The sequence below is a fragment of the Capricornis sumatraensis genome, chromosome 20, assembly GCF_032405125.1.
Source record: "Capricornis sumatraensis isolate serow.1 chromosome 20, serow.2, whole genome shotgun sequence".
Classification (NCBI taxonomy): Eukaryota; Metazoa; Chordata; class Mammalia; order Artiodactyla; family Bovidae; genus Capricornis; species Capricornis sumatraensis.
In genome coordinates, this window is record NC_091088.1 from 51079923 (window position 1) to 51136365 (window position 56443).

The following is a 56443-nucleotide window of genomic DNA, read 5'->3' on the forward strand; positions in this document are numbered from 1 at the left end:
AACGAAGATTCTGTATGCCTCACAGAGTGGTCAAGGAAAACAAAGAATAGCACCTATCTTTCAGGATTTTTAGAAGTGAGTTTTCTCGAACTTTAGCTGCATCAGAATCTCCCAGAGGACTCTTAAAAAGCAGAAAGCTGGACCCCACCCTCAGTATGAAACTCAGCCCACCTGCCATGAGTCTGCTGAGTACACTGCCAACAAGTTCCCAGGTGATGCTCATGCTGATTGTCCAGGGACTTCACTTTGAGAACCACTCTATAAGGATTCAAGGAATTAATAAAGGTGGCTACTTGAGACAGGGCCCACACAGAGTAAATATTCAATAAAGGTTACTATTATGGCAGAAAAAAAATGAGGGGAGGAAAAAAGTAAGTCATATAGTGAGGACCAAGTATGTACCAGACTCTGTGCCAAGGTCTGAAGTATTAGCCGCTCAGTTGTGTCTGCCTCTGCAACCCCAGGGACTGTAGCCCACCAGGTTCCTCTGTCCATTGGATTTCCCAGGCAAGAATACTGGAGTAGGTTGCCATTTCCTTTTCCAGGGGTTCTTCCTGACCCAGGGATCAAACCCCTGTCTCGTGCATTACCGTCTGAGTCACCAGCAAACCCAAATGTTCATTTAATTCTCAGTTAAACCATGAGATGGAGACAAATAGTTACATACCTGGCACCACTCAGCCGAGAGGCAAGGCCTAGCCCCTGGTGTCTCTACCTTCAGACACAAAGGCCCCCCACACCAGAAGCTGAGGCCGCTGGACCCTATCTTACCGATTCAGAAATGAGCCTAGAGGCAAAACCTCTGGTCCCGGTAGAACCCAGATCTGTCTCACTCAAATCCTGTTCTGGTTCCAGAGTGAATGATGAAGGGTAAAAAGAGACCTCTGACAGGTCACAGGCTGTAAGAATCTTAAATGATGGTTTGGGGCAGAGGACTGAAGGAGGGGCTGGATGGGGCAGGATGGATCACAAGTGGTGGACCACAAGTGGTAAAAGACAGAGCCAGTCTCTCCTATCCTCTAGCTAGCAACTGAGGCAAATTACCCTTGCTGTGCCTCAGTTTTCCACACCTGTAAAATGGAAATGTTAACACCCATCTTTTTTTTTCACTTTATTTATTTATTTATTTTTTCCCTTTATTTTAATTTACAATACTGTATTGGTTTTGCCATACATTGACATGAATCCACCATGGGTGTACATGCGTTCCCAAACATGAACCCCCCACCCACCTCCCTCCCCATAATGTCTCTCTGGGTCATCACCGTGCATGTTAACACCCATCTTGTAGAAGAATTAAATGAGTTAAGAGTAAAGTGCTTAGAATGGCACCAAGCCCATAGTAGGTGCTCAGTGAACATCAGTTTGCAGGTGCCTCTGTGTGGTGCCTAAGACCTTTCCTTACTGTGCCTCTGCCTGCCACCCCTGACAGGAGGGACCGGAACAGCAAGAGAGTTATTTTTTGCAGGGGAATTTCACAGCCCCAGGAAGTGCTGGCACAAAGGCCCAGACCACAAAGGTGTCTCGTGTCCCTGGCTTCCTCTCCCTCTGCCCCAGGGCCAGCCCCACCCTTGGCTCCTCTTGCCTGGCAAAGTTGGGCTGGGGAGATTCTGGAACTTCATCCTATCTAGAACTGGAGGTCAGGACCTTAAAAGCAACCCTCAGCCAAAAGTTCCTCACTGTGGTCCCGAAAGAGCCCCTGTCCTCATCCTTTTCATTTAGCAGACAAGTTACCTGCCACTCAGGCAGAATTCCAGACCCACCTGAGGCTGGCTGTGTGACCCTAGGCAAGGGAATGGCCCTCTCCCGGCCTGTTTCCCAGTTCATAAAATGCAGATTAATAACAGAACTTGCTGTATACATGCTTGTGGAGGTAGAAGTGGACCCAGCATATAGCAGGGCTCTAGCACTGGTAGTTATTTATTCACTTGACAAATATTTATTGAGCACCTGCAAGGTGACAAAGGAGTTCCCTGACTGGCTCAGATGGTAAAGAATCTTCCTGCAGTGCAAGAGACCCGGGTTGGACCCCTGGGTTGGGAAGATCCCCTGGAGAAGGGAATGGCAAACCACTCCAGTATTCTTGCCTGGGAAATCCCATGGACAGAGGGAGCCTGGCGGGCTACAGTCCATGGGGTCACAAAGAGTCGGACACGACTGAGCAACTAACAACACTTCAAGGTGCCAGGCACAGCTGAAGGTGCTGAAGATGCATTGGTGCCCAAGACAGTGTTCTCACCTTGGGGGAGCTTGTTTTCCAGGGTTGGAAGGACAAGAGGTGAATGGAGGAACCATATAAAGAAGAGTATAATGTCAGGTAGTGACAACTGCTGTGAGAAAAAAAAAAATAAAACCTGGTAAAGGAGGTCAAGTAAGGGACGGTGGAGGCAGTTTGTTCTGAGTGGACGGAGGGCCTGATGAAGCTGATGTTAGAGCCAAGAGCTGCAGGAGGAGAGCAAGGCAGCCCTGGGGTCACCTAGGGGAAGAGTGGTCCAAGCAGAGGTGAGGAAGGACCAAGGCTCTGAGCTGGGAGTGAGCTTGGTGTGTTGGAAAGAGCACGGGCCTCGACGGCAGCGGGGCGGGGAGTGGGGGGCGCAGGGGGAGGAGTAGAAGATGACCTCAGAGACAGAGGGTAGCGGGGTCACTGAAGGGTCCTCTTCTAGAAACGTGGCACCTCTAGTACCCAGAGCAGAGCAGCCTCTATGGTTTGGATCCAGGGTGTCCCTCCTGCTTGGGAGGGGCCTGGAGTATTATGGGTAGCCCTAGCCTGACACCCCCCAAGCCCACTTGGGTTCCAATACAGTGACCTCCAGGCCCGAGTGCCCGGGGTTCGAGGGGGAGGTCACCAGGAGGTTCCTGCCAGGTTCCCCTGGAGATTCCAGGGGGATGATCTCCATAATTTAAAGTCCGGAGCCCTGCCCTCAAACCGCCCTCCAAGCCCTCTTGTGACTCTGGGGGGTCACTTTTCCCAGACTCCGCATCTGGGGGTCCCCGGAGTCTGGAGGGGCCCGACGCCCAGACCACGCGCCCCACGCCCGAAGCCGCGGTCCCTGCGCCACCACCGGGAGAGGCCGGTGCGGCGGGCGCCTCCCGGGCCGCTGCGGCAAAGGCTGGGCAGCCGCGCCCTCCCCCCGCGGTGATTCATCCCGCCCCCTCCCTCTCCCTCCTCCCTGCCGTGGCCGCCGCCGCCGCCGCCGCTGCAGTGCGCAGGAGACCGCGGCCCGCGCCCTAGCGCGCCCGAGCCGGAGCGGGGCCGGGGTCCGCGCACCTGGCGGATGTGTCCGGCTGCGCGCGCGAACGCAGCAGCCCGAGCAGCGGCCGCCGCCCGCGCGGCGGGGATGCCCGGACGCCGGGCCCCGGGGCTGGGCCCCCGGCGGTAACCGGAGCGGGGGGGCCGCGCCCCCCCTCCCCCATCGCCGGTCCCAGAGCCGCAGCTGCTGCGCCCGCGCGCTCTCGGGGACATTCTAACCGCCGCCGGGTCCCGCCGCCTCTCGCCCGCTATTAATACCGGCGGCCCGGGAGGGCGGCGCAGCGTGCGCAGCGCAGCCATGGGGACGCTGCTGGCCTTCGTGGTCGGCGCCGCACTGGGTGAGTGCGCGGGGGTCGCGCGCGGCAGGGGCACAGCCGGCACACTGGCCGGGCGGCGGGATTCGCTCTCGGGACTTTGGGCCGCGGGCGAGGGCCGTCCCCACCCCATCCCCCGGCCCGGCTAAGTCCGCTTCAAAAGTTGTGCGCGCGGGGAGCGGGGCTCGGGAGGGCGCAGAGGTGCGGGTGGGCGCGAGCGGGCGAGGGCCAGGCTGGCACGGCTCGGCGGCTGCGGGCGCCCAGCCGGGGGCGAGGAAACGCGGAGTCAGCTGCTCCCGGAGAGCCCCGCAGGCTGCAATGTGACACCTACAGCCTCGGGAGGTGGGAGGGGGGGGAGGCGGCGCCCGGAGACGGAGAGACCAAGAGAGAGAGAGACACGGGGAGAGATCGAGACGGAAGGGAAGCAGCGGCGAGAGACACAGAACTACTCTTGAGTGCTCCGCTGGGAGACTGGGGAGCTGGAAAGTGAGGGGGAAGACAGAGAGAGGGGTGCAGAGTGTGCCAGAGAGTTAGGGATCTGAGCGGTGGAGAGAGAAAAACTTGAGCGAGGCAGGAAGAGATGGAGACATAGGTAGACACAGGGAGAGATGGAGTTTTAAAAGGACAGGGAAGGGTGCAGGGCGAGATGGAGAGGCCAAGAGAGGGTATCTGAGCCTGAGATAAAGATACAAAGTGGGGCCTTCGGAGAGATCCCTGAGAGAGATAAAGAGGGGGCGACAAAGACTGAGGCGCTCAGGGAGATGGAAAGAGACAGCAGAGGAGGAGGGCAGAAAAGCCCGATTAATAGAGGAAAGGATGGGGGGCAGAGGAAAAGCCTCGGAGCTGGAAAGACAGCACGAGCTAGTGAGCAGGAAGGAGGAGGCAGGTAAGAATGAGGATGAGGGACTCAAAGGGACTGGAGTCTGCTGGGGATGCGAAGGCCCTGTGGCGGGAAAGAGCTCAGAGTTTTGAGAAGATGATGGGGGTGGGATTGGCTTCAGGAAGTGAGGAGCCTGGGACAGGAGAAGATAGGAGGGGGTGGATGTCGGGAACTTATGGGACTGGGGAGCAGGGCTGAAGTGTTTTTCTGCCCTGGATCCAGTGCCCACCTCCTTCTCTGAGGCCTTGGCTTCTCCCAACCCATTCGTCTGGGGCTGGTTGGTCTTAGAGAGCAATCAGTGCTGGTAGAACTGACACTGCCACCTTGAACTTCTAACGCCACTGGAATTCTGGTCCCACCACCTAGCCACTGCAATACCTTGGACAAGTGGCCTCCTGAGAAAGGGGTACTTGGGTAGCACAGACTCTAAGTTACTGACCACAGTAACAGCCCTGTTGATTGGGGGCATCCAGTGTACCTTGGGCTTCCCTAGTGGCTCAGACAGTAAAGAATCCGCCTGCAATGCAGGAGATCCGAGTTTGATCCCTAGGTCAGGAAGAGCCCCTGAAGAAGGGCATGGCTACCCACTCCAGTATTCTCCATGCCTGGAGAATCCCATGGACAGAGGAGCCCGGTGGGCTGCAGTCCATGGGGTTGCAAAGAGTCGGACACGACTGAGCGCACACACAATGTATCAGGTCCCCTGCAGCCTTACCTGCCTTAAAGAACCTGCCCAGCCACCTCCAAAAGAAAGACAATCATTTCCCTCACTATTCACAGGGGCAATCAGAGAGGAAGAGCAAGGGACTGAACAAGGGCACATAGCTGGTGGCAGGGCCAAGCTCCGAGCCTGGTTCTGGCTATTCCTGATCGTAATCAAGGGGAACCAGATGGCTTCCAAGGGGCCTGAGAGCTGTCAGCCAGTGAGCCTGGCATTGCCAAGGGTGGTGGGTGCCCCGGCTCGACCTGAGCCCACTGTCCCTGCAGTGTCCTCAGCCTGGGGGGGCTGCGTGGAGGTGGACTCGGAGACCGAGGCCGTGTACGGGATGACCTTCAAAATCCTGTGCATCTCCTGCAAGCGCCGCAGTGAGACCACCGCCGAGACCTTCACCGAGTGGACTTTCCGCCAGAAGGGCACAGAGGAGTTTGTCAAGGTGGGTGGGCTCCTGGCACGGGAGGGCTCCTGGCATCTGTGCGGGAGCTAGTGACGGGGAGCAGGGTTCCGGTTGCGGTTGCGAGTTTGTTTGCACCCAGGTGCCATTTCTGATGACCTGGATCCACATGCCAGCTCCACCAGGACCGGCTGGAGACCTTGGGCAAGCCGTTGAACCCCTCTGAACCTTCATTGCCTCCTCTATAAAGAAGGGGGAGCGGGTACTCTCCAGCTCTGAGGCTGGTGTGAGAATTGAGTTCCTGCACCTTGCACACGGTTGTCACAAAATATATGTCATCAGAATTATTTTATACCAGCAAAAAATGCCTCAGATTGTTACCGTGGAACGAAACAGAACTTTTTGACCTTCTTTTCGCTCTCGGTGTTTTAAATTGCATAGGAGGGGGTTCCATAAACTTTCTGAGGGCCTGCCAGAGAATTGAAGTCTCCACAGCCAGAATTGGGCTGTCTCTCGCTCTGCCTGGGGAGTGTGTCTGGGGGCCGGGCAAGATGGTAGAGAATGAAGACCAGAAAGGCTGAATGGGGGCTCTGGAGGATGGGCAAGGAACACGTGCAGCAGCGTGTGTGTGTCAGGGCTTGGGCACAGTCTGGGTCCTTTTGTGTCTGTGCGTCAGGGCGAGGGGCAGAATAGAGGTCTCAGGGGGGCAGGGGTGGCTGGCAGTGACCCCGCGCCCACTGCCCCCAGATCCTGCGCTATGAGAACGAGGTGCTGCAGCTGGAAGAGGATGAACGCTTTGAGGGCCGCGTGGTGTGGAACGGCAGCCGGGGCACCAAGGACCTGCAGGACCTGTCCATCTTCATCACCAATGTCACCTACAACCACTCGGGCGACTACGAGTGCCACGTGTACCGCCTGCTCTTCTTCGAAAACTACGAGCACAACACCAGCGTCGTCAAAAAGATCCACCTTGAGGTGGTGGACAAAGGTGAGTCCGGCCCCCGGGCAGCCAGATGGAGGGACAGATGGTGGAAGTGGGGGCGGATGGACAGGCTGGCTCAGCGCCTGGGCAGCAGGGGGTGGAGGCAACACCTCCCGCCTGGACTCCAGCTCCAGCCCCCACTTCCCTTCAGCCACGGAGAGGTCATGGCGGGCCTGTCCCACGGAAGTGCTGAGTGCAGAGCTGAGCTCTGCCTCCTGCGCTGTGCCTCCTGTCTCAGCCTGAGTATCGTCCTGTAGGAAACAGGCGATAACGGTGTCTCTCTCTCGGTGTGTCGGAGCCATTCTGATGTCGTGGGGGAGGTGGTGAGGATGGAGTGAGATGCTAGGGGTCTGAGGCTGGTGTGTCTGTCACAGCAGGGCCTCGGCACATGGGGGCCACGGTCGTGGTGCTTCTGATTGTCAACAGCATTAGTCCTGCCCCCCTGCGTCACCTGGGGCAGGAAATCAGTGGTGTCACCTGTAGCGGGGCTCCTCAAATTCTACCATATGCGGTCGTCCTGTTTGGATCTTGACTCAACAGATCCGTGTTGGGCCCAGGATTCTGTCTCAGATGAGGCCAAGGCTGCAGGTCTGGGGCCACGCTGAGCAGCAAAGATCTAAGGTGTGTTTTGAATCATTTTTCATCATTTCGGCTTCAACTGCTTTGGACGCCTTCCCTGAACCATCTTCTGATTGGGTGTAAATTGGAATTTTCCAGGGCCCCAGGGGCCATTGGCCTAGAGAGTCAGGGAGATATCCCAGACCTTGGGCTTCCAAAGAGGATGGCAGGTGAGTCCCGAGGGGCCATCAGTACATGCCACCATCACGGGCCATGTGCATTGGTGCCCCCTTCCCCAAGACGGGGGCTGGCCTCATCGTCCTGAATGAAGCCCCTCACTGAATCCTCCCACCCACCATCTGGTGGCTCAGACAGTAAAGAATCTACTTGCAATGCAGGAGTTGCAGGTTCGATCCCTGGGTCAGGAAGATCCCCTGTAGAAGGAAATGGCAACCCACTCCAGTATTCTTGCCTGGGAAATCCCATGGACAGAGGAGCCTGGCAGGCCACAGTCTACAGGGTCTCAAAGAGTCGGACATGACTTAGCAATGAAAAAACAACCCACCTTCCGGTGTAGAGGCTCTTCTTATCCCCATTTTGCAGATGGGGAAACCAAGGCTCAGGGAGGTAAGATTACAAGGCCAAGGTCACAGAGCTGTGACCTGGATTTGAACCCAGCCCAACCTGTATGATTGTTGTTTTTATTCTTGGCATGATTCACTATACTCTGCTGTCAGCCAGAGCCTGTGGGTTCCTGTTGGTAATTAGCATTTTTACGTGCATTAGCAAAGTGATCTAGCAGAATTCAATTCAGGAGACATGTCTGAGCGACTCTTTGGTGTAGGCCACGATGCTGGGTGGGTGGCCACCCACAGACGTCAGTGATGGAGCCCTGCCCTGGTGAGTTGGGTGATGGTGGAGGAGTTGTGAAAAAGACACCCCCAAATATTGTGGCTTAACAAAGTCTGGGTCAGTCCCATCTCCCAAATCTGTGCTCAGGTGAAGGGTCAGGGGGTAGGAAGTTTCCTGGATGCCCTTTGGGCACCCAAGTTCTTTCCATCTTGTGGCTCAGCCCTTGCTCATGATGCTGTCTTCCCCAGCATGGTGGAGACTGGGCTCAGGCACGCCCAGGTCCCAGAAGAGCCTCTATTTTTTTTAACATTATCTACCACATTATACTGCTTCCCAGTATATGTGGGAGGCTTATATTTATGTAATGCAGGACTTATATTTAGTTGGCAGGTGGTGCTAGTAGTAAAGAACCCGCTTGCCAACACAGGAGACCTAAGAGACTCTGGTTCCATCCCTGGGTTGGGAAGATCCCCTGGAGAAGAGAATAACAACGCTCTCCAGTATTCTTGTCTGGGATTTCCCATGGACAGAGAGCCTGGTGGACTACAGCCCATAGGGTCACAAAGAGTTGGACACGACTGAAGTGACTTAGCACGCATGGACTTATATTTATGTAATATAGGACTATTTCTGTTATCTTCCCAGAGCCTGTATTTTTTGCACCATCCACCATACCCCCGTGTTTTTTCATCCACCATGTTATAGTACTGCTGTTTTAACCTTACCCATTGTGATATAGTATGTTATGTTATAGAAGGCAATGGCACCCCACTCCAGTACTCCTGCCTGGAAAATCCCATGGACAGAGGAGCCCGGTAGGCTGCAGTCCATGGGGTCGCTAAGAGTTGGACACGACTGAGCGACTTCCCTTTCACTTTTCACTCTCATGCATTAGAGAAGGAAATGGCAGCCCACTCCAGTGTTCTTGCCTGAAGAATCCCAGGGACGGGGGAGCCTGGTGGGCTGCCGTCTGTGGGGTCGCACAGAGTCGGACACGACTGAAGCGACTTAGCAGTAGCATGCTATAGTGTTTTCACATTACCAAACCCCAAACATAACAACAATATTTTTTAAAATTATAATCCATCATCCCAGAGTATTTTTAATATTATCCACCATATTATCATTTTTCTAATCCTTAGCCACCATGCTATATGTTCTAAAATATTATCAGTCATGTCATAGTTTTTAAAAACTTTTTATTTGGTATGTATTCAGCATCCTGGCTCGTTTTGTAGTGTTTTTACCATTAGGTGTCCCTCTATGGCGTTTCATTCCCCGTGGTATTATTGTATTGTTAGCATCAGTAGCCATTGCTGTCTTCTTTATCACAAGCCACTGTCTTACTGCCATTTCAACATTACCTGTCAGTTGGTATTGCCTCCTGGTCATGACCCCTCAGTAATGAACTGAATCCTTTCCAAAGGAGGGAGCAGTGGGTGCTGGAGGTGAGGCCTTCACTGAGCTGGGAGGGGTGCAGAAGATGGTAGGAAGCATTTGGGTGTCTCCCACCAGGGGTGAGGCTGGCATCTGGGGACAGGAAGGCTTATTCTGTCTGGACACACCCAGTAAGAGGGGAGCAGGTGGGGAGGTGCAGTGGTGACTGAGGCTGGCGAGACATCCGGCCTGTAGACGTGCAGGCTGGGGCTTCAGATCTGCCCCTGGGGGCATGCAGGTGAAGCTCTCGGAAGATTCAGGGATTTTGAAGAGATCAAAGGCCTTCTCAGAGAAACTGCCTCTGCTCCTGGGTGTGACTGCCCTGTCTCAGTTTCTCATCTGTGAAGTGGGGGGGAGGGGACGACAGCCCCGCCTCCTGAGATGTCTGTGGGTTGATGGAGACTGCCCTGGACATGCCACGGCCATTTCCAAGTCTCTCTTTGGCTGCGGGAGCTTCTAAGAGTAGATAAGAGCTCGGACCCTGCAGTCTGTTCCACTTGGAGTTGATTCCTGGCTTTGGGTGCAATCCTGGCTCTGCATTCTTGCCTGGCACTTTCTCCTCTCTGAAGTGAAGTGAAGTGAAAGTTGCTCAGTCGTGTCTGACTGCGACACCGTGGACTGCAGCCTGCCAGGCTCCTTTGTTTGTGAAATTCTCCAGACAAGAATACTGGAGTGGGTAGCCATTCACAGGGGATCTTCCGTCCGAGGGATCGAGCCCAAGTCTCCTGCATTGCAGGCAGATTCTTTACCGTCTGAGCCACCAGGGAAGTCCTCAGTAAACTTGTCCTGCAGATGGCCTAGAGAGCTGTACCTGCCACCGTCCTAATCTGATTAGGAGAGCAGGATACCAGTTTACTTAATCCATTTGGTTGGTGAGTTCTAGGAGCAGGGGTGAGAATTCTGATGACTGAGTTTTATCCATGCTTGCTTGTGTGTGTGTTCAGTCATGTCTGACTCTTTGTGACCCCATGGACTGTAGCCCAACCACCAGGCTCTTCTGTCCATGAAATTTCCCAGACAAGAATGTTAGAATGGGTTGCCATTTCCTACTCCAGGGAATCTTCCCAACCCAGGGATCGAACCCACATCCCTTGTGTCTCCTGCACTGGGAGGCAGATTCTTTACCACTGAGGTTTATCCAACATGCATTCAACTCTGTGCTTCTGGAGGTCAGCTGACATGGGAAGCCTGGACTCTCTGTATCCTTGGGGTTGTTTCAGAGTCAGGGAGATGTTCAGATAAAGAACTCAGGACAGAGCCTGGGCGAGAGCATGCTTTCACCGCAGGAGACACATTCAGGGCATCTCTGGAGTGAAAGAACAAGCGAACAAACAAGCGGGTGAGGTGTGGAGTCCTGTCCCCAGCTCCTGCTGCCGGGAAGCAGGGGAGAAGCATCGGACCCTGCACCCCCCTCCCTGTGGCCCAGAAAGCCTTGGTACCATCTGCCTCGGGTGGGGCAGCAGAAAGTGCCCACTCCCAGGGGAGGCGGAAATGGCAACCCGTTCCAGTATTCTTGCCTGGAAAATCCCATGGACGGAGGAGCCTGGCGAGCCACAGTTCATAAGGTTGCAGAGAGTCGGACATGACTAAGCAATGAGCACACACCTAGGGGAGGAAGACCACGTGGGAACAGCGGGGAAAATGAGGTCCCGGCCATCCAGGAGGAGGGGCTGGGGATACGGGGTGGACACCTGCGAAATCCGGCCGAGGACGCCACCATGGGTTTGCGTTCTGGTCCCCAGGCTGAACATGCTCCTTTTACAGTTTAAATTTAGGCTCCGTGAAAGGAAGCTGACATTGGCAAGAGCCAGGGCTGTGGAAAGGAGAGAGGGTTTCCGGAAAACGTCAGCAAATAGCCAGCACTTCGGGAGTGCTGACTGTGGGCACATCCATGCGGGTTACAGATGTTAACTCATTTCCTCTTCCCAGCAACCCTGTGAGAAGGCATGAGTATTATCATCCTTATTTTACGGCAGGGGAAGAGAGGCTCCGAGAGGTGGAGTCATTTGCCTGTGGTCACACAGCAGAGGCAGAGATAAGATCTGGACCCTAACAGTCTGGCTCCAGAGCCCTGCTATTAACTACTGTGCTGTTTCGCCCCAGTAATAACAGTGATGATATTAATAATAGTAAACATGTATCAAGTGCTCTCTATCAGCACTGTTATAAGGGTTTTAAAAGCTTATTTAATTCTCACAACACTCCCATGAAGGAGATACTGTGATTATCAACTTGTTACAGGTGGAGAAATTGAGACACAGAGAGGCTGAGTCACTTGCCCAAGGTCACACAGCTGACAAGTGGCAGAGCCAGGATTTGAACCCGAGCCTTCTCGTTGCAGAGCTTCAGCTCTGGGGCACTTACAATCACCTGTATGACGTGGAGGCATCCTTGAGTTACACAGGGAGACAGGTTCAGGGCAGTCTGAAAGCTCTTCCAAGGCCAGTTATTAAGAACCACAGTAACAATGATGCCTCTAGGGGGAGAGCGTGGCCTCATTTGCAGACAAGGCCCAGGGAGGTCAAGCCACGTGCCCAGGCTTGCACAGCCAACTCAGGACACACTCAGGCTGCCCCCTGACCCTGCCTGGCCCCTGCAGCCAACAGAGACATGGCGTCCATCGTGTCCGAGATCATGATGTACGTGCTCATCGTGGTGTTGACCATTTGGCTCGTGGCAGAGATGGTTTACTGCTACAAGAAGATCGCCGCTGCCACGGAGGCTGCCGCACAAGAGAACGCGTGAGTGGGGTCCTGAGGAGGGGAGAAACAGCCCAGAACGCCTAGTGCTTCCCAGAGGGGAGCATGGGCTGAGTGGGGAGGCGGGGGGGGGGAAGTGACCCAGGCACCATCTGCCAGTCCAGAGGGGACCGTTTGGTGCCAGAGATGGGGTGAGGCTGCGATTGGGTCCCCGCCCCTCCGTGCTCAGCCTCTTTTAGCCCCCACCTCTGTTAGGATCCAGAGCTCGGGCCTGGCATCGTCTGCCCCAGAGATACACGGCTCTAGGCCCTAGCCCTTTTTATCTGCCAGGACCCAGGAGTCTGAGCCCCCCATTTGCTGCTCCCTCAGACTCAGACCCCAACCCCTTGGCGACCTAGGAGTCTAGGCCCCCAGAACCCCTCCTCCCTCACACTCAGGGCTCCAGGCCTCCAGCCTGGGATCCTCTTGGATCCCCCAGGATCCAGCCTGTCACCTCCTCTTCTCTCTGACCCCTGTGCCCCTGGGGAACAGAGACCTCAACCCTCATCAGTCTCCATGGGGGGATGGGCCAGACTGACAATGGGGTTGCTGGACACCTGGCTTTTGCCCCCACAGCTCGGAATACTTGGCCATCACCTCAGAAAGCAAAGAGAACTGTACGGGTGTCCAGGTGGCCGAATAGCCCCGGTAAGGTGGGCAGGCAGGCGGGCAGGGGGCTGGAGAGCCTGGGAGGTGCCAGCTAGCTGTTAGGTTTGTCATGCCCTGTCTCTCCCCTTTCAGGCCCTTGGCTCCGCCTCAAGGAAGAGCCAGCCCCAACGGGGGAACATCCAGGCGAGGTCTGCCCCCGATGGGGGTTGGCCATTCCTGGGCCTCCACAAGCCTCAGAATCCTGCCAACGGAGCCTCCAGGGTGGGAGGGGGCAGGGGGCTCGGCTCACACCCCTAATCCAGCCTTCTTCCTCCTGCCCCATCACCCACCCGCGCCATGCATGATGGCTAAAGCAATACTGCCGCTGCCCCCTACCCTTGCTTCTGCTGCCTGTTTGGCGGGGGGCGGTGAGGTGGGGGCAGCGGCTCCGCACCCCTCCTTCTTGCTGATTTGCACACACTGGCCGCTTCGGACACACACTAACAGGGGCCCAGCGCCTCCCTGCCCCCTCCCCGCCCAGTGGGGCTTGTGATGGCTGGAACGGTTTGGGGCAGGGGGTTCCTGGACCCCCACCGCCCAACTTCCCTCCAACCCCTGGTGCCATTTCCCCTCCTGCTTCCTCTGGCTGGACCTGGGGTTTCCTCTCCCTGCGATGCACTCTCACCCCAGCCCAACCCACCCTCTCTCACCAGCCTTGGATTGTGGCCACTTAGAAAGGGGCCCATTCAGCCTCGTCTCTCTTTACACAGTAGTTTTGTTCATGAAATAAAGATTCTTGGACTTGATTCACAGTCTCTCTCGTGAGCCCAGTCACCTTCTACACCCCCTCCAAATCCGAGAGAGTCCCCTGGTGTTTCTGGGGACCCGCCCTCCTGGCCTGGTGACAGGGCCTCTGTGCACACGTTCAGTGGGGGAAGGATGGGGAAGGACAGACGAGAGCTGCGTCTCGGGCTCGGCACCTGCCTGAAATCTCAGCGGGTGCAGCCACTTGATACTTGATTAGTGCTGGGGTTCAGGGAGTCATTAGCTCAGCGGAGACCAGGAGTGTCAAGGGAGCCAGACTGGAGGGGAGGAAGCGGACTGGCAGTGGAGGTGGGAGGCGATTAGGGAAGGAGAAAGGGCAATGAGTGGAGGGGGGAGGGACTGGGGACCCTGCACCAGCCTGTCCCCCAGGTGAGGCCGTGGCTCTGAGTGCACGGGTGCGTTGGGCCAATGGCTGTGTCTGATGGCATAGGGGCGGCCTGTCTGGGGTGAGCAGCTGTGGCCTGACTGAGTCTGGGTGGTGGCTGTCCACAGGTAGTGACCCTAAGTGTCTGGGTGTTTATCCGGCCCTGGGGGCTGACGTCGATGATCCCTGGGCTGCTGGCGGGACAGTGTGTATCTGCCTGTGGACACTTCCGGCCGCTTGGCCTGGGCCTCAGCACTCTGTGCCGCCTTTTCCGGGCCTAGTGCCCATCCCCCTTGTCTAGGACTTCCCAGCTCCAGAGGTCATCGCTGCAGGCGGCAGAGAGGCTGCCAAAGCAAACCAGCCCCCGTGACTTGTAGGAAAGCAGCTGGGGGGAGGGGGCTGGGGGGAGGGTGAATAAAGGTGGGGGCCGGAATTGGGCCGGGGACACTGGAAGGGGCAGAAGCTGGGGCAGGTGTTGAGGTGCAGGAGGAGTCCGGGGCCGAGGCTGGGCTGAGGCCCAGTCTGGAGCTGGGAATGCCTTGTTCAGGAGCTGGACGACGGGTGCAGGAAATGTCAGGGGCAGCTGTGAGCAGGGGGCTGGGCAGGGGGCAGAGGAGGCGCAGGGGCAGGGCCGCCTTGGGGCAGCTGGGACAACCCTCCGTCTGTGCCTCTCCACTTCATTCCTCCTTCCTGGCGGCCCTGTCAGCACTCCCCAGCCTGGCCTGTCTCCCCAGACTCTGGGCCCTCAGGCCAGCTCTGTCCCAACTCCACATACCCTCGCACGGCACACCTGGGGCCCGTCCAGGCTGGAGGCAGGTTGCTGGGCGCCCCGGTCCAGCCCCTTGCAAGCCCTGTCCCACCAGCCAGGTGGCCTCCAGCGCTGCCAATCCCTTGGCCCGGCCCCTCCCCGCCCCTTCCCCCGCCCCCTCCTCCTCAGGTGAGGCAGCTAGGCCTAGCAGGCCCCTCGCGCTGGCTGCCGCCGCCTCTGCCTCCGGGGCCCGCTGCCGCTGCGGGGCCACCATGCTCCTGCCCAGGCCTGGAGACTGACCCTAAACCGGCACCATCTCTCAGCTCTGCCCCCACCTGCCGGACCCCAGGGTAAGGACCAGGGTCCTCAGGTTCCCATCCCCAGGACATGGGTGCCCTCACCCCTACTCACCCTAATGCCCACTTCCCATTAGAGGTGCTCCGAGAGGGGCCAGTCGGACTTCTCTCCAAGGACCTCAGAGTTCTAGCCCCCGCTTCTTCAGACTCCCCAGATGGGGTCCCGGTCTCCTCCTCCCTCCAGCCCAGGAGTGCAGCCCCTCCCTCATAAGAAGCAGTCCTGGTCCCCAGACCTCTCTTTCCCCAGGACCCGGGAGTTGAGGCCACCAGCTCACCTTCCTCAGACCCAGGAATTCAGATCCCCCCAGTCCCCTCTCCACCCCGGCCCAGGCCCAGGGTCCCCCGGCGCTATAAATCCCATCATCCCCCTAGCTGTTGGTCACACACTGACCCCATCCTTGAACCCAGCCCAGTCTGTGTCCGTGATCACGGCGTGCTCTGGCCGGGGCCCAGTCCCTCAGCCTCCCTGGATGGGCGCCTGGGACTGGGGGCACAGGGGCCGGGCTGGGCTCCCCCAGGCCCTGCCTCCCCCTCGTTCATCTCCCCACAGGTCCCGCCCCGGCCCCGGAGGTCAGCCGGGGAATTATTAACTAGAGGCTGTGACATGGCGGAGAAGGAGGGTGAGTCCCCCTGTCCCTGAGACCTGAGCTCTGCCTGGCGCCCCTCCCCTCCCTGTGTGCTGTCTTCCCAACCCTCTGCTCCCTTGGAGCCCCCTCTCTCTGGCACCCCCTCCTGGGCCCACCCCCACCCCCTTCTGAAGCCTCCTCCACCTGATTAACTATTAACCAAATTCTCTGTGGGGCTGCAACACCGCCTGCCTCCCGGCCACCCCATATGACCTTCCTGGCTCCCTGCCTCAGTTTCCCTTCACCCCCCAGTGATTTCTCAGCTACCTCTGGATCTGTCCTTTGCTTGGGGTCAAGGCTGGGAAACTAGCTATCACCGTTCAGGACATGACTCTGGAATGGAATGCACAGGCCTGCCTTTAAAATACATATACAATTTTATTTATTTATTCATTTATTTATTTTTGGCTGTGCTGGGTCTTCGTTGCTGCACGCAGGCGTTTCTCTAGTTGCGGTGCAAGGGCTTCTCGTTGCGGCGGCTTCTCTTGTTGCAGAGCATGGGCTCTAGGGGGCTCAGGCTTCAGTCGTTGGGACACATGGGCTCATTAGTTGCGCTTCCCGGGCTCTAGGGCACAGGCTCCATAGTTCTGGTACACGGGCTTGGTTGCTCTACGGTATGTGGGATCCTCACATGGAACCCAAGTCTCCTGAGTTGACAGGCAGATTCTTTACCACTGAGCCAGCACGGAAGCCCCACCGGGCTGCCTTCGAACCTTCCTCTGCCACTGATTTTTACTGTGCGACCTGGCGAAGTGTCGTCGTTCCTCTGGGCTTCATGTCCCCCTGGGTCAAGCATGGGTTCTGATGCCACCCACCTACCTACGTGAGGTTGTTGGGAGCATAAAACACGCACAAGGCACCAGCGTGGGGCTTAGTGCATAAAACACATGGGGTGCCCCAGAGCTGTCATGGCAGAGGTCGGCCGACTTGGAGACCTGGGGCCCAAGACCCCCACCGATACCAGACGTTCCTCCCACCTCCTCACTCTGTGGGCAGAGCAGAGGGGGACTTTGGACCCGGTCTGGATGGATGAAGAGAGGAGAAACAACAGAGAAACCACCCTAGGGATGGTGGGGAGAAACCACACCTCCGGTGTGACGGACACTCGAGGGCTTATGGAATCCCCTGGCAGGGGCTCCAGACACCCTGACTCCCTCTTAACCTCCTCCACACTTAAGAGCCAGCTGGAGGAGACCAGTTAAGGGTGGCTCTTTCTTCCTGCCCTCCCCAGCTGGGGCTGACTCCCTCTCTTCTTCCTGGAACCTAGCTAGTTGGTCTCGGTCCCAGGCAGTATCACTCTCTAGCTGTGAGGCCCTGGGCAAGTGGCTCACCCTCTCTGGGGCTCATTTCTTCCTCTGTTAAAAAAAAAAAAAAAGGCAGTACTAATGTCCACCCTATAGGATGGTGTGAGGATTTAAATGCTGTGATAGGCAGGGAGCACTGAGTGTGCTGGCTGAAATCATGGGTATGGATCACTGGCCTCCTTGCGTCTCAGCACAGCTAGAAAATCAGAGCCCAAACCATTCAGCCGTGAAGTGCTAGCTGTGTCCGACTCTTTGCGATCCCAGGGACTGTAGCCCACCAGGCTCCTCTGTCCATGGAATTTTCCAGGAAAGAATACTGGAGTGGATAGCCATTCCCTTCTTCAGAGGATCTTCCCAATGCAGGGATTGAACCTGGGTTTCCCGCATTGCGGGTAGATTCTTTACCATCTGAGCCACCAGGCTCCCAGTGGCCTGGGAGACAGCACTGAAACCTTGTTGAGCAGGTGGGTGGCAGAGCCTTGCACCTTTGGAAACCTTCCTTCCTGGAGCCCACTGAAGGGACTCACCAGGCCTGGGGCCTATGGGTAAAGGAACCAGAGAAGCAAAGTGGAGAGTGTCCTAGTCTTGAAGGGGAGTCCTACCGTCATGGCAAACCTGGGCTTACTTGCTGGGTTACTTGGTGTGGGTGGCTGAACCTCTCTGGGCTTCCTTTCCTCATCTGTACATCCGGGTTGTGATAATGATATGTTCTTCATTGATAGCTTGCAAGGATTTCAGGAAACTGCAAGATGGGGTTGGGGTCCCTAGGTGGCGCTAGCGGTAACACCTGCCAATGCAGGAGACAGAGACGCGGATTTGATCCCTGGGTGGGGAAGATCCCCTAGAGGAGGACATGGCAACCCTCTCCAATATTCTTGCCTAGAGAATCCCATGGGCAGAGAAGCCTGGCGGACTGAAGTCCATAGGGCCACAACTGAAGAACTTGTCACTGATACATATACTGGCAGGATGGGGTTAGGACAGGCCTAGGGTCGGTGTGTCTTCTGAGAGCTGCAGTTACGCTAACATTTGTGTTACCATTCTGCTGGTGAAGTGCGCCCAAGGTGAGGTTCTTGGTGCTCCCTGGGTACTCCGAATCACTGGAGGTGATAATCTGAATTGACACTCAGAATGAGGCAGGAGTAAGTAGGTGTGCCAGGCAGACAGAAGAGCAAGGCAAACAGCTGGGAGTGACAATCTGCCCGGTGTATGGTGGCATGTAGCTGATTCGGGATTTCTGGAGGTAAAGTTGGAAATGGAGCTGGGCGGGCGATGAGACACGCAGGCTGGACCAAGTTTTGTTAGGACTCTGGTAAGAAGCCGGCCCATGCCTGGGCAGTGCCAGCTCTCTCCACAAGATGGAGCTGTTTCTTTCTTTCTTTTTTTTTTTTTTTAAACCTTGTATAAGTCCTGTCGTTTTGGTTGCTTTTTGGAAGCTCTATCAATTGTCTGCTAAGGACGCTTATGGCTGTCTGGGAATTGGGGAAAACATGTTCAACCCCCAAATCTCTGATAGCTGTGCTTACGTCCTAGAGGGCTTGGCACCTTGGGCTGAGGGCCTTAGACTCTGTCCTGAGAGGCACTGGGGAGCCATGGAGGGTTCTAGGGACAGGTTGGATTTGCTGTTTGGGAAGACCCCCCCTGGTTTCCATGTGGAGGCTGGACCAGAAGGAGAGACTGAGCCCAGGGGTTGGAGGGGGTGGGGGCAGGGAAGGAGAAAGTGGGCAGGAGACACTCAGGAGGCCTGAGCCATGGGAAGAGGGAGGTGTTCTGCACACAGGGACAGACCTGCGGATGAGGACCTCTGAGACAGGACCTGGGGACTTAGGGAGACGTGGAGGCCAGTATGGAATCTGGGAGGTGTGACGGAGTGTGGTGATTCCAGGGGGAGGCATCTAAGAGGCTGCAGGACCCCCGACCTAGGACTAAGCAGAGTCCAGAGCTGGGGACAGAAAACGCAGTCTGTGGGGGTGGAGCGGGGAGGCATGAGGGGAAGAAGGCCGGGGGTGCCCCGTGAAGCCCAGATTTCAGAGAGCATGTGGAGGGTCAGGAGATTGAGGAGTAGGAAGCAAATCAGACAAGGGTGGTGTCCCAGAAATCAGACCGGGAGAGAATTTTGTTCGGGAAGTTGGAGTTGGGTCCACGAGGACAGACACGGAGCTGTTTGGAGTTTCAGAGACAAGGAACCAAGGACATCACTTGGCAGGGTTTTGCAGCCAAATGGTGGAGGCAGCGGAACTGCCTTGTGAGGAGACAAGGGCAGCCTAGTACCCATGAAGGAACAGGGAGCGGAGCCTCAGGGGGACGCTCGGGGGTCCCGGCTTACCAGGCTCTATTGCCCCGAGGAATCACACCAGCATGCTGCCTCTTGTCCAGTGAGGACACTTCCTGCCTTGGCGAAGATAAGCAATCAGGATGCCTCTCTGAAGAACCCGGGTGAGGACGCTTCCTGTCCCACCAGAGGCACTGTTTGGGGGTTGTCTGAAGTCTCCTGAATCACAGGGCATGGAGCAAGTTTCTCCTTTCACCTTAAGCGACACCTTAAGTGCTTCCTGCCCCGGCAGTCATGCCAGGGCCTCTAGCCTGGGCTCTGAGTGGCCCAAAGCTCTGCAGGCATGTCTGAAAGCAAAGGATCCGGGACCAGCCTGATGGCTTCAGGAGTCAAGACCTCCCACTGAAACCAGGAATATGGTTGGGGACCAAGGTGGGGACGGGGTCCTCCCTGGTGGCTTAGTGGTTAAGAATCTGCCTGCAGTGCAGGAGACCTGGGTTCAATCCCTGGGTTGGGATGATCCCCTGGAGAAAGGAATGTCAAACCACTCCAGTGTTCTTGCCTGGAGAATCCCATGGACAGAGGGGCTTGGAGGGCTACAGTTCACAGGGTCACACAGAGTCGGACACAACTGAAGTGACTAAGCTGCCGCAGCAGCAAGGTGGGGACGGGATCTGAGAGGCCCCCTCATGGAGACAGGGAAGGGTCAGCCAGCCACAGCTGGGCTGGGCTGGCACGCCGGGGCCTCTTTGGAGGGAGGCGTGCCTGGACAAGAATGGCAGGGTTCTCAAATTCTTAAGGCACTCAGACAATAGCCATTGCAGGAAGGTCCTGGACCACTCCCCACTCCTTTCTGGGTGCTGGCCTGGCCCCGTGCCCATCAGCCATACTGCCATGACCCAGATGGCAGAACTGGAAGGTCCTGCAGATGCCAGGGGCAGTCGGGTGCACGCCAGGCCCAGCGAAGGCTTTCAGCTGCCTTTTCTCTTTGGTTCCCCCCATCCCTAGCCAAAGGATTGGCTTTTCAGCCCCAGGGTCCCTGCTGCACTGGGAATAAAATTCCTCTTCTCCTCAGGCTGCCAGGCCTCCCCAGCTGGCCCCAGCCTTGGCCCCAGTGCCTTCCCCAAGTTCATGCCATTCTGGCCACATCAGTGGCCTCTCTTGCCCTCTCACCTGCCATGCTTGTTCTGGCCTCAAGGCCCTGGCCTGTGCTCTTCTCTGCCCACTGTGCGCTTCCATGAGAGCTCTTTGCTTGGCTGGCCTCAGCCCTCAGGTCTCAGCTCAAAAGCCCCTTCTTGGGGAGGCCCTTCTTGAATACTCCACAGAAGACCCTGCTGCCCCCGACCTGTATCATTTTCTTTATAGACTTGGCCATGTTCTGTACATGATCAAGTTCATTTACTTGTTTGCTTGTTTTGGCTTCCCCTCGCTTTACACACATGAGAGTGTGAGCTCTGTGAGAGCATCTCAGCTGTCTTGTTTAGGGATGTGTCCCCAGAACCTAGAATGGTGCCAGGTACACAGTGGATGCTCCATAGGACCACGAGTGAATAAACCCCCATTTTACTGATGAGAAAACTGAGGCCCAGAGAGGTGAAGGGAGTTGTCCAAGACCACACAGCTATAATGATTTAAAAACATTTATTGACCAATAAAAATGAAAAAGAAAAAAAGCATTTATTGAGAACCTGCTTTACGCCAGCCACTATAGCACAGAGAGGGTGGCAAGGCTTAGTGGTTATACACCTGGATCCCAGTGCCAAGCCAGTACTACCTCTTCCTGGCTGAGTCACCTTGGGCAGGTGGCTCCACTTCTGTGAGCCCCGGTTTCCCCTGTCTGAAAAATAGGATACATAACTGAGACAAGGACGGAATAATGCATTCAGAGCAGTGCTTGGCACAGAAGGCATCTGGCAAGAGTACGGCTCCTAGTTATTTGAAGGAAGCTTCAAATAATATTTTTAGAGGTGAGTGCTAGGTGGATGCCCATTAAATAGATGAGGAAGTTGAGGCTTAAAAAGGTGATAGTACCTGCCCAAGATCCCATATATAGCAGTGGGTAAGGCCCATATATGTATTTTTTGATTTGGTTGGACCTCGTGCTTTGCGGGAACTTAGTTCCCCGACCAAGGATCGACCCTGTGCCCTCAGCAGTGAAAGGATGGAGTCCTAACCACTGGATCACCAGGGAATTCCCAAGGCCAATATTTTTAAGTGAGGCTGACAAATTTCCAAATGTAGGTTCTCAGCCTCTGGGGTCAAGTTGACGCTGGAGCTGGGTCCTTCGGGAGAGGTCTGGTTTGGGGGGTTCCCAGGGACAGAGGATCTGGAACAGCAGAGAGAAATGAGGCAGTGAGGAAATGCCAAACAGGAGGGAAGAGAGCTGCCAAGAGGGCAAATGTCAGGGGTCACAGCCCCCAAGAGGCTCCAAGCACCTTTGGGAAAGTTAGCAGAGGTGAGAGGTCCAAGAAGGAGATACAGAGTGCAGCATCACTGGGAAGAAGTCCCTTCAGTGCCAGGAGTGTGGGCAGGGAAGGTGGCAACTGTCCCAGCCACACCCCCTCCCAGTTAGAAGCCCTGGAGGGCTGGGCACCCTCCCCGCAGGGGAGGGACAGGCCTGCCAACTGCACACCCCAAGAAACTGGACCCAGGGCAGGGCAGGCTCAGGCGTGCTAAGTTAACCCCGGGGGGCAGGGCAGAGCGGGCCTCTTGCCACGATGAGGACAGGCCTGGCAGTGGCCCCAGCATGGTGTCTGTTGCAGGTGGCCGGACTGTGCCATGCTGCTCCGGACCCAAACTGGCCGCTCTCACTGTGGGGACCGTCCTGCTCCTGACAGGCATCGGGGCAGCGTCCTGGGCCATTGGTGAGAGTGGACAGACCCCTGCACCTCTACCCTCCCCTGCCCCTGGCAGCCCCCAGCCTGCCTGCCCTCACTTCTGCCTTCTCCGCAGTGACTGTTCTACTCAGGAGTGATCACGAGCCGCTGTATCCAGGTGAGTAGAGCGGGCTGAGACCCTCTGGGGGAGCCCTGGAGGAAACTCGCACCTGGTGGGAACTCAGTGAAAGGATTTTTTAAATGAATGGCCGAATGCCTGCAGGAATGCTGGTGGTGCTTATGTACCCGCGTGGCTGGTCTAATCCAATGTTCTTCAGATTCTAAACATGTTATCCATTAAGTGCATCATGAAATCAGTGAGTTGAAAACCACATTTAAAAAAGTATGAAACAGATTTGATTAAAAAAATCAAGAGTGCATCTCTTTCCGTAAGAAAAAGTTCTGTTAATCTTTCCTTTGGGTTTTATGAAGGTGGGACTGTTATTCCCTCCATTTTACAGATGGGAAAACTGAGGCTTGGAGCAATGCCATAGTTCACCCCAGGAAACGGAAGTTTGGGGCTACATCATAATGTAAACATGAGTTTCTTATTGTGAAACATGGTCAATACATGTTTGAGAGGTAGAGGTGCTGTATGAATTCAGCCAACCTTTTTCTGTCGCTTTTTGGTGGTAGCTACTGTTGTCATTCCCATTTTACAGATGTAGAAAGTGAGGACTGGAGAGGACACACCGTGGGCACGTGATGGCGCCAGGAATAGCACTTAAGCTTGACTGGAAGAGATGTGAAGGCAGGAATGGTCACGCGAATAAATATCAGGGTGGCCAAGAAGTTTGTTTGAGTTTTTCCATAGGTGGAAAAACGAATAGATATAGAAACTAATTGTGGAATGAATGAATGAATGGATCTTTCTAAATGCTAACCCCAGGCTGCCATTCAGTGGCCCAGGGCAGCAGGAAGAAAGGGGAAGTTGGGTGATAGGATGAATTTTTCACTCCCACGAGGCCCATCTAGTTCCATAAAGGACTCAGCTCACATTACGAGCAGAAACGAACATCTAGACAGGAAGGCCATCAAGGCCAACCACCACAGCTGGCACTTGCAGAGCGTTTACCTGTGCCAGGCACAGGCCTCAGGGCTTTGCAAGTATTAATTCATTCAATCCTTCCCAAGGCCCATTTTAATATGGGGAAATGAGGTGTGGAGAGACCAAGTGACTTGCCCCAGGTCACAGGGATCGGAACTCAGACAGCCTGGATCCAGAGCTTGTGTAGGACTACTATACTCTATTGTTTCTCAAGAAACAGCCCAGTGAGCTGCCATGTTGATGGCTAATGTATGCCAGGCCCTGGCTGCAGCCTTTGCACAAGACCCCTGTGAAGTTGGGGCTGTTTATCATCACTTCCATTTTGCACATGCAGGAAACTGAGGCCCCGTGACTTGTACTGACATGCACATTGAATAAATGGCAGGGCAGAGGGGTCATGCACCTACCAGATGCGCCTCTATGACTCGCTACTGCTGCTGGGCTAAAATCCCAACCTTGATGGACTCCAAGGCTCCTCGGACTCCACCCTCACCTCATGCTTGCTCCCAGCACTCTTCAGGGCCCAGTCCACGGGCTGCTCTGTCACTCTCAAAGGACCCTCCTAGCACCACAGTCTTTGCTCACCTCCTCTTTATGCTCACACCCAGAGGCAGGTTTCTGGGTCCTGTACCATCACGGCTGAGCTGAGGCTCCCACCTGGCCTGCCCTCTCTGGTTCTCAGCATCCTTATCTGGAAATCGGTGAGAATTAGCGGAGGTGATGATCTGTGCAATGCTTGACTTTCAGCCAACTTGGTTAACATGGACTTCTGTGTCTCAGGCTTTAGGCTTTAACTTTCCTGAGCTAGACCCTTCTGCTCCCAGGCTCCATACCCTCTGCCCCCCACCACGCCCTCTATGACCCTCCTCACATGGCTCATGATTTACTCCTGGTGAATTTCAGAAGGGCAGGGGCATTTTGTTTACCACCCTAGACAGTGTCTGGTGCATAGAAGGTGCTTAGGAAACCTTTGTTTAATGAATAAGCATGAGGACAAATCTCAGAGGTGAACTAACTTGTCCTGGGCTTCAGCTGGAAAGTAATGAGGCCACAGTTCAGACCTGACTCTGGCTATCGCCAGCACTGTGCCCTCCCATTACACTTGGGTTTTTCAAAAACGCTGGGAAATTACAAAATGAACAAACAGAAACAACCCAGAAATGATATCCCCACCTCACTTTTCTGGGATTTTTCACACCTCTAAATATATCAGACAATTTGATAAGCAAACCAAACCAGGTGACCCAGAACGTACTTTCTGCATGGCTTAAAATAACACAAACAAGAATAAAGAGTTTAAAAGTGAGAAACAGTGGCACAGAATATAGCTTTAAAAATACTTGGAGGGGGCATTTGATATTCCTTCCTCCCTCTCTCCTCCTCCTCCTTCCGCTCCTCCCTCCAAATACATCCATAAAATGATAATTTCTTTCCTAAAACCTCACACTTTCTGGAAATCACAATCTCTGGAGCATTGAGAAGTCATTTAAAAATAAGAATTCACTCCCATCCTCAGCTGGTGTTTCGAACCCCAGATCTTGGTCTGGGAACTCAAGGGGTGGTACCCAGTTAGAGGTACCAGATATTCTGGGCCCCATCCCAGAACAGGAAGCCATGATTAAGGCCAGTTAACCAGGAGGCTCCTAGTACAGGCTACATGAGTATATTTGGGGAAAAGGGGCTGATAAGGGTCTGTATTGAGAGCCACAGAAGGAGCAGGGAGTATGCAGGTAGGCAGGTCTGGATTCAAATCCTGACTTTGCCGGTTCTTAGCTATATTCTCAGGGGCAAGTATGTCCTCTCTAAGGCTCAGTTTTCTTGTTTGTAAGATGGACATAGAGATGGTCTCTCCCTCCCAGGATGATTGTGGGATAGAACCCCCCAGATATGACACATAGCGTAGGGTCAGCCCATCCCCAGGAAATGTAGTCAGTGTTACTATTTTTAAAATTCATTTTTTAATTGGAGGATAATTGCTTTACAATGTTATATTGGTTTCTGCTGTATAAGAACATGAATCAGCTATATATCCTCTCCCTCTTGAACCTCCCTCCCACTCCCTACCCCATCCCACACCTCTAGGTCGTCACAGAGCACCAGGCTGAGCTCCTTGTTACACAGTCACTTCCCCCTAGCTATTGATATTGTATATAGTAATGCACATGTTTCAGGGCTACTCCCTCAGTTTGTCCCACCCACTCCTTCACCAGTGTTATTACTGTGCCTTTTTTGTTTAACCCTTAGGAGGAAAGTTGCTTGACAGGCTGTTCAGTTGCTCAGTCGTGTCTGACTCTTTGTGATCCCATGGACTGCAGCACACCAGGCTTCCCTGTCCTTCACCAACTCCTGGAGTTTGCTCAAACTTATGTCCATTGAGTCAGTGATGCCATCCAACCATCTCATCCTCTGTTGTCCCCTTCTCCTCCGACCCTCAATCTTTCCTAGCATCAGGGTCTTTTCCAATGAATCAGCTCTTTGCATCAGGCAGCCAAAGTATTGGAGCTTTAGCATCAATCCTTCCAATAAATATTCAGGGTTGATTTTTCAGGGTTGATTTCCTTTAGGATTGATTGGTTTGATCTCCTTAACCTCCAAGGGACACTCAAGAGTCTTCTCCGGCACCACAGTTTGAAAGCATCAGTTCTTTGGTACTTGGCCTTCTCTGTGGTCCAACTCTCACATCCATACATGACTACTGGAAAAACCATAGCTTTGACTATATGGACCTTTGTTGGCAAAATGATGTCTCTGCTTTTTAATATGCTGTCTAGGTTTGTTATAGCTTTTCTTCCAAGGAGCAAGTGTATTTCAGTTTCATGACTGCAGTCACAGGCAACATTAAAGGCTTGGGGTTTGGAGTCACTCAGGCCTGAATGCAAATCTTCTCTTTGCCTTTCTCTGTCCTCAGCAGGGCAGGGTTCTCCCCGGAAGTTCTGCCTCCCCTTGTCCAGATCTGTGGGGCTGTGGGAAGACTGCTCAGCTTGGGTGTGGCCTCATCAAGTTCTTCCTCCAAGGATGCAAAGTTGAGTTTGGATCAGATTCACTGTCCCAGAATGTGCTCTCAGAACACCAGCCATTCAAGAAGCTCCAGAGAAAAGGGGTTCACAGCTGATCTTTCCCCAAACCTGCTCCTTCCCACCTTGCCCGTCTCAGTCAATGGCAGCTCATCCTTCTAGTGGCTCAGACCAAACACCTTGGAATTGCCCTTGGCCCCTCTTTTCCTTCCACCCACATCCAATCGTAGCTGACCCTGTGGGCTCCACCCACAAATTCTATGCAGAATCCTCCACTGCCCCCACCATGGCCCCACCTCCATCCTCTCCCTTCTGAACCATCACACAGCCTCCTTCTTGGTCTCCCTGGTCCCATCCTGCCCCCTACAGTCTGCTCCCTACACACAGCCAGAGGGTGCCTGTGAACCCCTGAGTCAGATCAAGGCCCTCCTGGCTCAGCCCTCACTCCTGCTGCTGCTGCTGCTAAGTCGCTTCAGTCGTGTCCGACTCTGTGCGACCCCATAGATGGCAGCCCATCAGGCTCCCCTGTCCCTGGGATTCTCCAGGCAAGAACACTGGAGTGGGCTGCCATTTCCTTCTCCAGTGCATGAAAGTGAAAGTGAAGTCACTCAGTCGTGTCCGACTCCTAGCAACCCCATGGACTGCAGCCCACCAGGCTCCTCCATCCATGGGATTTTTCAGGCAAGAGTACTGGAGTAGGTTGCCATTGCCTTCTCCCTCCTGGTAAAAGTCAAAGTCAGTCTAGTCTTGTCTCCTGCTCCCCCTCCCCTCGCTCACTCTGCCCAGACCCCTTGTTGTTCCTACAACAACCCCGCCCCCACCTTGGGATCTTTGCACTTGCAATTCTCTTGGCCTAGTTCTCTGTTCCCTCACCTGTCTTCTCACCTCCTTCAGATCTCTGCTTGCATACCACCTTCTCAGTGCAGCCTTCCCTGCCCACCTATAGGAAAGTACAACCTCCTGTCTCTCCCCACGTCAGCACTCCCCTGCCTCTCTGTCAAGCTCGACTTGTCTCCAAGGCCCCTTCTTTTGCGACACAGCATCTATTTTACTTCTCTCTCCTGTTTGTTATCCATCTCACCCATTGGCCTTTGAGCTCCCCACAGCTGGGGGTTTTGTCTGGTTTGTTCATCGCTCGAAATAGAGCCTGGCACAGACTGAGTGTTTGCTGAAGCACACCTACGGGCTGTGACCTGGCTTAGGTGTGGCAAGGGTCCACTGGCCATGTGTGAGGAGCAGGCTGGAAGGGGCTGAGGGGAGCATCACTTTTCAGTGCATTAAGCAGGCAGGAAGAATCCCCCATAAGCACTCTGCAGCCTTGCTGTGTATCTGCCTCTTGTCGCAGTTGGTGAAGCTGTGTTTGATTGGGTGATTTTTTTTTTTTTTTTTGCTGTCTGTCTCCCCTATGGATGGACTTTGTGCTTGGTGAGGGTACAGCCCAGAGAGGTCTTGGTCATTTTTATGTCCCCCAGCATCACCCCACATAGGACCAGGCATGGAGTATGTGTCTAATTAACACTTGTTGAATGAATGAATGAATGAATGAATACTGCATCCTCTGCTTGAATAATTATCTTGCAACTTAGCACGTACTCAAGGCCCTGACAAGTCCTGCAGAAAAAAGATAACTCTTCTTTTTTTAAGATTATAGGAAATCTATTTAGATATTTTGGCAATGTGATGTATTGGTCAATGATCTTCAGGCTGTAAAAGAGAAAAGGAAAAACCAAGAAACTGGCTAAATAAAAAGGGAAATTATTAACTCACTTAAGTAACGATTCTGGAGGTTCTTTAAGCCTGATTCCATTAAGGAGCTATAAAAATGTTATCAGAATCTCCTGGCTTTCCTTTACATTGGTTTATCACTGCTGCCCCCCATTCCCCCTCCTGCAGGCAAAGATGGACCTTGACAAATCTAGCTTCCAGCTCTTGGGCCACCAGTTTAGGAATCCCGGTGGCAAGAGGATCGCCCCCTCCCCCACCTTGCCCGGTTTCCCCATGGTGATGCAGCCAGAGTCTTAGGACCCCTAATCTTTGGTCCAGCTGGAGTCCTGAGCCCTTCCAGAGGCAGTCACAGATGTGCAGAGCCCGGGGTGCTCCGATCGGGCCTGCCAAGACTCAGGACTAGACTGGCACGGGCAGAGAAGAGGCTGGGAGGGCTCGGGCAGGAAGGCGACCCAGGCGGTCCTCCTGTCGCCCTGCAGTGCAGGTCGGCCCGGCGGATGCTCGGCTCACGGTGTTCGACCAGACGGAGGGCACGTGGCGCCTGCTTTGCTCCTCGCGCTCCAACGCCAGGGTGGCGGGGCTCAGCTGCGAGGAGATGGGCTTCCTCAGGTACCCGGGGTGCCCCTGGTGGGGGGCTGGGAGGGCGGGGGGCGCAGGTCTGACCGCTGCCCTGCCCAGGGCGTTGGACTTCTCGGAGCTGGACGTGCGGACGGCGGGCGCCAATGGCACGTCGGGCTTCTTCTGCGTGGACGAGGGGAGGCTGCCGCATGCCCGGAGGTTGCTCGAGGTCCTCTCCGTGTGGTGAGGAGGGCGGCGGGCAGGTGGGGCACACGCCGCAGGCCCCACCACCCCTGGGTACCCACGCTCCCCCGGGTGCCTTCTCTCCGTCCTAATTGGCCTCTTTCTTCGTCTCTGTGTCTTCATCCCGGTCCCTCCCACAGCGACTGTCCCAGAGGCCGTTTCCTGGCTACCAGCTGCCAAGGTGAGACCCCAAAACTCAGAGCCCTCTTCTAAGACTCGCTGCCCCTAGCGTGGCAGGGCCATGGCCCATCAGATACCCCCAGGTAGGCCTCATCCTCTTAGGTCCTCCAGGGATGGAGCAGTGTCCTCTCAGGCTCCTTCAGGGTGGGGGGTCCACATCCCCGCAGACCCCCAAAGTAGGGCCATGTCCCCATAGATCCCCACAGATGGGGCTGTGTCTCCTCAGACAGACCCCTTCCCCCTCGATCAGAGCGGTGTTCCTCAGACCCCTCAGGTTAGGATTGTGACCACTCACTCTCCCCAGAGAGGGGCGTGACCTCTCAGACTCCCAGGGCAGGGAGTCCAGGCCCCCCGCCGGCCCCTGGCTGCCCCTCTCCCCACAGACTGTGGCCACCGGAAGCTGCCCGTCGATCGCATTGTGGGCGGCCAGGACACCAGCCTGGGCCGGTGGCCGTGGCAAGTCAGTCTTCGCTATGATGGAGCCCACCTCTGCGGGGGGTCCGTGCTCTCCAGGGACTGGGTGCTGACAGCCGCCCACTGCTTCCCTGAGTGCGTGTCCCCCAGGGCACGGAGGGGAGAGTGGGCAGCGGTGAGCTGGGGGAGGCTGTGCCCAGACAGGTGGCCACCCTCCCCTCCTTTCCCCGGTAGGCGGAACCGGGTCCTGTCACGATGGCGAGTGTTTGCTGGTGCTGTGGCCCAGACTTCACCCCACGGCGTGCAACTGGGGGTGCAGGCTGTCATCTACCATGGGGGCTATCTCCCCTTTCGAGACCCCAACAGTGAGGAGAATAGCAACGACATCGCCCTGGTCCACCTCTCCGGCACCCTGCCCCTCACAGGTACGTCTGGGCCTGGGGACTCCAGGGCCCAGGAGGACAGAGGAGGGGCTGGGGCATGGAATTCATGGTGATGAGGGAAGTGATCTCCAGGGGCACTCATTGTGCATTCATTAGGTAGGGGCAGTTAGTGCAGCCACTTTGGAAAACCATGTGTGAGTATTAGCGTTTGGCCCCCCAGTTCCACTCCTAGGTATGTCCCCAAAAGAAGATACATAGCTACACAAAAACTAGTGCATGGGTGTTCATAGCAGCATTATTTACAGTAGCCAAAGGATGGAAACCACCAGATGTCTGCCGTCTGACATGTGGATAAACAAAAAGCGTGCTAGATCCATACAATGGAATCATATCAGGTTAGAAAGGAACGAAGTGATCCATGGTACACAGTGGTTGACCCTGGACAGCATTGTGCTCAGAAAGAAGTCAGACTGAAACAGCCACATTCTAGATGATTCCATTTCTACAAAATGTCCAGAACAGGTAAACCTGCAGAGATAGAAAGTACATTAGTGGTTCCCCAGGCGTGGGGGTGGCACAGAAACGCTGGGAGGTCAGAGGTAAAGGCGGTGATGAAAATGTTCTGAAATCGATTGTGGTGGTGGTGGTACCTTCCTACTGCTGGGCAGGCTAGTCCCTGAATCTAAAACCTGTCTAAAACTCATTGACTTGTGTACTTTAAGTGGGTGAATTGTGTGGTACAGGAATTATATCTCCAAAAAAAGCTATTACCAAAATGAAAGAAATGAAAAAAAAAACGTGTATGAATGAATCAGAAAGTCAGGAGTTATTAATTCCCTTTGTAGTTCTCCAGAGCATTTCTTTGCTGTCAATGAGAAAGACTCCCCTGGGTGTCCGTGTGTCCTTCATACCTCGTCTACACATGCCTTTTGAATTTAGAGCAGGCTGTGGGCTTCAGCTATCAGAAGGCCACCGAGTGGTAGTAATAGTAATAATAATAATGTCGATGATAAGGAAGTTATCATAGCAATGATGATGAGCCTTCATCAGGCACCAGTATGATGATGATAATGGTAAAGAGGGACTTCCCTGGCAGTCCAGTGGTTAGGACTGTACCTTCCAATGCAGCAGGTGTACGTTTGATCCCTGGTTGGGAGCTAAGACTCACATGTTCTCTCTGCCACAAAACACCCACACATAAAATAGAAGCAATTTTGTAGCAAATTCAATAAAGAGTTTAAAAATGGTCCATATTAAAAAAATAAAAAAATCTTGGGCTTCCCTGATGGTTCGTTGGTTAAGTATCTGCCTGCCAATGAAGGAGACGTAGGTTCAGTCCCTGACTCAGAGCAACTAAGCCCAGGTACCGCAACTACTGAAGCCTGATCGCTGTAGGCCTCTGTTCCGCAACAAGAGAAGTCACTGCAATGAGAAGCCCATGCACCAGAACCAGCCCCACTACAGTTCACAACAAACAGTGAAAAGCCCTCACAGCAACAAAGACTCAGCACAGCCTTAATAAATAAATAAGATTTTAAAACATCTTAAAAAATAATAATGAAAGAATGCAATAATAGTGATGATAGGATGAACTCCAGTGCTTGCACGTGCCTCCTGTGGGCAGACACCGGCCTCAGCTTGTCCCAAGCATGCACTGATTTCATTGTCACAGCAGCCTGGGGAGGGTGGGTTCTCTTATGATCCTGTGTTTTGTTTTGTTTTGTTTTTACAAGAGGAAAATTCCCGACATAGAGAAGATACATAATACCCCACATTCCCACTACTGGAAAATGGCAACGGTTGGAGCCCAAGTTGCGTGGCTCTGGAATCTGTGCCTATAAGCTCCTGGCTGAGCAGCCGGGAAAGTCAGTACTGTTTTGTAGTTTTCATTATTGTCTTTGTTTTTTTTTATAATTTTAAAAATTGTGTGTTTCTTTGGCTGCGCTGGGTCTTCATGGTGGCATGGGGAATCTTTAGTTGCAGCTTGTGAGATCTAGTTCCTTGACCAGGGATTGAACCCCGGGTCCCCTGGGTTGGGAGCTCAGAGTCTCAGCCACTGGTCACCAGGGAAGTCCGCCTTATTCTTATTTGTAACGGTTATTTTCTTTTGAATGGTCCATGATACTAGTTCTCCACTTAAGGGAACAATACATGTGAGCGGCCTGTATTTGGACGTGGGACTGAGGGGAATGGTGTGGGCTTTGGGGTCAGATATTCAACAGCTCTGCAGTCTTGGGTATGTGGCTTCACCTCTCCAAACCTCAGTTTCCCTCATCTGTTAAATGACTCGTGAAGGTTATTGAAATGCTGAAAAGGGTTAATCTGAGTCATAGAGCTTAGGGCAATGCCTGCATTCAGTTAACACTAATAATCATTGCTGTTGTTTATTACTATTGCTAGTTACGTGAGCATTTCCCATTAGCCAGGCATGCTATTCAACACTTCACCAATTTCTCACGATATACCTCTGGGGGGGGTGGGGGTGGGTGGGAATGATTATTCTTTCCATTTTTCACCTGAGAGCTCTGAGCTCAGGCAGGTGAAATCACCAGCAAGGCTTGCTAGCAGGGCTGCTAAGACCACTTGCACGGGCTGTGCACTGCACAAGGATGTCATGTCTCAGGGATGCCATTCTTACTGTGGACAGGATAGACTGGTGTGTTTATTATGATGATTTTTTGACAGGTGGAAGTCCAATATCTCAAGATAGTGCCTTGTAAAATTTCTTACAGAAGGGACTTCCCTGGTGGTCCAGTAGCTAAATGGGAGGCCCTTTCAATGCAGGGGCGGCACAGATTCGATCCCTGTTCTGGGAACGAAGATCCCACATGCCACGGTGGCCAAAAAATTGAAAAAGTAAATTAAAAAATTTCAAAGTCACTCTCTAGGTGGGGGCAGCCCCATGGGCCATGGTTAAGAACACAGGCTTAGAAATTGGGCCAACCTGGGTTCAAATTTTGGCTCTGTCATTGACTCAATCTAAGGCTTTGGACAAGTGACATGGTTTTATTTCCCCCTCTTTAAGTGGGGGTAATAATAGCCCCTACCTCTCTGAACTGATGGGATATTAAGGGAATTCACCCAGAAAGATGCGAGTACATAGTGAGTTCTCAATAGAAGGCAGCTTATTTTATTTTTAAAAATGTATTGAAGGATGCTATGCTATGCTAAGTCACTTCAATCGTGTTCAACTCTTTGCGACCCCATGGCCTGCAGCTGCCAGGCTTTTCTGTCCAGACAAGAATACTGGAATGGGTTGCCATGCCCTCCTCCAGGGGATCTCCCCAACTTAGGGGTCAAACCCATATCTCCTGAATTACAGGGGGATTCTTTACTGCTGAGCCACTGGAGAAGCCCTGTATTGGAGTATAGTGATTTACAATGTTGTGTTAATTTCCTCTATACAGTAAAGTGACTCAGTTACACACACACACACACACACACACACACACATATATCTTTTTCATATTTTTGTCCATTATGTTTTATCACAGGATATTGAATATAGTTCCCAGCACTATACAGTGGGACCTTGTTGTTTATAGGAGGCAACTTCTGTTGTGGTGAACAGAGGGAAGGGTGGGCTGGGGCAGCTGGAATGAGGTTTGTCCTGGGCGGGGCAGACTGGCAGGGGCCCAGACTGGTGTGGTCTCTTGCACAGAGTACATCCAGCCCGTGTGTCTCCCGGCTGCTGGGCAGGCCCTGGTGGATGGCAAGATCTGCACGGTGACTGGCTGGGGCAACACACAGTATTACGGTGAGTCTTATCCTCTGCTGGGAGGCTGCCTTAGGGAGACTCTGAGCTGGGCTGGGGAAGGGCAGTTGGGCTACGCCAAGTGCCTCTTGGACCCGGGGGTGTAGGGACACTGAGCAGCCCAGGTGGGAGGGCAGGGGAGGGGGTGTGCATGCTCCCCAGCTTCGGCCAGCCTTGCCTGCACACCCCCAGGCCAACAGGCTGGGGTGCTCCAGGAGGCCCGAGTCCCCATAATCAGCAATGATGTCTGCAACGGCCCCGACTTCTACGGGAACCAGATCAAGCCCAAGATGTTCTGTGCCGGCTACCCTGAGGGTGGCATTGATGCCTGCCAGGTGAGGGATGCTGTGAGGCAGCCGGGGCCCTGGCCTCCCCAGGGATGGAGACATAGGGCCTTGGGCGGTCGGGCTCCCTATCTCAGGGCCAGAGGGGTCTATGACCACAGCCCCTGGCCCTCCAAGGAGGGCCTCCTGGCTAGCCGTCTAGGGCTCCAGCCAGGCCTTCCATCCCCCACCAGGGCGACAGTGGTGGCCCCTTCGTGTGTGAGGATAGCATCTCTCGGACGCCACGTTGGCGGCTGTGTGGCATTGTGAGCTGGGGCACCGGCTGTGCCTTGGCCCAGAAGCCAGGCGTCTACACCAAAGTCAGTGACTTCCGGGAGTGGATCTTCCAGGCCATAAAGGTGAAATTTGAGCCCAGATGGGAGCCAGAGGGCGGGAGGATTTGGGACTCTGAGCGGGAAAGGGAGGCAGGGTTTTCTGGAAACCTATAGGGCTTAGAAGGGGTCACCCTAGGGAACGGATGGCTTTCACGGGGCTCCTGGGGAGGGGTGGGCACTTGTGGGACGTTGGGGGAAGCCCCTAGTTGTCTTTCCCCAGACTCACTCCGAAGCCAGCGGCATGGTAACCCAGCTCTGACCTGTGGCTTCTCCTCGCTGTGTACGCCTCCAGGGCCCGAGCTGATCTAAGGGGCCCCAGCCCCACGTGATGGGGTTCACCCTGGGCCAGGGATGGAACATTTTTCTTCTTGGGCCCAGCCCACAGGTCCAAGGATAGTCTTCCCTCCAAGGTCCTCCACAGTGGCGGGCCCACTCAGCCCTGGGACCACCCTCCTGCCCCCCATGTAAATATTGTTCTGCCATCTGGGACTTCCCCCCATCTTGTGCTCCTGATGACAGGATGCTCTTTAAATAATAAAGATGGTTTTGATTAATGTGGTCTCTGAGTTTGCAGCTGTAAGCAGCAAATGAGGACATTTGGGCCCATGGAAGAGAGCGACTAGGGCCTGGCATAGATCAAGGCAGAGAGCATAATCCTCCAGTTCCCACTGGCTTAACAGAAAAGATCTTAATTGGTTCACTTAACTGAAAATGCACTGGAGCCTCTGGCTTCTCCTCTCGATCCAGCTGCTCAAACATTTTTCAGGACTGTGCCTCACTTCCTCTCTCACATCTGCTTTTCTCTGTGTCAGCTTCATTTTTCAAGCAGTCTCCTCTACAGCTAGAGATAGAGATATTCTCCCCCAACCCACCGAAACTCTAAGCTTATATGCTGTGGACCACTTAGCAGCCTCAGTAGAGAAAGAATGCTTCTTTCCCATCAGCTGTAGCAAAAAAGCCCCAGGCCTGGCTCTCCCTGGACAGATTTGGGCCATATGCTCATCCCTAATCAGATCAGTGTGCACCTGTGCATGGGGTGGGGAGGAGGTTTGACCCTCAAGAACTACATGACCTGAGAATGAGGGCTTCTCTGGTGCTGTTTCAAAAAAAAAAAAGAAAATTGGTTGTAGATACCCAGGAAGAAAAAAAGACATCTACTGGGAAGCTCCACAGGAAGCTGGACCCTGTGGATAGAAGGCAGGTGTGCCAGGCCTGGTGGGCACAGCCTGAGACATCCCCCTCATCTCTTCATCTGGGCTGGAGGTTGGTTTCAGCTTCCCCTGGGACCCACTTTGTTCCCTAGAGCAGGGGTCCCAACGCTCCAGGGAACAGACCATTACCAGTCCCTGGCCTGTTAGGAACCAGGCCTTGCAGCAGGAGGTGAACACTGGGCGGGGTGGAGCTTCATCCGTGTTTACAGCTGCTCCCCATTGCTCGCATCGCTGCCTGAGTTCAGAAAAACAAGCCCTGGGCTCCCACTGATTCTGCGTTATGATTATATCACAATGTAATAACAATAGTGATAAGTGAAGTGAAGTCGCTCCATTGTGTCCGACTCTTTGAGACCCTGTGGACTGTAGCCTACCAGACTCCTCTGTCCATGGGATTTTCCAAGCAAGAGTACTGGAGTGGGGTACCATTTCCTTAAAGTGAAAGTGAAGTCACTCAGTTATATCTGACTCTTTGTGACCCCATGGACTGTAGCCTACCAGGCTTCTCAGTCCACAGAATTTTCCAGGCAAGAGTACTGGACTGGGTTGCCATTTCCTTCTCTAGGGGATCTTCCCAAACCAGGGATCGAACCTGGGTCTCCCGCACTGCAGGCAGATGCTTTACCGTCTGAGCCACCAGGGAAGCCCACCATTTCCTTAAAGTACACAATGCGCTGGAATCATCCTGAAACCGGCTTCCCCATCCCGGGTGTGAAAAAATTATTTTCCACAAAACCGTTCTCTGGTGCCAGAAAGATTGGGTACCACGGCACAAAAGTATTGGCCGATCTTGCGGGGCGGGGGACCCAGATGGTCACCAGGGGGCACCACTGCTCCTAAACTGTGGGGCTTCCTGGCTAGGCTTGACCAGGTGCTGCTGGACACCAGACGCTCTGCAGGAAAACACCCACCAGATGCCTGTTTCCCATGATAAAAATTCAATGTGTTGCCCACCAACTACAAGTCCCCAAGCAATTTCCTAAAACACAAATAGACACAGAAAAGTCCCTTCAAATAACATTGTTCAGTCGCTCAGTCATATCCGACTCTGTGACCCCATGGACTGCAGCACACCAGGCTTCCCTGTTCTTTACCATCTCCCAGAATTTGCTGAAACTCCTGTCCATTGAGTCAGTGATGCCGCCCAACCATCTCATCCTGTCACCCCCTTCTCCTTCTGCCCTCGGTCTTTCCCAGCATCAGGGTCTTTTCCAGTGGGTACAGACTATTTACTTGGAAAATGCTCCAGGGATTTCTCCCTGGATCAGACCTTTAGGATCTGGTGGTCCTCACCATGGATTTGTCCGTCAGGAATGCCCTTACCCCACATCTCCACGCAGTTTTCCAAACATCTGTGTGTGGCTGTGCTCGTGTTCTACCCACCATATTGGAGATATAATTCAAGACTTGACTCACACATTGCTTGTTAAAAATGTTTTGAACTACAGGGATGGGACTATAAATTTTCCTTTATCATTGTCAGTTGAAAAATGTATTGTACATGTGTTTTGTGAATTTTGGGAGCTCTGAGAGAACATGGTCTACCTTGGGGATTCTGAGCAGATACGGCTGTGTCGTGGGGGGATCCAAGGGGACACAGCTCACTCTGGCTGGGAGGGGGCAGAGAAGACACGACCTTGCTCTGGGTGGGACTGAAGTCCCAGGGTAGAACTCCCACCCTGGGAGGCTTGAGGGGATGCAGTCTGATTCTAGGGGATCTGGTTGGAAGTCTGGACATTAAAAACCTATAGATCTCCTCTGGGAAGTTGTTAACCAGAAGGTCATTCTGGGTTTTGCCTGCATCATTGCTCTTGGAGGGGAGAAGAGGTTGGGGAGATTGATTTACTCAACAGCCATCAGCAGTCTCCTTTGTTGGCCAGCAGTAGGTAAGCCTCAGTTTTTCCTTCCGCTCTCACTAAACCTTGCTACCCACTCAAGGAGTCACGCAGATATTAGAAAAATATTAATAACAATCACAGGGTTGCTTTGAAGCTCTGCCAGGATCTTGGTCTTCAGAAAGATCAAATATCAAAACTCTTTCTTCCATGTCATTGCTGTGTATCTCCGAGCCAGAAATATTTGGCCCATCTTATCTTTGGCCCAATTTATGTAACCACCTCAGGGATATGCGCAAGGCTTTGCACTCATGGTGAGTGTTTATATCTGAGTATTCACTTTCAAATATAGAAAGCCTTCTGGATGTAACTTGGAATGGAAAGCTCCATATGTGGTTTATAAGTTGGCATTCTCCCAGTCAAATTGAAGGGGAAGTATACAGTTATTTTTTTTCTACCATGGTTTTTCTGCAAGTAAATTGCCACCATAATTAACAATGATTATGATGGCCATGAATTCTGTATTCAGAAATAATTATTGTTGAATGTTCAAATAGGGCTGTAAGGAGAGAATGGATTTTAGTTTCTGCAGAAAAAGTAATACTATTTAAACCCTACAGTTACTTAGTGAGCAGCTGTCCCAGTTCTAGGCTGCATAACAAACCATCTGAAACTTTGTGGTGTAAAATAGCAACCATTTTATTATGCAGATTCTGTGGTTCAGTAAGTCAGAGAGGTAACAGCAGGGACAACTCTACTTCATGATGTCCAGGTCTTCAGCTAGAAGTCCTAAAGCAGGGGTCCCCAACCCCTCAGCCGTGTGCCAGTACCAGTCCATGGCCTGTTAGGAACTGGGCTGCACAGCAGGAGGTGAGCAGTGGGTAAGAGAGTGAAGCGTCATCTGTGTTTACAACCGCTCCCTGTAGCTTGCATTACCGCTTGAGATGGCAAATGACAGTGGCCTTAAAAGTAAGTTGAAGATTTCAAATCTCCATGCATTCTGGATTAAAGTCAAAGCAGAGTATCTCAGGATGGCCACAAAAGACTGAAAAAAGCCTGCTTCTGTTTCCAACATCCTACATTTGTGAAGCAGGGTTTTCTGCAGTGACTGCAACCAAACAAGACCGTGGAGCAGACTGGGCATAAGCAACATACTTTGGGCGTCACTGTCTCCCATCGCCCTCAGATGGGACCATCTAGTTTCAGGAAAACAAGCTCAGGGCTCCCACTGATTCTACATTATGGTGAGCTGTGTAATTATTTCATTATATATCACAATGTAGTAATAATAGAAATAAAGTGCACAATAAGTGTAATGTGCTTGAATTATCCCCAAACTGCTTCCCTCTGACCCTAGTCCCTGGGCCAAAAATTTGAGGACCACTGTCCTAAAGGGTAGACTGACTTGGTGAAAAGGGGCTGCTTTACTCACAAGTCTGGTGCCTGGGCTGGAATGGCTCAGCGGCAGGGCTCAGCTGGAATCATCAATGCATTGGTCTGTCCAAGTGGTTTGGGCTTCCTCCCAGCATGGCTGCCTCAGGACATGTGGACTGCTCACGTAGCTCAGGGCTTAGTAAACATATTAGCAAATGCTGCCTTTCATAGCCCAGCCTCACTACTTTTCTACTCTGTTGGTTGAAGTAATCACAAACTTGCTCAGATTCAAGGAGGGGAGACAGAGACAGACCCCCACCTCATGATGGGAGGCTAGTCAGAAAATTTAGGGCTATGTTTTAGAACTGCCATAGGCATTTATTGACCGCAATTGAACACTGGCTGCTGACAAAGTGGAGAAATTATCTGAAGTGTCAACTCAGAAGAGTTGCCCTTGACTTTTGTGGATAATAAAATTAGAACAGTAATACATTTTAAATACATTTTCAGATTTTATTTTTTATATCTCAGAAGTTCATTCTAAGATGATGATATTCAGCTTTGGGCACATAAGCATTTGGCCAGAATGCCTATGTGTTGCATCTTTAAATAATAATCATTTTTATAATAATAAGCATATTCATGAAAAAATTTTGAGCACTTCCTGTGTTGGGCACTGCTGAGAGTTTTATGTATGTTGATTAATCATTTTCCCAAATTCAGATGTCTGAGTGTGATTTTCTTAACTTTTACTATTCATTCATTCAACTAATATTTATTGAGCAGCTATTATGTGTCAACCACTGTTCTAAGCACCAGGGGCAGAAATGGAGACAAAAAAATAAACAGATAAAATTCCCTGCCCTGTGGAGCTGCCTTTAGGAGAGGCAGACCAGGAACAAATACTCTGTTACCATTTGTATTTTTATTTTATTTAATAAAATAAAATATAATAATTATCTTTCTTTTTGTCTTTCCCCTTTTCAACATAACCTTGACATTAATAGTAATATTTATGAAACCATGGGCTTCATATGGCAGTGGCATACTTTTATTTCAATATAAATCAAACCTATTATAGGACTTCCCTGGCAGTCCAGTCCCTTCTCTTCCAGGTACAAGCCAGAGTGACCACCCAGCCCATGGGGCTACCTTGGGGGCTTCTCTGGCCACTGCTGGTGGATGAGAGGGATAGAGGACTCTGGAAAAGGGTCAGATGTGATGGGGACACCCCAGCCCTTAGCTGACGCCTTTTCCTTTTCCCTCAGTCCTGCAGAACCAACAGATCTGGAGCGAGGAGTGAGGAGGTAAAGCCAGACATGCTCCCCAACTTGGTCAGGGCACAGGACTGGGGGACAGGCAAAGAGGGGCCTAGGGATCTGAGGGGACAGGGCCCCACCTGGGGGGATGTCTGAGGGGACAGGGCCCCACCCTGGTGGGTGTCTGAGGAGACATAATCCCCCTTGGGGGTATCTGAGTGGACATGGCCCCACCTGGGGGGATGTCTGAGGGGACATAATCCCCCTGGGGGGATGTCTGAGGGGACAGGGCCCCACCTGGGGGGATGTCTGAGGGGACAGGGCCCCACCCTGGGGGATGTCTAAGGGGACAGACCTCCCCCCCGGGGCGTGTTTGAGGAGACATGGCCCTACCCAGGTGGGTGTCTGAGGGAACAGGCCCCACCCTGGGGGGCTGGTGGAGCCTCAGTGGTCTGGGTGTACCCAGCCTCACTCCCCTGGGGCTGGAATGTGGGGATGAGGCCCCCTCAGAGGGTGATGGCTTCTCGAGGAGCTACAGCTGTGGAAGCCCTTTACACTCTTTGAGGTCACGCACAGGATGGCCTGTGTGAGCGCCCCGAACCCCTAACTGCACGTCCCTGGGCCCCCTCTTCCCCTGACCCCACTCCTGCCTCATCCAGTCTAAATCTGCTCCCTCTTCCTTCTGGGTCTTGGGCCCGGCACCCTCTCCAATCCCTGACCTGAGCCCCTTCTGCCCATCTCTTCCTTCTCTGCCTCCCCCAGGTCGGCACCAACAGGCTGGAGTCCTTTGGGAAGCCTGTGGCCCTGTTCACGCCTGAGGTTATTTCCCCTGGAGACGGGCCTGGCCCCGTTCTGGGCAGATGGGTCCACACTGAGTGGGATCCCCTTTGAGCAGGTGGAGAGCTGCCAGCCTGAGCTGCTGCAGTGGAAGGCCCAAGATCTGGCCCGTGCCTCCTCCCGGTGTGCCCTGCTTGTGGCCACCTGGGACGGAGTCCCCACTCTTGGGGCCCTTGGTCCCCAGGTGAGGAAAGGGGTGAAGGGAGAAGACCGAGGCTGGGGTTCTCTGGCTCAGGGCCAGGGAAGAAGGATCTGGTTCCTTGACAAGTGGGAGACACCAGGGGGGAGAGTCAGAGACAGAGGGAAAGAGCAAAAGATTAAAAACAGGAGGGTGATGGCAGAGATGGAGAGACAAAGAGGAAAATGCAGTGAGAAGGAGAGAAAATGGGTGACAGAGAGGAGACAGACATGGACTGCGGGAGAGAGAGACAGAGAGAGACGGAAAGAGAGACGGCAAACGGAGTGAGACCACAGATGGAAAGATGAGCGAGAGAGGGAAAGGGGTAGGTAGACTGAGGGCTGGGGACTGTGCACTGGGAGAGTGGAGGCAGAAAAAGAGAAATAAAAAATAGAGACTAAGGGACTGCCTTGGTGGTCTAGTGGCCGAGACTGCGCTCCCAACGCAGGGGGTCCGGGTTCCATCCCTGGCCAGGGAACTAGACCTCACATGCCCCAACTAAGAGTTTGCATGCCACAACTAAAGATCCCAAGTGCCACAACTAAAACCCAGCACAGTCAAATAAATAAATAACAAATATTTTTAATGACTAACAAATATTTTTATAAAATAAAATGGAGACCAAGGGAAAACGAGAGGACGGCTGATACCCCTCTGGCCCCACCCCCTCCCCATTCTTTGTTACACAACCAAGTCTCTGGTTCCCACTCCCTGGTCCCCTGGCTCCAGCCGCTGGTTGACCTCACTGGCCATGCAGCCTACCAACCCACCGGCCCTGCCGCTTCTTCCTCATCCCTTTCCTTCTAGGGTTTCAAGCTCCCTCCGGGCCTGCACCCTCACCACCTGTGCCCACCTATGCCCTCCTTCCCATGCACCTAGGCAGCCCCTCCTCAGAAGACGCCCCTCTCCTCTTACTCTCGCCCCTAGGCGGCACAGCCAACCTCATACCTGGGATTGTGAACCTGAAGGGCCGTCTCACTTGCCCCCCTCACTATCCCCCTCTCCCCTCAGACCAAGTCACCTTACTTTCGGCTGTGATGGTCTCGCTTCCTATTTCACTGGGAAATGGGGGCAGAAACCCTTGGTGAGCCCCGACCCTCTCTGCCCCTCTGCCCAGGCCCCTGTACCTTCCAGGCCGTGGGGATGGAATATGGTCTATGCTCCTGGCTAAGCACTGCTCCGTGATTGCTCCTGAATCTCACCTGGAGATTCTTCTGTGCTCTCTTCCGCATCGGTGCTTCTCAAAGGGGGCCCAAACCAGCAGCAGCAGCATCTGGGAACTTGTTTGAATATTCTTGGGTGGATATCCTTGGGTGTCACCCAAGACTACCACTCTAGGTGGGGCCAGTGGTCTGTTTTAACCAGCCCCCTCTGGGACTCTGATGCACGCTCAAGCTTGAGCAACACTGATTTAATGCTGCGATATCAATTTGCCTCTTCTTACGGGATCCTTCTCACTACATTCCAACAGGCTCTGATCTGTCTGTCTTAAGAAGCCTCTTTCCCAGTAGTCATGAACGGGTGTGTGAGTTGGACCATAAAGAAGACTGAGTGCCAAAGAATTGATGCTTTCAAACTGTGGTGCTAGAGAAGACTCCTGAGAGTCCCTTGGACTGCAAGGAGATCAAATCAGTCAATCATAAAGGAAATCAACCCTGAATATTCATCAGAAGGACTGATGCTGAGGCTGAAGCTCCAATACTTTGGACATCTGATGCAAAAAACAAACACATGGGAAAAGACCCTGATGCTGGGAAAGATTGAAGGTAGGAGGAGAAGGGGGCGACAGAGGATAGATGGTTGGATCGCATCACGGCTTCAATGGACATGAGTTTGAGCAAACTCCAGGAGATGGGGACAGGGAAGCCTGGTGTGCTGCAGTGCACGGGGTCGCAAAGAGTCACAAACAGCTTAGCGACTGAACAACAAGAAATATCCTTCAGTTCCTCCCTCACACCCAGCTCCTGCCCCCTTTTGGACTCCAACCCTCTCTTTCCAGTCTCTTGAACCCTCTCTGATCACGCTTTTGTCATCTTTCAACTTCAGGCCACCAAAGCCACTTTTTTTTTTTTCCTTTTGGCTGAGTTTGCGGGATTGCAGGATCCTAGTTCCCCAGTCAGGGATTAAACCTGGGTCCCTGTTGTGAAAGCACTGAGCCTTAGCCCACTGGACCATCAAGGAACTCCTTCTCCCAAACCATTCTTGATGAGGTCCTTTGGAGAAGGGAACGGCTACCCACTCCAGTATTCTGACCTGGAGAATTATCCGTGGAGTCTCTAAGAGTCAGATACGACTGAGCGACTTTCGCTTTCACTCTCCCCAGCCCCTGTCTATCCCTCCGACCATGTCCTGCTTGGCCATCAGCAGCTTTAGATAATGCCCAACACCTGTCCCCTCCCTGAAGCTCATTTCTTTTTCCCGCTTGTAGGACCCCAAGCATCTAGTTTTCCTCTTCTTTCTCCAGCTAGACCACCTTCTCAGCCATCACTCTGAAGACTGAGTGCCTATGGACTCAGCCCACCCTTTTCTCACCCCCATCTTTGCCCACTCCCTTGGGTGTCCCTTCCCTGCTTTCTGTTGTAAATACCCCCATCTGTGTCCCCTTTCCCACTCAAGAGTGTCACTGTAACCTGAGCCTCACCGGACACATGCATTTCTATCTCAGATTCCTCCCACCAATAGCCTCCCCCAGAGTGGAATCTGTGCTGGGGCTCCCCAACCCCAGTGCTGTGTCCTTTGCCCACAGTGAACGGGCACCCGCTTCCTCTGTCCCTCTCCATCGCTGAAGCTGGGCTCGCTGTCCACGCATGGGATTTAGTCACTTGCCTGGCCATGGACGCAGGCCTCAAACTGTGGATCCAGGACGGGTATCTGGAACTTGTGGCACCACACACTGAGGTCACCATCACCAAGGGCCTGTGTAGGTCACCAAGACCTCTCTGGGAACACCCCAGTTGAAACCTGGGCCATTCCGGCCCAGTTGGCAGGAGGTTGGGCCCTGCAGCCTACTGGAGGGCCAGGTATGCAGTCCCCAAGACCTGTGGGCAGCCTTCAGAACTGATGAGGCCCTTTCCAGCTTGTGCCGGGACCCTCCCAGTGTGTGGACAAGCTGTGTGGAGGGACGGTGTACAGCAGTGTGCTGTCATCTGTCAGGCACCGGCTGCCTTCACCCGGGTCTGTCAAGCTACTGACATCCCTGTGGGCACCTGGCATGGTCCTGACTTTTGTGGTGAGCTGGAGGGAGATAGTAAAGAGAAGCATGGAAGTTGGGACCAGGGATGCAGTGTGCAGTTGCATAGGTTGTGGACTGCACAAAAACACCTGGCCCTGTTCTGGGGTCTGAGAGGATACAGACCTATCCTATGTGTATATTGGGGCAGGGATTGTCTTGAACACCAAAGTTGATACTGATGTCTCTCCCTCTCTCTCTCCTTGCTCCAGAACTATCCTGCCCTGAAAACGGCACTGGGAGACACGTGCTGGTAACTGCCAGACCATCTGCCCACACGAAAAGGTGCCTCTGACCTGCTGCAGCCTGTGTCATGAGGGACGTGTATGCCATGCTGGTTATGTGTTCAGTGGTGGGGCTTGCATGCCCCCAGGCCTCTGTGGCTGCCCCGGCAGAGACATGTCCTGCCTCTAGGGGCTCGAGAGCTGAGCTCCCACTGCGTGAGCTGTGCAAGGATAAGGAGGCTGGGCAACCACCTTGCTGCATCCTCTAGGCTTGTGGAGATGGGACCATGTGTCTGCTGTGTGCGGGGGTCTGGCTATGGAGTCCTGAGTGGCGGTAACCAAGTGTCAGGTGACCTCCATCACCACACCTTCAGTGGGGTCATCTTCACAAGCCAGGGGGCCCACCACTATGTGCTGAGCTGTGCCTGTCAAGTTGGCCAAGCGGCACCGGCATTCACCATGCGGGTGGATAATGACTACCTAAGCCCCATAGCCAGCCTGACTGAGGCATGGCAGATGGAGGTGGGTGCCCAGGGGGGTAGAGGTGATGATGGAGGCTCAGACTCCTGGGAGGATCCAGGTAAGCTCAGCCAGGGCTAGGACCAGAGTCCAAGGGGCCCCCCTGGAAGGGGGCGCTGAGGGGACATGATCCATGCCAAGGGTCCTGAGGGAATGAGAGCCCACCTGGGCTTGTCTGATGTGGACACGGCCCCGTTTATGTTTCGAGCCCACCTGTCCCTGCCCCTGGCGAGCAGCCCCTGGCACGTGTGCATCAGTGATTCTGGGCAGCAGTGCAGACCAAGGCTGGCCTATGACTGGTGCCCACCACCTATCTGCCATGTGCCTGAGATCTGAAGCCTGGGGAGGGGGCTTCAGTGGGGACCCCCAGGATGATTTCCATGGCCCTGATGGCTCCCTGCTGCCTGACACAGAGACTTTGCACTCAGCTGGAAGGACCTGTGCTCCCCAAGTCAGCCACTCCATCACAGGCCCCGTCCCTCTGTACCCTCAAACAGGGTTTCCTGGTACCAGTCCCTGGCCTTCTGTGGGCTGACAGCCCACAACTGGCCCTTCCAGGCCTGTGACGAGCCAGCCGAGGCCCAAATCCACCGTGTCCACAGCCTTCATGCCCCTGGGGGCTCAGGGAGATCCTGTGTGCCCAGCTGGGGAGCTATGCCCAGCGATGGCAGCCTCATGGCCTCCGCGTGCAGCTGTGAAGACACTGGGTAGACTGTGGTGAGGGGCCACTCTACCAGTCCTCAGGCACTGGGCTCTGCCTTCCTATCCAGGCCGGTCAGGAGTCTTCTGCTTGCTAGCTACAGAAAGCGGAGAAGTGAAAGGGAGACTTGCTCGGTCGCGTCCCACTCTTTCTGACCCCATGGATGTCGGTCAGTTCAGTTCAGTCGCTCAGTCATGTCTGACTCTTTGCGACCCCATGGACTGCAGCATGCCAGGCCTCCCTGTCCATCACCAACTCCCAGAGTTAACCCAAACTCATGTCCGTTGAGTCAGTGATGCCATCCAACCATCTCATCCTCTGTCGAACCCTTCTCCTCCTACCCTCAATCTTTCCCAGCATCAAGGTCTTTTCCAATGAGTCAGCTCTTCATATCAGGTGGCCAAAATACTGGAGTTTCAACTTCAGCATCAGTCCTTCCAATGAATATTCAGGACTGATTTCCTTTAGGATGGACTGGTTGGATCTCCTTGCAGTCCAAGGGACTCTCAAGAGTCTTCTCCAACACCACAGTTCAAAAGCATCAATTATTCAGCACTCAGCTTTCTTTATAGTCCAACTCTCACATCCATACATGACTACTGGAAAAACCATAGCCTTAACTAGACAAATCTTTGTTGGCAAAGTAATGTCTCTGCTTTTTAATATGCTGTAATGATCTCTGTTCGTTTCTAAGGCAAACCATTCAATAGCACGGTAATCCAAGTCTATGCACCAACCAGTAACGCTGAAGAAGCTGAAGTTGAACGGTTCTATGAAGACCTACAAGACCTTTTAGAACACCCCAAAAAGATGTCCTTTTTATTATAGGGACTGGAATGCAAAAGTAGGAAGTCAAGAAACACCTGGAGTAACAGGCAAATTTGTACTTGGAGTACAGAATGAAGGAGGGCAAAGACTAATAGAGTTTTGCCAAGAGAACACATTGGTCATAGCAAACACCCTCTTCCAACAACACAAGAGACAATTCTACACATGGACATCACCAGATGGTCAACACCGAAATCAGATTGATTATATTCTTTGCAGCCAAAGATGGAGAAGCTCTATACAGTCAGCAAAAACAAGACCGGGAGCTGACTGTGGCTCCGATCACGAACTCCTTATTGCCAAATTTAGACTTAAATTGAAGAAAGTAGGGAAAGCCGCTAGACCATTCAGGTATGACCTCAATCAAATCCCTTATGATTATACAGTGGAAGTGAGAAATCGATTTAAGGGCCTAGATCTGATAGATAGAGTGCCTGATGAACTATGGACGGAGGTTCGTGACATTGTATATGAGACAGGGATCAAGACCATCCCCAAGAAAAAGAAATGCAAAAAATGAAAATGGCTGTCTGGGGAGACCTTACAAATAGCTGTGAAAAGAAGAGAAGCAAAAAGCAAAGGAGAAAAGGAAAGATATAAGCATCTGAATGCAGAGTTCCAAAGAATAGCAAGGAGAGAGAAGTGCAGCGATCAGTGCAAAGAAATAGAGGAAAAGAACAGAAAGGGAAAGAATAGAGGTCTCTTCAAGAAAATTAGAGATACCAAGGGAACATTTCATGCAAAGATGGGCTCAATAAAGGACAGAAATGGTATGGACCTAACAGAAGCAGAAGATATTAAGAAGAGGTGGAAAGAATACACAGAAGAACTGCACAAAAAAGATCTTCACGACACAGATAATCACAACGGTGTGATCACTCACCTAGAGCCAGACATCCTGGAATGTGAAGTCAAGTGGGCCTTATAAAGCATCCCTACGAACAAAGCTTGTGGAGGTGATGGCATTCCAGTTGAGCTATTTCAAATCCTGAAAGATGATGCTGTGAAAGTGCTCCACTCAATATGCCAGCAAATTTGGAAAACTCAGCAGTGGCCACAGGACTGGAAAAGGTCAGTTTTCATTCCAATCCCAAAGAAAGGCAATGCCAAAGAATGCTCAAACTACCGCACAATTGCACTCATCTCACATGCTAGTAAAGTAATGCTCAAAATTCTCCAAGCCAGGCTTCAGCAATACATGAATCGCGAACTTCCAGATGTTCAAGCTGGTTTTAGAAAAGGCAGAGGAACCAGAGATCAAATTGCCAGCATCCACTTGATCATCGAAAAAGCAAGAGAGTTCCAGAAAAACATATATTTCTACTTTATTGACTATGCCAAAGCCTTTGACTGTGTGGATCACAATAAACTGTGGAAAATTCTTCAAGAGATGGGAATACCAGACCACCTGACCTACCTCTTGAGAAACTTATATGTAGGTCAGGAAGCAACAGTTAGAACTGGACATGGAACAACAGACTGGTTCCAAATAGGAAAAGGAGTACGTCAAGGCTGTATATTGTCACCCTGCTTATTTAACTTCTATGCAGAGTACATCATGAGAAACGCTGGACTGGAAGAAGCACAAGCTGGAATCAAGATTGCTGGGAGAAATATCAATAACCTCAGATATGCAGATGATACCACCCTTATGGCAGAAAGTGAAGAGGAACTCAAAAGCCTCTTGATGAAAGTGAAAGAGGAGAGTGAAAAAGTTGGCTTAAAGCTCAACATTCAGAAAACGAAGATCATGGTATCTGGTCCCATCACTTCATGGCAAATAGATGGGGAAACAATGGAAACAGTGTCAGACTTAATTTTTGGGGGCTCCAAAATCACTGCAGATGGTGACTGCAGCCATGAAATTAAAAGACGCTTACTCCTTGGAAGGAAAATTATGACCAACCTAGACAGCATATTGAAAAGCAGAGACATTACTTTGCGAACAAAGGTCCGTCTAGTCAAGGCTATGGTTTTTCCAGTGGCCATGTATGGATGTGAGAGTTGGACTATAAAGAAAGCTGAGCACCAAAGAATTGATGCTTTTGAACTGTGGTGTTGGAGAAGATTCTTGAGAGTCCCATGGACAGCAGGAGATCCAGCCAGTCCATCCTAAAGGAGATCAGCCCTGGGATTTCTTTGGAAGGACTGATGCTGAATCTGAAACTCCAATACTTTGGCCACCTCATGTGAAGAGTTGACTCATTGGAAAAGACCCTGATGCTGGGAGGGACTGGCGGGAGGAGGAAAAGGGGATGACAGAGGATCAGATGGCTGGATGGCATCACCGATGGACATGAGTTTGAGTGAACTCTGGGAGTTGGTGATGCACAGGGAGGCCTGGCGTGCTGCGATTCATGGGGTCGCAAAAAGTTGGACACAACTGAGTGACTGAACTGAACTGAACTAGGTTGGTCATAACTTTTTTTCCTAGGACCACTGTAGTCCGTGGAATTCTCCAGGCCAGAATACTGGAGTGGGCAGCCTATCCCTTCTCCAGTGGACCTTCCCGACTCGGAATAGAACCCGTGTCTCCAGCATTGCAGGCAGATTTTTCACCAACTGAGAGCAGCTCATTTTGTTCGCTTACATGATTAAGGATCTAACAGTAGCTACTCCAAGCCTGGATCAACCTGGAGTTCAGGGTCATCAGCCCTGGTTTGCTGCTTCCTGCCACGCTGGCCCTTGTCCAGCAAAGTAGCTCAGGACCTGCAGACACTCAGGTGCCTAGCAGGAAAGAGAAATCTTTGGTGGGGAAATCCCAGCAGAGTTACACGGTGTCTCCATGGCCGTGATTGGCTTCTTCTTGAACCAATCACTGTGACTGAATTTTTTTTTTTTTTTTCTCTTTTCAAAATTAAGACGTACTTTTTCACACTCAAGCAAATCTGGGCAGTTGACCGTTTCAGTCCTCAAGCCCCCTACTTTTCACTGGAAGAAAAAATGTTTACTTTCACTCCACTGCTACAGGAGTGCCTAAGCTTTGCCAATGGCCTTGCAGTCGGTCAGAGTGCGGGGGGAAGGGTCAATGGCGCTGGTCCACCTGAGTTTTGGGACAGCCTGTTGGCGTGTCCCAGGTGTTGGAGTTCAAAAAGTTGATGGTAGTTATAGCCTTCTTTCATTTTGGGAGTATTGATGGGAGATTTTGGACTGCGTTTGCCATCACTTTATCATCAGCCTGATGTTCAATGTAGTCCTGTAAAATCCTAAACCACGAATTCTTTTAAAAATATAATTTATTCATTTATTGTTTTTGGCTGAGCTGGGTATTTGTTGCTGTAGTTGCGGCAAGGGGAGGCTGCTCTTCACGGTGGTGCACGGGCTTCTCATTGCAGTGGCTTCTCCTGTGGACCGCAGGCTTTAGGTGTGCAGGCTTCAGTAGTTGTGGCACGTGGCTTAATTGCTCTGCAGCACGCAGGATCCTCCCAGACCAGGGACTGAACCCGTGTCCCCTGCATTGGTATTCTTGTCCGCTGTGCCAGCAGGGAAGTCCCTAAACCATTGATTCTTAACTGAGGCTATTCCATCACTGAAGACTTCTTTTGCTTGTCAGAGAATCTCTTTAGGTATCAGATTGGAGACCTTAAATATCTCTCTCAGGAAGTGTTTTCCTATCTCATTCTTGGGGATGCAGGGTGAGATAATTCTCCAATTGGCTTCTCCCTGACTCCAGGCTTTGGCTCTGGGTGTTTGCATGGGCAGAAGCTGGGGTGAGGTTAGCAGTGGGCAATGGATGCTGGCCAGTGCCCCAAGGACAAACATACACTCTTCTCCCCATCCTTGCCCTGCTGTCATGCCACCTTCATCAGGAGTATTAAGGAGTCTTTCAAATACTTTTGATGAAAGACCCACAGTACAAAATACTATTAGTTTGAGGACCCAATTATATTCATTTTCTATTGCTGCTATAACAAAGTGCCATAAACTCCATAGCTTAAAACAACAGAAATTTATGACATTCAATTCTTTAGGTCAGAAATTGGACACAGTTCTCATCAGCCTAAAAATCAAGGTGTCTGCAGGGCTGCAGGCATTCCTGGAGGCTCTAGGGGAGAGTCATCTTCTTGTTCATTCAGATTGTTGCTGAATTTAATTCCTGGTGGTTGTAGGACTGAGGTTTCCATTTCTTTGCTGGCTGTAAACTGAGGTCTGTTCTTAGCTTCCAGAGGCCTCCCACATTCCTTGGCTTGTGGCCCCTTCCTCCATCATCAAAACCACTAATAGCAGGTTCAATCCCTGTCATACTTCAAATCTCTCTTGTCTCTTTCTAACCCTTCTGCTTTCAACTCCCACTGTCAAGAGCTCATGTGATTACATTTGGTCCCATGTGAATAATCCAGGATAACCTCCCTTACCTCAAGGTCCATAACTTAATCATATCTGCATAGGCATTTTGCCATGTGATGTAACAGGTTCTCAGGAGCTAGGGATTAGGCCATTATTTGGCGACACCAATATATGCGTACACATAATACGAAGTATCACCAAATAGGTGACACTCAACTACTTCCCATTCCCTTTTTTCTGCCTTTTTTTTTTTTTTAAACAGGGATTTCTGAGACTTCCCAAGTGGTCCAGTGGTTAAGAATCCACCTTGCAATGCAGGGGATGTGGGCTTGATCCCTGTTTGGGGAATTAAGATCCTACATGCGGCACCCAGAGAAACTAAGCTCACACCTCACACACTCCTGAGTCTGTGCACTGCAACGGAGGATCCCGACTAACACAGTGAAGATCCCGTGTGTCTCAACTAAGACCCAAGGCAGCCAAATAAATAAACAAATATATAAATGTATATATATATATATGTAGAGATTGTCCAATATATCTGTACAGCCTTTAGGTTGAGAACGCAGATCCCAAAGTCAGCCTCCCCTGGTTAGAATTCAGGCAGCACCACTTCTTAACTGGATGCTCTCGGGAAAATCACTTAACCTTTCTCCATGCTTCAGTTTCCCTTTTCATGAAAACAAACGATGCTAATAGTACCTAACTTGTGGTGTTGCTGTGAGAATCAAGTGTTTGAACAGTTCCATGGAATACGGTGACTGCCATTAAGGATTAGCTGTCATAATTTTATTTATACTTTTCACTTTAGGGAAAGACACTGCACTGATGTCATTCTGCCCCCAGATCAGACCCACAGGGCTCTGCATTCCAGGACCCTTTTGGTGATATAGATGTTGTTCCAGAGCCCTGAGTCACCTCGTCCTAGGGAAAGCTTGAAGTCAGCCTTACCCAAACCCTCCTCAGTTCAGCAGGCAGCTGAGGGGTGGCCTGACCCATGTTCTTACCCCTTTTGCAGATGAGAAACTGAGGCAGCGAGTGAGGAGTCTGGCTTGAGGACACACAGCTACAGAGCGGGTTGAGGTACTCCAGACCAGAGCTTGTCATGGGTGATGCTGGGGACACAGCAGTGACGGATAAGGTCCCTGCCTCTGTCCCAGGGCACCCACACTCCGCTGGGATAGACAGCTGTGCTCAGAGAGCAAGAACCCAGGGGGGCCGGGGTGGTCTGTGATGGGCGAAGGGCAGGCAGAGTGATCGGGGCTCAGTGAGGGACACTTACGGGTCTCTGGGAGCCCTTAGGAGGGATCTGGGCCAGACGGGGAAGTCTGGGACAACTTCCAGAGGAAGGGACATCTGAATTGAGGCCTGAGTGACAAGATAAAGTCAGATAGGTAAACAAGAAGACAAATGTTCCAGGAAGAAGGAACAGTGTTTTCAACCTAGAGGCAAAAAGTTAAAGCGCAGAGGACTGCGTGCAGTGGAGCCAGAGAGAGCTTGCAGAAAGACGAGGCTGCAAGGGGCAGGCCTGCAGGCCTGAAATGACATGCATGGAGCGAGGGCTTTATCCTGACGGCCTGGGACCACAACCCGCCCCCCCAACCTCATGGTGCCCAGTGACTCCCCTCCCCCAGCCCAGTCCCATGCACTTCTCAGGACAGGGAGCGAGCTTGTTATTCAGTCGCTCAGTTGTGTCTGACTCTTTGCGACCCCGTGGACTGCAGCACGCCAGGCCTCCCTGTCTTTCACCATCCCCTGGAGCTTGTTCAAACTCATGTCCATTGAGTCGGTGATGCTATCCAACCATCTAGTCCTCTGTCATCCCTTTCTCCTCTTGCACTCAATCTTTCCCAACATCAGGGTCTTTTCCAATGAGTCAGCTCTTTATATCAGGTGGCCAAAATATTGGAGTTTCAGCCTCAGCATCAGTCCTTCCAATGAATATTCAGGGTTGACTTCCTTTAGGATGGACTGGTTGGATCTCCTTGCAGTCCAAGGGTCTCTCAAGAGTCTTCTCCAACACCACAGTTCAAAAGCATCAAGAGTCTTCTCCATCTTCCACACTCAGCCTTCTTTATGGTCCAAAGCCCACATCCATACCTGACTACTGGAAAAAACATAGCTTTGACCATACAGACCTCTGTTGGCAAAGTGCCGTCTCTGCTTTTAAACATGCTGTCCAGGTTTGTCATAGGTTTGCTGTCTCTGTCTTTTTTCCCAAGGAGCAAGTGTCTTTTAATTTCATGGCTCCAATCACCACCTGCAGTGCTTTTGGAGCCCAGGAAAATAAAATATGCCACTGTTTCCATTTTCCCCCCATCTATTTGCTATGAAGTGATGGGACTGGATGCCGTAATCTTAGTTTCTCGAATGTTGAGTTTTAAGCTAGCTTTTGCACTTGCTTTCATTTTCAACAAGAGGCTCTTTAGTGTCTCTTCACTTTCTGCCATTAGGGTAGTATCATCTACATATCTGAAGTTGTTGATACTTCTCCCAGCAATCTTTTTTTTAATTAATTTTTTATTGAAGGATAATTGCTTTACAAAATTTTGTTGTTTTCTGATGAACCTCAACATGAATCAGCCATAGGTATACATATATCCCTTCCCTTTTGAACCTCCCTCTCATCTCCCTCCCCATCCCACCCCTCTAGATTGATATCAAGCCCCTGTTTGGGTTTCCTGAGCCATACAGCAAATTCCCATTGACTATCTATTTTACATATGGTAATGTAAGTTTCCATGTTACTCTTTCTCCCAGTAATCTTGATTCCAGGTTGGGATTCATCCAGCCCAGCATTTAGCATGATGTACTCTGCATATAAGTTAAATAAGCAGGGTGACAATATACAGCTTTGATGTACTCCTTTCCCAATTTTGAACTAGTCCATTGGTCCATATCAAATTCTAACTATTGCTTCTTGACCTGCATACAGATTTCTCAGGAGGCAGGTAAGGTGGTCTGGTATTCCCATCTCTTTAAGAATTTTCCACAGTATGTTGTGATCCACATAGTCAAAGGCTTTAGCATAGTCAATGAAGCAGGTGTTTTTCTGGAATTCTCTTGATTTTCCTGTGATCCAACAGATGTTGGCAATTTGATCTCTGGTTCCTTTGCCTTTTCTAAATCCAGCTTGTACGTTTGGAAGTTCTCAGTTCACAAACTGTTGAAGCCTCACTTGAAAGATTTTGACCATTACCTTGCTAGCATGTGAAATGAGTGCACTTATGCAGTTGTTTGAATATTCTTTGGCATTGCCTTTCTTCAGGATTAGAATGAAAACTGACCTTTTCCAGTCCTGCGGCCACTGCTGTTTTCTAAATTTGCTGGCGTATGGAGTGCAGCACTTTAACAGCATCATCTTTTAGGATATGAAATAACTCAACTGGAATTCCATCACCTCCACTAGTTTGTTTGTAGTAATGCTTCCTAAGGCGCACTTGACTTCACATTCCAGGATGTCTGACTCTAGGTGAGTGACCACACCATCGTGGTTATCTGGGTCGTTAAGACCTTTTTTGTACAGTTGTGCATATTCTTGCCACTTCTTAATTTCTTCTGCTTCTGTTAGATCCTTGCTGTCTCTGTCCTTTATTGTGCCCATCTTGGCATGAAATGTTCCCTTGGTATCTCCAATTTTCTTGAAAAGATCTCTAGTCTTTCCCATTTTGTTTGAGTTTAGTGTCTCTCAAACAAAACCCCTCTTTTTCTAAAGGAAGCAGCCCGTTGCATGTTCCAAAGGCCAGCAGAAGGGACTGGTGGGATTGGGGGTGGGGGGTGTTGGGGAGGATGGCTGGGTATTTTACCCTCCTTGGCCTGCCCCTCCTCTTAAAGCCAGAGACAAGCCCTGAGATCATTACTCAATTTACATTAACAATAACTAATGTTAATTGAACAGCTACTAAGTGCCAAGCAGTATTTTTGGCTAGGGACCCACCAAGTGGCACTAGTGGTAAAGAATCTGCCTGCCAATGCAGGAGGCACTAGAGGTGCAAGTTTGATCCTTGGGTCTGGAAGATTCCTTAGAGAAGGAAATGACAAACCACTTCAGTATTCTTACCTGGGAAATCCCATGGACAGAGGAGCTTGGCAGGTTACAGTCCATGGGGTTGTAAAGAGTCAGACACAACTGAGCAACTAACATTATAGTGAGCAAAACAGGCAAAATCCTGCTCTAAAGGGTATGATATTCCAGTGGAGAAGACAGAAAGAGTACAGATAAGCACACAGATTCAAGTACGTGTTGGGAGCTTCACCTGTGGTCCAGTGGCTCACTCAATGCTCCCAGGGCACAGGTCCAGGTTCACCCTGCTTATTTAACTTCTATGCAGAGCACATCATGAGAAACTCTGGGCTGGAGGAAGCACAAGCTGGAATCAAGATTGCTGGGAGAAATATCAATAACCTCAGTTATGCATATGACCCCACACTTACGGCAGAAAGTGAAGAGGAACTAAAGAGCCTCTTGATGAAAGTGAAAGAGGAGAGTGAAAAAGTTGGCTTAAAGCTCAACATTCGAAAACGAAGATCATGGCATCTGGTCCCACCACTTCATGACAAATAGGTGGGAAAACAATGGAAACAGTGGCATATTTTATTTTTTGGACTCCAAAATCACTGCAGGTGATGACTGCAGCCATGAAATTAAAAGACAAAACTTGCCCCTTGGAAGAAAAGTTATGACCAACCTAGACAGTATATTAAAAAGCAGAGACATTACTTTGCCAACAAAGGTCCGTCTAGTCAAAGCTTTGGTTTTTCCAGTAGTCATGTATGAATGTGAGAGTTGGACTATAAAGAAAGCTGAGCACTGAAGAAATGATACTTTTGAACCCTGGTGTTGGAGAAGACTGTTGAGAGTCCCTTGTACAGCAAAGAGATCCAACCAGTCCATCCTAAAGGAAATCAGTCCTGAATATTCATTGGAAGGACTGATGCTGAAGCTGAAACTCCAATACTTTGGCCACCTGATGTGAAGAACCAACTCATTTGAAAAGACCCTGTTGCTGGGAAAGATTGAAGGCAGGAGGAGAAGGGGACGACAGAGGATGAGATGGTTGGATGGCATCACTGACTCAATGGACATGAGTTTGGGTAAACTCCAGGAGTTGGTGATGGACAGAGAGGCCTGGCGTGCTGCAGTCCATGAGGTTGCAAAGAGTCAGACACGACTGAGCAACTGAACCGAAGTTGTGGCCAACTTTGTTTTATCCATCCCACTCCTGAACTCATTATTCACTTTTTGTAAAGCAAGTCCCAGGTATCATGGAAGCCTGTAATTATTTCAGCATGATGCTCTAATAAGAGATACAGCTTTTTTTTAAAGGCACTATTTGCTCACACTTAACAAAATGAGCAAGAATTCCTTGATATGAAAAACTGAGTGCATATTCAGATCTTTCTGACTGTCCCCCAAATATCCTGCCCTCCTCCCCGGCACCACAATTTTTCCTGGCTCCCTAATGCTTGGATGTCAGAGGCTCGAACATTAGGGATACAATGGGGACAAGGCATATTCTCTGGGGGGCATTACTCCTTGCATAGCTTGCAGGATCTTAGTTCCCCAACCAGCGATTGAACCTGGGCCACCGCAGTGAACATGCCTGAAAGTGAAAGTGAAAGCGAAAGTGAAAGTGAAGCCGCTCAGTCGTGTCCAACTCTTTGCGACCCCATGGACTGTAGCCCACCAGGCTCCTCCCTCCATGGGACTCTCCAAGCAAGAGTACTGGAGTGGGTTGCCATTGCCTTCTCCAGGGGATCTTCCCGACCCAGGGATCAAACCTGGGTCTTCCGGGTTCCAGGCAGACACTTTAATCTCTGAGCCACCAGGGATTTCCTAGTCTTAAACTGTTTAGCATTGATGATGATGAGTCACTTCAGTTGTGTCCGACCCTTTTCAACCC

The 56443-nt window shown here is 52.1% G+C and overlaps 2 protein-coding genes across 4 annotated transcripts; both read left to right on the plus strand.

Moving 5' to 3' along the window:
* The first annotated feature begins 3393 nt into the window (after positions 1-3393).
* SCN1B (sodium voltage-gated channel beta subunit 1) lies at positions 3394-13468 on the plus strand. Its single transcript, XM_068992332.1, has 6 exons — positions 3394-3588; positions 5432-5598; positions 6304-6544; positions 11985-12126; positions 12700-12771; positions 12865-13468. The coding sequence occupies exons 1-5, from the start codon at positions 3549-3551 to the stop codon at positions 12764-12766; spliced, it is 657 nt and encodes a 218-aa protein (XP_068848433.1). The 5' UTR covers positions 3394-3548; the 3' UTR covers positions 12767-12771; positions 12865-13468.
* A 1367-nt stretch (positions 13469-14835) lies between these two features.
* HPN (hepsin) lies at positions 14836-34601 on the plus strand. Of its 3 annotated transcripts, XM_068991816.1 has the most exons (13): positions 14836-14998; positions 15555-15624; positions 21969-22070; positions 22159-22200; positions 28349-28478; positions 28548-28670; positions 28811-28851; positions 29234-29399; positions 29499-29689; positions 33309-33404; positions 33594-33736; positions 33919-34083; positions 34280-34601. In XM_068991816.1, exons 2-13 carry the CDS (start codon positions 15609-15611, stop codon positions 34316-34318), a joined length of 1254 nt encoding a protein of 417 aa, XP_068847917.1. In that variant the 5' UTR covers positions 14836-14998; positions 15555-15608; the 3' UTR covers positions 34319-34601. The 3 variants fall into 3 exon arrangements, with proteins under 3 accessions (XP_068847917.1, XP_068847918.1, XP_068847916.1); XM_068991817.1 differs by lacking the exon at positions 14836-14998 and having other exon boundaries at positions 15008-15624; XM_068991815.1 differs by lacking the exons at positions 14836-14998; positions 15555-15624 and adding an exon at positions 21040-21173.
* The last annotated feature ends 21842 nt before the right edge of the window (positions 34602-56443 follow it).

Excerpts from the sequence above, each read along its gene's own strand:
- SCN1B (XM_068992332.1), top strand. The coding sequence starts at position 3,549 with ATGGGGACGCTGCTGGCCTTCGTGGTCGGCGCCGCACTGG. Across the intron at positions 3,589-5,431 it reads CGTGGTCGGCGCCGCACTGG|TGTCCTCAGCCTGGGGGGGC; the intron begins GTGAGTGCGCGG and ends CTGTCCCTGCAG. Across the intron at positions 12,127-12,699 it reads GCTGCCGCACAAGAGAACGC|CTCGGAATACTTGGCCATCA; the intron begins GTGAGTGGGGTC and ends TTGCCCCCACAG.
- HPN (XM_068991815.1), top strand. The coding sequence starts at position 21,083 with ATGCATTCAGAGCAGTGCTTGGCACAGAAGGCATCTGGCAAGAGTACG. Across the intron at positions 28,852-29,233 it reads CCTGGCTACCAGCTGCCAAG|ACTGTGGCCACCGGAAGCTG; the intron begins GTGAGACCCCAA and ends CTCTCCCCACAG. Across the intron at positions 34,084-34,279 it reads GGATCTTCCAGGCCATAAAG|ACTCACTCCGAAGCCAGCGG; the intron begins GTGAAATTTGAG and ends GTCTTTCCCCAG.